Consider the following 67,135-nt stretch of genomic DNA (forward strand, 5'->3'; position numbering starts at 1 on the left):
CGTTCCCCTTCACATCCTCCTGTGCTTCTTCCTCCTTTTTCTCCCAACATCCACTCCTCCCATCAGCGGCATAGCATCTGGAATCCAATTTTGCCTGCATCGTAGCGAACCGGACCGTTGCTTTCTGGACCCCGCGCTTTTGAACAACACTTACTCATTGCACTACTTTCTAACCTTTCCTTACAACATCTCACCCCGCCACTTCCCTTGAACCCCTCACCTCCACAGTCCAAGTGCGGACGATACACATACTTGGCAACCCCTCGTGATGAGCTACGACTACGAGCCGCGTGAGCGTATGCGCCACTACACGCGAGAGGAGACTCGCATCGAGCGAGGTGATCCGCGGGCGTATGCTGACGAATCCTACCTGAAGCCACACTCCTCCCGCGATTTGGTGCCCCGGAGGCGAGAAGACAGCGACCTGTCGGTTGAGGATATTCGCCGCGACTTCCCTCCCCCGGGCTACCGGGATGCTCGCAGGACCCGCTCGGCAGAGCCTGGTTACTACGACGACTACCGCGACGACCGCTCCCGGCGCGGCGACTACTACGGCGACCGGCGCAGCAGAACAGGCGCTAGTGTCTACGGCGAGGAGGAAGAGGTCCGCTCCCGCAAGCGTGTTCTGAATCAGCAAGAGAAGATCATCGCCGCCGTCGCCGGTGCCGCCCTAGCTTTTGGCGGTAAGGAGCTGTACGACCGTCGCGACGCCAAGGAGCACGGCGGCGACGTCGAACGCAACTACTTGACCTCGGCTGCCCTCGGTGCTGCCGGTGCTCTCGCGGGCTACCAGGGTGCCGAGTTTTACAACAAACAGTCCAGCAAGAACGACAAGTCGCCACAGGGGCAACTTGTAGCCCACCGTGGCCGCGATGGTCTCGTTCACGAGACGTACGTTGAGGAGGACGACAAGAAGGGCTCAAAGTCTTTCCTCGAGAACGCTCTCGCGGCTTCGGGCCTGGGAGCAGCTGTCAAGGCCCTCACCGGCGGTAGCTCGGACAACAAGGATGACAACCGAAGCCGTGGCCGCGGCAGCCCTGATCGCGCCTCACGATCGGGCTCCAAGTCTGGCGGCGGCAACGAGAGCCAGGTCGCAAAGGTGCAAAAGGCCGCCATGGCATCTCTCATTGCCGGCGCCACCGAAGCATTCCGCGTGGCCAAGGAACCTGGTGGCTGGAAGGGTGAGAAGACAAAGCGAATTTTCACGGCCGCTGCTGGTGCTGCCGCAGTCGATGCTGCTCAGGACCGCGAGAAGGGTAGCAAGCTGGGCCTTGCCGAGTCCGTCATTGGTGGTCTCGTTGGTAACCGCGTGATCAACGGCTCCAAAGGCAACATTGAGGCGGACGAGAAGACTGGCCGCAGCAGGTCCCGGTCTCGTGCTCGATCGCGATCCGGTAACGACCAGGGCAGCAGCGGCGTGAGCGGTCTGGCTGCCTTGGCAACTGCTGGTCTCGGCGCCCTTGGTGCCAAGAAGGCCATTGAACACCACAAAGAAAATAGGTCGCAAAGCCGCGGGCGCAGCGCCGACTCGTTCGACAGCCGCGACAACGATCGACCCCGCGCGCGTAGCCGCAGTCGGAGTGTCGTCGATTCGGCGCGGAAGAAGCTTGCCAAATTCGGAATCGGCAATGGACCCGACGACAGGGATGGCGACAGAGATTCTCGACGTGACGACAGCCTCCACGACGACAGAAACTCGCGTCGGGGGCCGAGACGGTATTCTGATGATCCCTACGATGACGACTACGACCGGGGCTACCCGCCGCCCCACGGATCTCGCGACTACAGGGACCATCCCAGGGACCCCCGAGACGCCAGGGACCCCTATGACGACGACAGGTCGTACGCCAGCAGCCGACGTAGAGACCGCTCGCGCAGGCGATCTCGGTCGAGCGCGTCAGGCTCGGATTTGGGAGACTCGGACGATGATCTGAAGACATCGAGACGAATGAGAGGTAAGCAAGTTCTCACAAGCGGCTTAGCAGCCGTGGCCACTATTCATGCAGCGAACGGAGTCTATCAGAGTATGGCGGCAAGGGAAGCGCGTCAAAAAGCTGTCAAGGAAGGCCGCTTGAGTCCAGAGGAAGCCAAGAAGCTCAAGGCCAAGGCCATGCTGCAAGATGCTGCCCAGATCGGCCTCGCTGGCCTGGGTATCAAGGGCGCAATGTCACAGCTCAAGACTGCCAAAGACAAGCAAGCCGAGTGCAAAGACTGGGAACACCAGCGAGAGCTCAGACACCAGAAGCGACTGGAACGCCAAGGCCGATCACTCGACAGCCGTGGCAGGAGCAGGGCTGACGACTGGTATACTCCAGTTTCTCCGCAAGGGGACCGGTATGACTATGGACCCCAGTACCTAGACGGCAACCCCTATGCCGCTGGTTCTTTGCCGGCGCCTCCGGTGGGCTACGACGATCGGTACGACAGGAGATAAAGACCCTGATGCCCAGAAAAGTCCACTGGCTTCGGCCTCTGACACTTTCTCTTCTGTTCACCAACTGCAACCCATTGCCGCACCAACTGCACGTAGGGGTGGCGAATGGTCGGGCAAACACGGACACCTGAGCACAATGCAACTGGTCTGACCAACTTGACAAAAACAGTTGGTCTCTCGGTGCAGAGCTGGCCGCGATGACGAAATCTACGAATATAATGATGCTCATGAGCTACATTTGGGAAGACAGCATGGCGTTTAAGAGGTGGATATGTCTTACGCTCGGCCTAAAAAAACGAGTCGAGCTGCATGTTGGCTGGCACTTGGAGACATTCATGATGGCTTTTCTTCTCCCATGCATGCCGCGTGGCATTTCCACTCTCGACCCTCGCAGGCCAGATAGACTCAAGAGGCGCTTCCCTGACTCCTTTCCCCGCTCTGCTGCCGCAATCGACACATCTTCTTTCTACATGCTGGGAGCATTTCGCTGATATTCATTGACTGTGATAGACCAACGCCGCTACTAATCGGATGACCACCACGCATCCTGCATAAGGGGGGATCACTAGCATGGGCAAAGATCAGGCCGTGGCGGCAGGTGCGTGCGTAACTACCCGACACGCAGCTTACCAGCCAACATGGTGTTACCCCTTGCGACATGCATCGCGCATGAGCCCAGCCAAGACTGCCAGTCAGCCAGTCAGCCAGTCGAGCACGTTCCTGGAGGCTAATGGCGCGACGACATGCACAGCATGCGCATCTACGAAAACTGTGGCAAGGGCGCGGCAACATGGCATCTAGGCAGGGTCAGGACCGGGGATGACGGGTCAGCGGGGGTCTGTGGAGTCGAAACGGCAATACCGGTAAAGAACACGCCCTTCGTGCCAGTCATTGGGAGGTTTCTGGGACCAGTCGACGTCTCTCAGGACCTCCGGACGACGCCAAGAAGCGGGTGACAGGAGGCGTGTAACGTCTGCGGGAGACCCCTGACCTTTGCCAGAGCGGTGAATTAGGTGGATAGAGTTAGAGCAAACAGGCATGCAGGAAGTGGGATGAAGATCGATCTAGTTGGAGGCGATCGGGAACCTGCGAGGTGGTGGGTTTGTGTCAGTTGAAATCGTAATCTCAACCATGTGGACAGTTGGTGTGGAACACTGGCGGTCTCTTTTCCTTTTTCCTCCTCGCTTTCGGAAACGTGCGGGGGCTTTTTCATGGACGTTCAAGGTAGCAACGAGGATGGTTGCGTCGGGTACGCTACATAATATGCATCGGATATATACGTGATGACCAACGAAGGACGTGTGAGAAAGTTCCTGCTGCTGTAGAGGCTTCAGGTTGAGGCGGTGAGGAGCCATCAGCGAAACCAAGAAGCCCGGGAGAGAGCGATGGAGCCTGCCGGTCACATTTGCCCCACCACCTTTATGTGGCCATTTACCAGAGACCAAAGCATTTGTAACGGCTAGAATGATACTGCCATGTGGGATACGTAGCTTTGGAGCGGACGAACGGGATGCAGAAGGACGGGGCCTGCTGCGGGCAAGGTAACTCAAGATAAGACCCGACCCAACCAACAAAGTGCGTGGAACGAATAAAGAGCCGTATGATCCGCCTTACATATACGACTGGAGGGGGCAGGGAGAGCTCACCGAAGTGCCCTTCATAAGATGTCGTATAGTGAGGATCGAAGTTCCGTCTTCAAAAGGCTTTGTGTGACAATGGTAGTGCGAGTCAAGAAGTTGATGTCCTGACAAGTCTTTGGTTCAGTCTATGCAGACTATGAGAATTGCCCTGCCCAGCCTGGATGTTTCGCTTTCGAGACAATAAAGCTGGAGGCTGCTTCGGATTGATTCTTCTTCCATCTGCCACGTCATCAGACATGCCTTCTGTCGGGCGGCATGGCGCGAGGAGACGCCCAAGAACCCAACTAGATGAGCACGTCCAAAACGTCGACAACGAGCGACGAGTTGAGTAATTTCCACGGGATCGACTTTAGCTACAGCTGAAAACATAGAACGAATCGACCACGACTACGTGTTAGTATAGTCCGTATCGGTCCATGGTGAGGGCATCACGAGCCAGTCATCTAGCAAGTTCGAGTGGGAAGTGTTACAACATTCAATTTGAGTACAATAAGGGATGGCAAGAGCCAATACGTTCACGCGGCATCGCCGCCGCCCTGCTGCTTCCATGCCTGCGCCATGGCCAGCAGGTTCGAGAGGCTCTGGGACTGCTGGTCGTCGGCCGGGAACACGTAGTCGATGTACTCTTCGTGCGTGTCGTCTTCCAGCAGACGCCTCTTCTTGACGCGGCGCGGCATCTGCTTCTGCACCTTCTCAACGTCCTCCGCCGAGCCGTGCGCCTTTTCAAACGACAGCCACGCGTTCAGCAGCGTCACCGTCTCCTCCTTGAGATCCTGCTCACGCATGCCCTTGTGGCCGCGTTCGAAGACCTTGCGCGCCCGCGCCTTGGCCTCCTCACTGACGGGCTGCTCCTCGTTCTCGTCGTCGGCCTCGTCCTCTTCCGAGGCGCCGAGCTCGAAATGGGCATAGCTGATCCAGACCTTGACGTGGTCCGTCTTCTCGAGAAGCCGCTCGTACAGCTCTCGCGCGCGCTCGTACTCGCCCTCCTCCTCCTCAAAGTCGATGTATGCCTTCCAGAGCAGCTCGGGCATGTCGAGGACCGGCTGGCCGACGGCGAGCTCAAAGATGGCTCGCGTGCGGTCGAGATCGTCCAGGCCACGCTCCAGCTCGGCAAACTTGACCCATGTCTGCGAGTTGGCCGGGTTGTACTGTAGGAATCGCTCGTACAGGGTCCGACACCTGACAAACTCGAAGAGTTTGAGCTCCAGCTCAATGTAGCCGCGGAACAGCTTGTCCTTGGGGCACATGCCGATGGCTTGTCCCAGCGTCTTGCGCGCCGTTGTGAGCTCGCCTTGGCGGATCTCGAACTGCGCCTTCAGGAGCCAGATCTTGGCAAAGGTGTACTTTTTGTGCGGAATCAGATCGAGGCAGACCTTGTAGATTTGCCGCGCCCTCTCGATATCCTTGGCCTCGAGCTCCTCCCAGATGGCGTAGTAGACCCACAGGTAGATGTATCGCCTCCAGAATCGTTTCTCCTGTGCTGGTGGAACCTGCGCCACCGCCCTCTCGTAGACGTCCCTGATGCGATCCACGTCTCCTGATGTCTCCTCGAGCCGCGTGTAGTCGAACCAGATGTCGTAGTTTTTGGGATTCTCCTTGACCTGGTTTTCGTAGTGTACCCGCCGTTTCGACAGCACAACGTCCTCGACGCCAGACTCGTCGCCAAACTGCTTTTCAAAAGTTGTGTAGGCCTTGTGCAGCGCCATGGACCGGGACCTCGGCAGCTTGTCGAGGGCAATCTTGTAGATGAGCCTCGACCTCTCGTACTCCTTGAGTTTGGCCTCGTAGCGGGCGTACGCGATGAAGAGCTTCTCGTCCGCAAACTCGTCCAGCTCCTGAATGGCCATGTTGAACACCTCCCGGACCATGTCGCTCGTCCCGTACTCCTCCTCAAACTTTGCCCACTTGATCCAGTTTCGAGGCTCGGGGTGAACGGTGATGAACCTCCTGAAGACGTCGCGTGCCCGGTCAAACTCGCCGTAGCGCTTCTCCAGCTTGATGTACGCGCTCCACGCAGCCTCATCGGGGTGCCACTGCATCCAGCGATCGAACACCTGCCGCGTGCCCGGCACGTTTCCCAGCATCTCCTCCATGTACACGTACTTGTACCACATCTTGTCGACGCGGGGCAGGCGCGCGACGGCGCGATCGAGCAGGTTGCGCGCATGGTTGATGTTGCGCGTCTTCATCTCGGCCTCGATATACCTGTGCCATAGCGACACCGAATTGGGGTGCACATCGAGCGCGCGCTCAAAGATGGACCGGGCACGCGCCAGCTCCTTGTTCTGAATCTCCCAGTCGGCATAGCGCAGCCAGTTGTTGAGCTGGACGCGGTTCCGTCGCACATAGTCCTCAAACTCGCGCCGCTTGCGCCCCTGATGCTCGTGGAGCTCCTCGAGGTCGGAGAAGCGCTGCGTCGGCGCCTGGAGCGCGACCTCCTGACGGTCGACGGCCTCGCGCAGGAGCTGCTCTGCCGAGATCTGGATGGGGGCCGCGGCCTTGTTCTTGACCTTCGGGGGGCCCCTTGCCGACTCCATGGTTGGCGGACGTGCTTGGACCGTGGTATTACTTCTTGGGAGACAAGTCCGGGCACGCAGAAATGTTGGGAAAAGGGCGATGTATTCGTGACGCAGGCCTGGGTTACGATTTTGGCGGTTCGTGCATTGCAAACGCAAGGCTGCAAAAGCTCGCCGGATCCCTGCCCATCACGACACAGCCATCGAATTCATGCGGGTTCCTTATCTTATCGATTCACCAGCCACACTTATTGGCAGTGCATGAGCCACTTGCGTAACAACCTCCCTCAGCCTTGCAAGAACTTTGACAGTTGCCTGGCCTTCAACCGTACTACTCTTTGACGACCATCCCATCACACCTGCACCTCACACTTTGTGTGATTCCTGCCCATCCGGCACGCGAAACTTTATCATCGGCACACTCAAGACTAGGTCGCCATCATGTCGACACTTGCAGATGAGCTCCTGCAAGATTTCGAGGACTCGGGCTCCGAAAACGAAAACGAAGAGAGGCAAGATGACGAGCTTGGCGTTGCGCCGAACGCAAGTGGTGGCTTACTCGGCAATGGCAACGGCCTGAACGACATGGACGTCGACAACGCAGACGACGCCGAAGACGATGACGAGGAAATGAACGGTATCCCCCTGAGCGCGTCCGACGCGGTCGAGGATGCCGAGGACGCCAAAGCCAAAGTCGAGAAGATGCAACTCGGCGCCGTAGACGACGTCCGCAGCGTCGCCAGTCTGATGCAGACCCTTGAGCCAGTGTTAGAGGTAAGCCAACCCCCCCCACCCTCCACCGAAGAATACACTGTCATGTTACAGTATTTACATTCTGGAAGACATAGCCCTGACGACTTTTGGTCCCCTTGACGCAGAAAATCGCCCAGTACCAGTCGCAACCAGCGGCGTCGCGCGTGATCGGCAACATCGAAGACCATCCCGAATATCACCTTTTGACGCAGTCGAACAGTCTTTCTACGCTCATCGACGGCGAGATCATCCTCGTGCACAAATACATTCGCGATCACTACTCCATCCGGTTCCCGGAACTCGAAACGCTCATCACAAACCCGGTGGAATATGCTAAGGTCGTGTTGATCCTCGGCAACGGCCCTCTGGACTCGGAGAACATCAAGGCGTTGCAGACGTCGACAGACAACCCTCTCAAGAGCACGCTCAAGTCTGTGCTTGACGGACCCTCGCTGATGATTGTCACCGTCGAGGCTACCACGAGCAAGGGTCGCGACATGTCGGTGGACGAACTCGCGAGGGTTTTCCGGGCGGCCGCGATGGTTCTATCGTTGGAGAGGGCAAAGAAGACCCTCACGGACTACGTACAATCTAGGATGAATCTTTTCGCGCCCAACCTGACGGTCCTCATCGGCTCGCTGACGGCGGCGCAACTGCTCAACGCTGCCGGTGGACTCACGGGCCTTTCGAAGACGCCGGCCTGCAACATTGCGGCGTGGGGGTCCAAAAAGGGGGCCGGCGCCGCCGGCATGGCCACCAATATCGGAATTCGGCAGCAGGGGTTCCTGTACCACTCCTCCATCGTGCAGGGGATCCCCAACGACCTGAAGAAGCAGGCGATGCGCATCGTCTCCGCCAAGCTCGTCCTCGCCGCGCGGGTCGACCGCATCCACTCGAGCCCGGACGGCGCGACCGGCGAGGAGCTTAAGTCGGCGTGCCTCGAGCGGCTCGAGAAGCTGACGGAGCCTCCGCCTAACAAGGGCGCCCGCGCGCTTCCGGCGCCCGACGAGAAGCTCTCGCGCAAGCGCGGTGGCAGACGCGCGCGCAAGGCCAAGGAGGCGACGGCCATGACGGAGCTCCGCAAAGCGCAGAACCGCATGGCGTTTGGCAAGGAGGAGAGAGAGGTCGGCTACGGCACGGGCGAGGGCACGGTGGGCATGGGCATGATCGGGCAGGGCAGCGAGGGCAAGATCAGGAACCTGCAGGTCGACCAGCGCACGCGGGCCAAGCTCAGCGCCAAAAACAAGGGCTGGGGCGCTGCCTCGTCGCTGGGCGGCGCGGCCTCGTCCTTCCGCGGGTTCGGCCAGGCGGGCGCCTCGAGCATGGACCTCCGTGGCAAGGGTCTCCGCACGTCAGGCGTGGGCTCGTCACTGGGTGGCACCGGCACGGGTGTGGCATCGTCGCTGGCGTTCACGCCGGTGCAGGGCCTTGAACTCGTCGATCCCAAGATGCAGGCTGAGCTCAGCAGGAAGCGCAAGGCGGAAGAGGACCGATGGTTCAAGGGGGGCACCTTCACCCAGGTCGGCGGCGCGGATACCAGCGGCGGCGGCGGCTTCAAGAAGCCGAGCCAGCCTCCCAGCAAAAAGGTGAACACAGGCGCTGGCATGATGGCTCCCCCTCCACGCAAGACTTAGCAAAACTTACTGAGCTACACCTGCCACATGGGAGGTTCGGGTGCGGAGATGCTAGCTATAGCGAGCGAGCGGACGAGAGGCACATTTATTGAAGACTTGCTTATTGGCCGCCACCAGAGGACAACATCCATAGCGAGGGCTTGGCTGGGCCTTTGGGAGCTTGCTTAGTAGGATGGAACGCGAGGGGGGGGGGACCAGCGCGGCGTTCATTACGGAGGGTATTGGTTTTGTCTTTGTTCCATATGCTTTGCTTTTTTACCCCAGGGAACGACAGGACAGGCAAGTCCTACGTCGTCGTGTCACAGTCTCGCGTCCCAGGCTTCCTTTGAGAAGTTCTGGTGTAGAGGCAGAGAAGGTTGAGAGACTTGGACCCCAGAATTGTACGTGGTCAAGCGTGCGACAATTCATCTGTACACAGAACCACCTCGCATCCATGAAGCGCAAAAGCCCCCGCGTCTGGTAATGGTGAGATCACGAATTATGACAGCGCTCATTGGTCAATGTTGACAAGCTCGTACTCGCGCCTTCTGCTTTGTTGGACCCTTCACGCGCCAACGACGGGGAACAGTATCTGGAGGTTCCGAGCCTCTCGCCCATGCTATTGCCGCAGGGTCCCGCCCAGTGGACTTGGCCAGTTCAGACAAGGAAAGGATGGTTGGGTGGGCGGAAAGGAGGGGGAGAGGCGGCGGATGCACTTTGTTGTCAGCGGCGGGGGTTTTGGGCGAAAACTCAATTCCGTTGATGGTTGCAGCTGAAGGCAAGAAGGGGGTGCCGCCTGGGGCACGCACTTGTGTGGCACTAGTCGTTGGCGAAAGCCGTGCTGGGCCTGGTCACCGGTTGGAAGTGTTCGGGTCCCTAAAACTCTATTGACGACGCCATCAGGTGTAGATATTGTGGTCACGTCTGGAAGCTGGTGCTGGTATCCGAACGTCTTTCCTGTTGACCCCGTCAACTCGGACAACAAGGCCTGTACTAGCTCCCTGGGGCAGCCACAGAAACAGGCTGGGCGAACACGGCGTCGTGTGTGATGCCCGCCCATGCTTGTGGCATCACGGGGCTGCCGGGCAACCGGGCGCCGGGGGACCTTTCTTGCGTGCGCGGGGTGCAGTCGGGAAAGCCGGGGGAGCGCATCTCGTGGAGCAGCATCAAAGGCATCCTCCCTTGAGCACGGTCATGGGCCGACGAGCGGGAGGGTGGAGAAGAATTAGAATTAAGGAGGATCGACGACGGATCGTGACAGAATCAGCCTGACGTCAGTATGGGGGGAGTCTTCCATAGAGGTGATGCAAGAGCACCCACCACCCAAGGCTGTCGAACGGTCTGGACCCCAGGACCTGCCCTCGGAGCATAAGTCCGGGGCCGGGCTGGGCTGAGGGGTTGCGCGCCCCCGGTCATGGTACATGGTACATAGGTACATGGTGTGCTGTTTGGGTGCCTCTTGGCTGTGCCCTTGCCCTGGCTGCTGCTGACATACCATGTACGGTCCCTGCGAGACGCACAGTTTGCGCGCCGTTTTGGACGTGTCAATCAACATGCATTCCGTTTCCGAGAGATCCCCATGATGTAATCCTGACCTGAGCCGTTGCGGACATGGAAACCCCCATCATGGCGACCAAGTACGACTGAATTTTCTCAGCGGCCATGCTCAAGGTCATGAAGCGAAGAATGAGAGCAATATGGACGGAAAGGGGGGAAAAAAAAAGAACTAAAATAAAAAAACTGCTCGTGTCGTGTCGGCGTGTTGGATCACATCGCATTGCATCGACGACAATTTCATCTCCCCACCAACCGTGCCCGACATGGTAATTCAAACTCGGCATGGTAACGGCCGCTGACGTGATCGCGATGCCGATGACAGGGTCGCAAGATGATGGCCGCGCCGGAGTAGTCTCTCCGGTTCTGTCTGAAAGAGAGAAATAAACAAGGTTGCAAAAATGGGGGGATGAATGGTTGGATGGTCGGACTGAGAACGAGGGCCCGAAAACAGAGCAGCATCACGATCACCCCCAGATCGGTGATGTGATCGAGGAGGGGCGGAAAGTGGCTAAACCACCAGGCCAGGAATTGGCTCGAGGGAAGGGGGGGAGGGGGGTATGTGGGCGCTCGCTCATCCCGTTCTGTTGGTATCCTTCGATCCCAGATCCAGGTCCAGGTTTTCCAGGGTCCAAACAGGAAGCGGGAGGAAGAAAGGGGACCACAGCCTGCAGGCAAAGACTGAAGGAGGGAAAGGGGTCAGAGGGAGGACCACGATGGGCATGTTGGGCCATGAACATGGACTTTTGCGATGCCAGACATGGCACGTCCGGATGCAGTGTAGCGCATGCACCAGCGGCGGTAGAGGCCGTCGGGGTTGGTTGGATGCGAGGACATGCCCGTGAACAAGCCTACCTGTGACCACTTCCCTGATTCTCGACGTCCAGATGCGATTCCCATACAGTCGCAAGACCACGACACAGAGAGAGACGTACTTTTAGGGTCGCGCAGGGCAAAGGGATCAGGATGCTAAGGGGGAGGGAGCCCCTCATGCCCAGCTAGGCAGGATACGGCAGAGGGTTTGGGGAAGGGGGGAAGGGGGAAGAAGCACCGTCGGCCTCGAAACCTTCCCGCGATCGTGCATCCGCAGGCCATCTGACATTGTGTTTTCGCAAAATCAGGATCGGCAGGTCAATCGGCGATGAGAATCCCCCCCCCCCTCGTCGTACGGTCCTGGATGCGTTGCCGCCTGCTCCTCCGCGGCAGCACCCCCCTGTCACTTTGGGAGGGTCCTCGAACCCTTTGCGCCCCACCACAGGTTGCTCGGAAGCTCTGGTACGTACATGCGAGGATGCCGTTTCGGCTGTGCAGCGACTCAAGGGCAAGACAGGTACGAAGGAGGAGAGAGGGACAGACCGTGCGGGTGGGTGTGGCTGTAAACGCAGGGACAGGCTTGCCCTTTTGCAGCTCAAGTGGAGCCGGTCGTGCCTATGGATCCAAGCTTTTGTGGGGAGACGGACAAAAACCACCGATCCCCCCGCGGATTGTCGATCTAGACGTATACTAAAGGCGTCGGCGTGAGGACCCTTAACAACATAGTGACGTAGGCTCCTGCTCCGTCAGGGACTTCTGCCGCTCGAATGTCCCTACCCACCAGGTTTTGCAAATCTGCATTCCCTCGCTGCCGGATGCAAATGGTTCTTTGGGTACAAGGAGCCGAGTGGCGCGTTTTCGCTGTGCCTCGCGCGGCCTCCATTGCTTCCATGTTGGTCTTCACCAGCCACAACATGGCAGCTGTGGCTCGGTTACAACGGCAGCGCGACCATGGGAGTGGGTAAGCGGTTAGCGTCCTCCGATTCAAAGATGCCCAACTCACTGGTAGGCTGCCAGGGTCTCCTGACGGCGCAAACTCTCGTCATGTGGATGGGCCTCGACGTACTGGCCATGTACATGTAAAGGAGGGGCCGCCAGTATCCATGGAACGAATGCTCCGGTCATCAATGTCAAATCATACCCGCATCATACAATCTATATTGACATGTCCATCACCAGCGGCCACGAGTAGCGATCTATTCGCCTCGGCGCGCAGAGTTTTGCGCGCGTTGCAACTCGTTCGCACACCAGAAGAACGGCGGGGTCCGGGCTTAGCGCCGTGAACCCTTGCTACCATCAGGCTGGCCCTGATTTCCTGCTTTGGCAACCGTCAGAAGATGACATTTTCTTGCTGCCCCACACCAATGTTCGAAGCCACAGTGTTGTGGCGGGCGTCATGACCTGCCGGAGCCTGGTCCGACGCACGTTGCCAGACACTAAAGCCGCATCTTCTTCTTGTGACGTGAGCAGCATCCAGGCGTACGATTTGGTGTGCAGGTGATCTACAGCAAAGGAGAGTTGCAAAAGGTATTGGGGAGGAGCTGACTCTACAGCAAATGGATGGGCAAATAGCACATGTGGACGCGGTTTGTTAAGAATGCCATGTTCGACTGTTGCACACCTCATCTCGAGTGCCCTAGGGACATGCCGTTAGTTCGGCAACCTTGAAGCCACTCCGTTAGAGGACGGCGACTTGAGGAATGACAGGAACCGAAGGCCTGGTGGTTGGACGGGGCGACGGGTGATGTTCTGGGAGAAGGAACCCGAATTTGAATCGGACAGCCGCGCCAGGGACAGGCGTTGATCGAACGTCCCAGCTTCCATGCAGCGGGCCTTGAGCAAGACGCCAAAACGCCAGTAGAAGGATCAGGCGGCAGCAAACGAGGTAAAATATTTTGGGGTTTATCGATCTGTCCGATCATTGGTGATTTCGGCGCGTGTTCTTGTTCTGCCCAGCAGGCAGGTTGCTTCTTCGAGCTGGGATCCTCTTCTTCGCCCCTCTACGTGTCGCATGGGGGTGGAGGCGTAGGGTTCACCACCCATGTCTCAGCCTCTCATCCGTCAAGGACTTGATCACTCGACATTTCATCTCATCGAAAGCGGTCTTGCGAGATCGATCGAGTTTGTTCGCATTGCACAGAGAGGGAAATGGAAGCTGCGGCGATCATTGTGGTTCCAAGATCTCCAGGTGACAGGGATACAAAGTAGAGTTTGCCCTCCCGCCAACTGCTCTAAAGAGCTTAGGGGAGAGGAGGGGTGTGCATTTGTGGGCGCTGGATCGCCGGCTACAGGTTGGTAAAGTAAAAACAGAAAGATGGCCGTACTGGGAACCGGCAGCATGTAGATGGCATTTTCCTGTTCAAGGACGGGATTTCGTAACAGCCATTCATAACTACCAGCTCTCTGGCGGCTCCCCTCCTGTGTGGGCATCTTCATGCTTGACGGGCGCAAAACGGACGCGTCTCCGATGACGACATGCGTTGTCTCGTATGGGAGAAGATGTCACGACTTTGGGTTTACCATGTACGGCTCAATGAGTGAACACAGTTTTGACAAGTACCAGCTAAACGTACGGGCGGGACGGTGGCCAGTCTCTCGCGGGTCGGAAGGGGTATCTCGTGAAAGGGTTCCAGGGCAAGCGGCGAGAGGGGGGGGGGGGGGGGGGTCGGAAAGTCGACCCTCATAACCATCCGAATTGCGGCGGCGTCGCCCTGGTTCTGGCCACTGATGGCGCTGGAACCTTGACGTCATGTACGTAGAATGCATTCAAAACCAAAAAACGGGACGGTGGCGCTGTGTCGTACGGCTATGAGTCGCACTCAGTTTTCGAGCTGGCGCATTCTCGAGCAACGAAACGAGAAAAAACCAGAGAGAAAGGACTATTGACCGATGCGACAACTGCGATGCCCATGCGGAACAGAGGAGCGTCGATGGACGGACCCTGTAAACCGTGGATCATCCACCTCTGCGCAGCACCAGATCAGCTTGTGGCTTAACCTGGAGGCAGAGAACGGGGGGACAGGCAGAGCAATGCGAGCGGGCGGGAGTTGCTGCTAACAAGACTCCCAACTCCCAAGCTCAGGATCAAAGAGGGTTCGGGTACAGCCAGGTGTGCGCTGGGGATTGGGAACGTACCTACCTACCTACTTACCTTCGGGGAGGGCGGACATTTTTCAGTGACGGACCCACGCCCCGGTGTGGACGGTGACGGTTTGGGAGAATGATAACCGTCTGCAGTGTGGGTGGATCAATACAGAGCAGGCAGAGGGAAGAAAAGGGTAGTGTTGCGGTCGGGGCTCAGGTACCAGGTTGGGGACCCACCCGGACTGTGGCTGTCTTTCTTGCTTTCCTCTCCTCCCCTCTCCTCTCCTCGTTGCTTCCTGACCAGAGCGCGCTGACGCAGTGCGCCGAAGTCAGGGAGCTGCAGCCCACTTCGTGCATCCTGGCCCTGCCTTGCGAAGTAGCGCTGCTGGCTCTGCGCTGGGTGGACCCCTGGACCCATACAGGCCCAGCGTCCCATAATTTATCTCGGCGCTAGTCCGTCTCCATCCCAGCGTCCCTGGCCCCTGTGGATACCCAAGGCAGGTAGGTTGGCTCCACACACACCCGCCCGCACACCCTCCGCTACTGCGCACACCCTGGCGCCTCGTCGCCGCTCGCCGTTCAGGTTCTCTGTGCTCTGCGCTTTCCCATGCCATGGGCTTTCATGCACCAGCTCCATTTCCCATCCTCTTCTCCTCCCTCATCTTCAGACCACACCCCCCTCCTTCCCTCCTCCAAGCTCGACCGCCCCCGTACCATAACTTGTTATATACTTGAGACCCTGACACCAATCCTCTTGCCCACCCCGACCTCCTCACCCTTTTGCTCCCGTACCCTACATATTCATCCTTCCATAACCCGTCCAGCTCTCCTTCGACGCCGACCAGAGTCTATAGACAGCAACCTGAGACGGCAATACTATCCACTTAACGCCGCCATGATGCAAGCACGCGATGCTACGGGCCGCAAGGTCTCCCTCCTCAACGACGATGCCGACCCTTCGCCTTCCTTTATCTCCCCGGCTCCACATGCGCAGCCACAACGTCCGAGCTATCGGGCTTCGACTCTGATCAACTCGCAAAACTACTCTACCAGCTCGCTGCGAAGCAATTCTCCCTCGCCTCACACACCTGAGCTTCTCCGATCAGACTCGTACGACTCCAACATGAGCACAGGGCCTGGCTCGCCTTTGACGCCCACCGCCTATGAATACTCGCGAGCTCACCCTTTCGTGTCCGGTCAGCCTCTCTACGACGAGTACGACCAGACAACCAAGCGACCTACCTACGCCGCCACCAGCCGGTCCAACTCGTATGATGACGATGCCACCGCCACCTCCAGCCTGCCGGACCGCGCCGGCAAGCGGTATCCTTGCCGCTATCGGGACAGCCACGGTTGCGAGAAGACCTTCACCACCTCTGGCCATGCCTCGCGGCACTCCAAGATTCACACGGCCGAGAAGGCCGTCCAGTGCACCTTCGCTGGCTGCCAAAAGAAGTTCACCAGGGCCGACAACATGAAGCAACATCTCGAAACCCACTACAAGGACAAGGCGCGTATGCCTGCCTCGACCAAGCCCGTGCCTTCGCGCGCTGCCGTTGGTGCTCTGACAGGGTCTGCAAGAAGGTCCTCGTCCTCTAGCAAGACGTCCGCCAGTTTCCGCGCCGCCCAACGTGAACAGGCAGCCTGGGATGCCGAGCAGTACAACCACTCCGCATCTAACACAACAGCCTTGCCGTCTCCTGGAGTTTCCTCTGGCGCATGGGACTTGCGGGCGCTCAATGCTCCTCTCATGAGTCGGCCCAACGCCGCGCGGACACCCAGTGGCCTTGACGCTCTCGCCATGGCCATCGCTTGCCAAGAGGGTTGAGTGCAATTCATAGCCATTTCTTCTTCTCTACCTCGCACTCTTCAATCCCATACACCGTACGCAATTGCCCTCATGTCAACATCTACCTTTTCCACCTACAAACTACCTCCTCTGTTGGCAGCCTCTTCTCTTGGCTTTATATTTTGTCGCGATCGGCGTTTAGGCACGGGCTGGGACATATACCAGGATACCTCGGGTTTCTTTTTATCTATTGGCGTTCAGGGCAACATGGGGGCGCAAAGCATATGATGGGCGCACCATGCATTTACACGCGGAGGATCATGCGCAAGGGTATACAAAAACGGCGCTGGAATCCATCGGATATGGTATGGGCCTGTCAACACCTTGTTTCCAGGCAAGTGTGATGAACAGGGCTCGCGTCGTGATCCATCGCACGCAGGCACTTCTCAATTCTTTATGAGCAGACAAGTCACCCACACTTGTTGCGGGCTAGTCGCTACACGCGGAAGACGATGAAAATACGAACACTATGCCATCTTCACCACATTTTGTCCAATTCGTGAATTGTACGCAAAACGTTTGACATTTTCTAATGTCCACAAACACACAACTGTAGAAAGATGTATATGATCTTATGGTACCAGATGAGTAGCTTACCCAGGAAGCACGCTCACCATATTTTCTCATTCTCAGCACAGAACCGAGCCATCTCCAGTTGCTCATCCGTCTGGCATACGAGCACGCGTTTTCCATTCCCCTGCTTGCCCACATCTTGAACAGTGTCGACAATCTTCTTGCCGTTCAACGAATCATCCACCTCAAACCCAAGGCACGCAACTTGGGCTCCGACACGCGCGCGCAGCTTGCCGCTCTTCTCCCCGATGCCTCCGGCAAAGACGAGAGCGTCGACCTGGCCGCCGAGGGACACAAAGTAGGTGCCTATGAAGCCGCAGACGCGATCGACGAAAATGTCAAACGCCAACTTGTGCTTCGGGTCGTCGCTGTCAGCAATGACGCCAAAGTCAGTCGTGCCCGTCAGAGCCTTCCAGCCGCTCTCTTTGTTGAGGATCTCCTCGGCGCGCGAGATGTGCAGCTCGGAGGTCGATGAGGGGGAGAGCTTCCCGACGTCGCTCGCGTAGTGGAAGACGAGGCTATACATGGCAAAAACGCACCAAATGTCAGGCCACTTTGGTCTCGTTGGCAATAGGGAGGTGCGAGCACGAACAGGTGGGGGCGACGACGTACCTTGGATCTACGCTTCCGCTCCTCGTCGCGCCGGGGAGACCGGCGAGGGGCGTCAGGCCCATGCTGGTATCCCAACTCTGGCCCTGTCTAACGGCACAGGCGCTGGCGCCGCTGCCCAGATGAAGCGCGATGATGTTGAGATCAGCAGCGTCCTTCTTCAAGAAATCAGCCACAGACCTCGTGATGAACGAATAGCTGATTCCGTGAAACCCATATTTCCGGAGATGGTTCTTCTTTGCAACGTCGACGTTGATGGGATACGTGCGAATGTGCTCCGGGATAGTGGAGTGGAATTGAGAATCGAAACAGGCCACATTGACCGCGTCGGGGAGCTCGTCAATGCAAGACCTGACAATGGTCAGGGCGGCACCGTTGTGCAGGGGCGCGAGGTCGCTGAGCTTCTCCAGGTGATGGTACGTGTCGGGCGTGATGATTTGGGAGGCCGTATAGTCGCCCCCATGGACGATTCTGTGGCTGGTGATGCCAATGTCGTCTTTCGCCTGGATCTCCTTGAGCTCTTGATCCTCAATTAACGTCTTCAGGAGAAGCTTGAAAGCATCGTCCTGGCTCTTGACCTGCTCTTCTTGCAGCTTCTCGGACTTCTTGACGGTGACGCCGTTCCGGGTGTACGATAATTGGGCAGGCGGGGCTGTCAATCCGCTGATCTGCGTTTCCGCGAATTGGCGGGGCTTTTGCTGGAACTCAGCGGAGTAGACGGAGATCTTGACCGAGCTGGACCCCGCGTTGATGGCGAGGATGACCTTCATGTTGCCCAATTTCTAGATTATCCGTATGTTGATGATGGGGTTTACCTGCCTTTCCGCTACGCTCGCCCGAGAGAGGACTGTAGTCTCCTTAAGCTGATAAGGTTGGGTGACGCGCGACTGCTTGTGGTCTGATGCTTGCACGAATGGCAATGTCAGGACTGCGCTAGACTGATACTGTAAACAACGGATCTTGAATAAGAGCAAGCCCTCGCAGAGGCGGCTTGGGTATGTACGTGCACAAGGGTTTGTGTGTGGCGCCGAGGGTCACGATTTGGTTTGGAATGGTAGCTAGAGTGGCCTGATGATTGCTCTCGAGGGACAGCGGCAGGTTCGACTGTTTTCAGTCCGAGATGGATTGAGGTGGAGTGGGGGGAGCTGCACCACGGTGACGTCGATACATGGTGGGCTGATCTAGCGGGCAGAATGCGGAAACCGACATAGACTTGACTGGATTCACGACTCCAGGTGTGGTCAGATGCAGTTGGTTACCCTCTATCGAATCTACACACTAGGATCTTGCGCTAGTAGGTCCATGGTACTGAGGTAGAGATCCCTGGAGCTCGTCGTTGCTTGGACATGAAGGTTGTTTTCAATCGCATTCAACCACAACTCCCAGCGAAGATTGGGCAAGGGCTCCGTCCACCCGTGAGCTGGCTGTAGCATGCGGGATAGTCGGAGGGCTATTGGCGCAAAGTGGACATCGACTATTGAAAGCGCGTCACCAAGAAAGAACGGGCCCTGCTCTCGACGTTAGCAGGTCTTACTACGTGCCCCATCCTGAGCCAGCCACACGACATGACAAGCATTGTCTTACCTGCTCGTCTGCGGCAAGCACCAGTTCTGTGATGTGTCGCTGTAACTGTTCAATGCATATTGGGCGAAGCGTCTCATCGACGTTCCTCAGGACTTTGAAGAACGAGGGCACGATCATGGTGTTGATCTACAGACTGTGTCAATTGAGTCCACAGGGAAACAAACACATGTATGAAATCCACAACTAGGGCACGAACATGATCAATCCAAACCCGGCAGTTCGCCTTGAGACGAGCGTCTGGTGGGAAGAGGGGATTTGCTGGTTCGGCATCTTCCAACTGCGACGCATGTCAGTCCTGCTCGAACGTTTGGCACTTTCCTTGGAACGCAGAACATCTTACATATTCGAGAATCACTGTGCTCCCTGAGCAAGCCCAATCCCCTTGCTTGATGGCAGGCAGAGTGCCCCTGGGGTTGGCTTCGAGAAGTTGCCTCGGCAGTGGTGTGCGGGAGGGGTCAACTTCAACGTACTGGTACGGCAACTTCTTCGCCTCCAAAGCTATCCAGACTCGCTGCGCAAATGGGCTGTGGCAAGGTCGTTTAGTTCGACGGATGTCACCAATTATAGATAAGTATAAACGTTGAAAGAGGACGTACCAATAGCATGCTGCAAAGAACTTGGTGTCACAATCTTTTGAGTGCTTCCTGATCGTCGCTGCTGCTGCTTCGGAGGCTTTCCTAGAAGTTTGTATCTATGATTATGTTAGTTCTCCACGATCAGTATCAAATTCCACCAATATACACGTTATACCTTTTTGGCCGCTTGCTCTTGCTTCGCCAGGAAACGCAGCACGCTGTTTTTCTTGACCTCGTCACTCCTGGCCAAGGTGTGGCGATGCGGTCCAGCTATGCCACTGCCGCTCAAGTGTCCGTTGACGCGCTGTATAGTGTAGAACTTCTGCCCATCTCTGCCTACGTCCGTTGGCACATCGTTGGCTTCAGCTGGGAGAACACGAAAGCGACGGTCGCTGCCGCTGCTGAGAGCGCTCTGCGGCATGTTGACAGGCGTGTACGTCCCGTCATCAAGATCGTGCAGCGTGGCGCCGGGGAAGTACTCGGTGATCTTGATCTTCACATCACACTGATTCAGTTCGCGAACAGCACGCTTCCGCTTCTTTTTGTTCGGGTCATCAGACTTGGGTGTTCCCGGTGGCCGCCCCTTGAGCCTGCAGTCATAGTAGTGAGAGACGAATGGCTTCCGCTTATACTTTTGCGAGCTGCGATGAGAGTAGACATTGTCAACATGCGGAAAATACGTGTTGTATCTGGTAAATGTCAAGGTCAGAATCGAAAGGAAATGGCTAGGGAGTGTTCGTGATCAAATACTGTTCATTGGTCAAGACTATGACACCGTCCGCATCGAACAAGCGCTGTCTCCATTCTTGCAGCTCAGGAGGATCCAAAACATAGGTTGTAGCGTCTTCGGGCTGTACGCTCTGTGACGGTACATGGCCTGGTACGGCAGCAGGAATCCCGCTTGGCGCGAGACGAGGGTCAAGTTGAGGGCCGAAGGGCGGTGGCAAGGCCTCAAAATGAGGAGGTTGGCCCGCTGGGTTTTGCACAGGAAGCGCTTGTCCCTGTGTTGAGTGAACGGCTTGCCCTGGTTCGTCGCGACTATTCATCAGATGCCGCACGTGGGCCTCTGACACTGGGGGAGAAGTCGCGACTGGGACATCGGGCGAGGCACAGTTGGTTGCGTGAGACAGTTCCTGGTGAAAGACATCTCCGTGGAGAGCAGCCTGGTAATGTGACATGATCGGAGGTCCACCGTTCCCCAAGTCAAACGGCGGCGGCCCGGAATCAGGCATGACTATCGGACACAGCTGGTGAATACAATCAGGAATTCGCGGGCCGGTTTGAATGATGTTGCTGCTTTATCGAGTAGTAAACGGATCGTGGTTGATTGAGCTCAGGGGAGTTGAGCAGAGGTCCATGTGTTCAAAAGAAGCGACTCTTTCTGGACTCAAAAATCGGCTAGTAGGGCATTTGTGGATTGATGCATACGGGTGGTATTACATTGCTAGCATCACCAAGGACCAAACAGCCATATCAACGCTCTTCAAGGCACCAAATCAGTTCATCAACTCAAGTTCTGCAGGATTGAAATGATCTCGATTAAAGCCACCAACGCCGACCAACCAGGCCATCGAATACCCCGTCATCCACCCTGCTCCCCCGTGAACCCTCGATACTGAGTGGAAAAATTAGTCGTACATTGGCACGTGTCATGCCTTCGTCAAGAAATACCTCCCCAAACTCCTCATTCTGCTGTAGATTCACATTTCACATCGTCATGGGGACGGCGACCAGCTAGGCTCCCGAATCCCACGATGACAGATCCATCGCGTCCATCGGTCCCATATTCATGAGCGATCGTAGCACCCCCTCGCTCATTGGGGTCATGCCTGTCTGACCTGGCATGCCCGGCCACCCGTTGGACGCCATGCCATAGGCATCCACAGGGCTGTCACCCATCTGGAACCTGGCCCCGGGTGTCATCCCGGTGGGACCCAGGTTGAACCCTCGTGAGTCGGCGAAGAAGCCAGCAGTGGTGGATTCGCCGTTCACCCCAATATTAGCGCTTGGGTTGTTAGAGGCTGGACTGGCGTCGAACGAGTTTCTGCTGGATCCTTCCATGCCAACCGATGCGGTCGGCCCACTTCGATGTTCAGAGGCTGAGCTTGAGTTGGGTGTCGGCCGATTAGACTGATCGCCATCTGGCGAGCCCATCGTGTTGTCGCCGCTGCTTTCGCTCTGTCCGAACCCAGCACCTGTACCGTTTCGCGAGCCCCCCAACGAACCTGACCCCGGCGTCAGGACCATGCCCTGCAAAGGTACGCGAGAGGCACCTCCTTCTTGAGCGAATCCGGCGTCTGGACCAAGCCAGCGCTGGCCGGAGAAGCCGGACGAGTCCGAAATAGTTCTGCTCACAGGCTGAGTGCCCGAAATCGGTTCGACAATGCCAGGGGCGGTGACTGGAACGGCATCATCGCCATTCGTGTAGTTGCAATCATTCCTGTAGGCCAGAATTCCTGAAGCACCTTCTTCATCACATCGCTTTCCCGCGGCGGTGGCATCCGGCTAAAGCACGCGGCAATGTCAGTCAACGGCATCAAGGGCCATGCAAGGGTGAGGGAAAAACGTACACTGTCGCCGCTTCGTGGGAATGCAGCTCTCAGCTTCGGAATTCTCATCCCCAAAGCTTCGAGATCGACATCAAGTTGTACTAAGAATGACTCCGTAAGGGGGTTCCTACGCTTCAGAGCATTCATGGCTGACAACAGAAAACGCAATGAATCTGCCGTCTGACTGTCATCAGGTCGACTCTTGAGATATTGCACGAACACCCTCGCAGCCACGTAAAGGCAGAACGCAATAAAAGGATTCATCTGTAGGCTTGTTAGAGGACCTTGCCGTAAAGTAACGGTGCCAGACAAGACTTACGCAGCTTAGATCCATGTGCGATATCATCCTCATAATACTCGCAATCTCGTTGGCAGCGGTAATGCAGCGCACTTTGCTTTCGGCACTCACTGATGCCGGTAGCTTGTTTTTATCGGCTTTAAAAATAGCCGCCTGATGGAGGCATATCGTCGAGGTGTGGATGCTCATATTGGTAAAAACAATGTTGGGGTTGCTGAGGCCGGACGGCAGCTTGATGTGAGGCGGCAGGCAGAGCGATGTGTTGAGAATGATGTTGTCCATGGCCCTGTGGCGTTTCCAGAACTCGCCGTTGAGGTCGTTGTCTCGGTCGTCGACGTCGGGTCTGTGAAGATGGATAAGATTACGGCCGAAGAGACAGGCCATGAGCACAATGCCGCCGAAAGATGAGAGTTTGCTTGCTCCTGCAGGACTCATGCTGTCTTGGAGCGATTGCGTCTGCTCAGGCCTACTCATATCGAACGCTTCGTCCGAGGATGGCAGGTTCGTCATAATGTCCTTCTCGTCGATGGTCATGGGCCAGCCAGTGCCGATGCTCGCATACCGATCCTCGCAGAATGCCATCCAGAACGTGCGCCGCCGCTCTTCGCGCTCGGTCCAATCGCGCGGGGGTGGAAGGCATTGCTTGACGTCGAGGCCCGCCCCATCTAAGCGGTGAAGTCCAATCCTGGATGACGTTAGTGACTCCGCTCCGCGACCACATATTCAGCATGCTGTCGCTACTCACATTTGACACAAGCGGACTGCCGCCCCCGTATTCATCCATGCTCTTGGGAAATACATCATCTTGAATTCATATGAAGCCAACAAAACATGAGTTTGTGCATGGGCGACAGATATCATGTGCTCTCCGTAGCCTTTAATGTAGTCACCTTCCACGTACTTGCGTGCACGTTGATAGAACAAGTCCTTCAAATCAATGTACTTGTCTGTTATGGAACAAGCCAAGGTCCAGATTGCGTATCGGAGTGCAACGGGTGGACGTTGATTTGGGGCTCTTGAAGCACAGTCATCAGCTCAAAATGATTACGGGAGGCAAAGTTCATACTTACAGGTTCATGGCCGCCAGATACCTGTACTTGTGAATCATTGGCATGGAAGGGTGAACCTTCTCAAAGTAGATCTGATGCCTGCGTAGGTACTACTGTTAGCTGCGTCACATGCCAAGCATTGAGGGCGAACAAACAGCTCATCGATGGTCTCCTGCGGTGGCAGGGGCTCCTCCAGACCAAGTCCAATCATTTCCCATGGGAAGTTCGTATTGTTCAGGTTGCCCATTCCGATCGGCATGTTGGGGTTTAAGCCGGGGTTCATGCTCGTGTTGAAGTTGAAATCGTCCAGGGGAGGCCCAGGTTGAGGCGACTCGCCCGCAAACTGCCAGCGGTCCATGTCGCGGTCGCCTGGAAGAGTGAGCGTGGCATTCTGGCCGCTGAAGCCACCACCGGCGGCGGCGGCGGCGGCTGGCAGCTGGACGCGGGTAGCTGATGCGGTGTCAAGGTTCAGAGGCGCGGCCGCATTGATCTCGGCACCTGTTGCCGAGTCTTTGGTTTTGTTGAGGAGGGTTTCGACCTGTTCTGCAGATAGAAGCACACGATCAGTAGGCGCGACCACGGGCGCAACGCCAGGACAGCGAGGGGGTTAACGCTCACTGAGACGCTCCTCCAAAGCCTTGACATAGCCCCGCTTGGGGCCGCTCTTTCGGCGCACTTCGTCGTATGCGCACGAGTGGCCTAGCCTGGTGCATGTGCTGCAGCTGGGTTTGATGCCGTCGCATTTCAATTTCCTTTTGCGACAGATCATGCAGGCCAGGCGCTTTGGTTTGGGTATGCTTCTGTTGTCGGCAGTGTCTAGCTCTGCATTGGGAGACACGGCTCGATGACGAGACGGAATGCCGCCGCCATCTTGTTCGGTTGATGTCGTCGGCGATGGGGGAGACATGGCGAGGCTGGACAATCGGGCCCGCGGGAGAGAGGATGGACCGCAGCCACAGCCGGGTCACTGTTCGCGATATTTTGGGTTCCCAAGTCGCGGCAGTTGGTGGTGGGTGGTGTGGAGGTTCGACGGGGCTGTAGAGAGTTGGGCGGTCAGGCGGTTTGGCAATCGGGCAGTGGGTGATGAGGGCCTGCGAAGAGGCCAGTCACTGTCATGCCAGGGGCCTTGTTCGCGATCTGTTTTTGGACAAAGGGAACGATTCTAGTTCGTCGTATGTTGTCACTGGTAGGTGATCTATCGTGCGACGCAGATGTTATCGGATCGCTCAATTGAAGTTCTGTCTCAAGGTGAAGATGGCCGGCCCGCCTGAAAATCGGGGGGTGGATAGTGGAAAGGTTGTTGATAAGATGGATGCGCTGAGCAGTCAGCTCGCTTTACATGTATCTGCGACTCAACTTCACGTGGCGAGTGTCAAGCCTATCAGCAAGCCCCATTCCCGGCGAATCTTAGTGAACCGTCTACCTAGCAAGTTTGTAGGGAAGGGCTACCTAGGTGGCCCAGGTGCCTAGACATCTGAAAGAAGAACATGTAGTGGGTACCTACCTACATGTACATGTACAGTCTCGCTCGGCAGCCGAGTGAACCAGGGGATCACGCCAGACAAGGACCCCTTTTTCTGGTGGGCGACATGCGATCCCCAACGCCTCTTCCTACCTGTGCCTGTCCCCCGCCCTCAGAGGGCTTCTTTATTTGAGAGAGCGTGCAGCCGGGTGCGGACTGGTACAGAACAAATTTGCGCCCATGTCATAAGCATTGGAGTTGCTTCATGCACCGTACAAACCAGTACCGCGTGTACTTCACGTACAAATGGCTGTTCACATGGGCAGGGCGCAGCGCAGCCACACACCTTCCTTGCTACTGCTTCCCATAAGGTACCTACAGGGATGAGGTCAATCCAGCACACATCGACTCGGCCCATCGATCCATTGCCGCCCCCGCACTTGCTGCGCACAGCGATGCAACAACGCATCGTCTTCTGCCAGGCAGGCTATGGCGTTGCGTAAGTCCTGCACAGGGTCCAGCTCTACACTCGCGCGATCGACCATGTGCCTGCCAGGCGATGCCAGACGACGCACATGCTTTGGCTCTAGGCAGCAAATTTGCACCTCGCAATCGTCATCTCTCAAAAGTTGTACAAGGCTGGTTCCTCTGCGCAGATGCTTCGAGGTCTGATAGGAAGCTCGATACAAGCGTTGCCAAGGCTGAGTAATCTGGTGCCCCAATTGCCATTCACAAGCCACTTCAAATGGCGATCCAGGAAAGGCACAACTTTACCCCCCCCTTCGCGAACTGTCGGTCTGAAGTATGCCCGCGCTGACTGACACGCACCTCAGCCCCCAGCTCTCGGGTCCTTCCTTTCCGGGACAAAACTGACATGTAGAGAGCGCAACACCCTCCCGTAGAGCTCTATTTTCGTTCTGTATCGATACCAGCAATGCGGAGGGCATTCTGGTCTATAAAAGCGAGGTAATATCGTGTAGGTGCCCATGCCACCACTGGGCTGGGATCACTTGTCTTGATGGTGTGGATAATATCCCCCGTCTCCGTGTGGAAAACATCAAGGCCAGCACCCTGTTCGCTGCCTCCCACGCAGTAGCTGCCGTCAAATGTGAAGCCTGTGGTGTCCTTGATCAGGAATGCGCACCAGCGACATGAATGGAGAACTTACTGATGCTTCGGACAGGGCCTACAGACGTGGTGACCGTGTTCTGGCAGATCCAGTTTGTCGTGTCCCAGAGCGCAATGATGGAATCATACCCACCCGTGGCTAGATAACGAGCAGTCGGCTGCATCTCGGCCGAGAGGCATTGTGAAGCGTGGCCATCCAGCGTGAACTCGATGGCCCCGTCTGGGCCCTCGCGGTGAAGCAGCGGCTGAAAGTCGGGATACGAAAGGATACGGACACGACCCTCGCCAGTGGTCAGGAAGACCTTCTCTCCACTCCAGCAGAACGATACCTGATTTGTCTGCACATCTTGCGTGTGAGTAGACAAGGGTGTCGTTTGGGTAGGAGACAGTATAAAGAGCGTGTCCGCCTACGCCCTTGGTCAGCACGTTCTCAGTAGCATCGATTCTGTGGACTCTGAACGGCACCACTCACTTTGTTGCCTACGACGAGGGTCTCGCCATCTGGGGCCCATGCCAGCGTGAAGGCTTCACCAAGACCCTTGACTTCGTTGGTGCAGGTTTTGCTTCGAACGTCCCAGAATTTGACCACGCCATCAAAACTAATGCTACAGAGCTCTGCATCCTTGGCAGGATTGAAGGCAACCTTGGCAATCGCAGCTGTGTGCCCCTTGAGCTCGGTCGAGAAGCGTGCAACGGGCTTTTCGGGATTCCCTGCAGAAAGGTCAGCCAGCCTTACGGAAACGTGAGTGCCAGGACAAAGAGCGCGAATAGCGCAACTGACAGACACGAAGTATCCTATCCGCTCCCGTGGCAATGAGTGAACCAGTTGGATTCCAAGATATGGACCATATGCTACTTTTTTTCTTGTCAAACATTGAAATCTTCTATGAAGACGAGGGTTTGATACCTGCGTAAAGAGCCGCTGTTGCGTGAACTGGAGCCGAAGCTAGGGTCTTGATACGTTTGTATCTTGATATCTTTCAAGTACGTAGTGAATCGTTCCCTCGGGAGACTTGTCTTCGGGCGAGAGAGCGGTGCCATGTCGATGTACGGGCTGATAGTCCGCTATGAGCGAGTGGCTGTGCGACTTTCTGTGCGTGTGCTTGTGTGCGTATGTGTGGGAAGGGAAGAGGTCGGATGAGACAGAGAAGCAAGCATGCACGGAACCGGTATTGAGATTGAGAGGTAGAGAGAGGCGCGAGGTATTGTGCGATGTCGGATGAGTGTCTTAAGTCTCACAGAAGTTGGTACGTGGCACTTCCTACCAACTACACAGTCCGGTAGCTCGGAGCGAGCCTAAGGCAGACTGAGCACTCCAAATAAAGCGATGCTTCTTGACAACCCCTCTGACAGGAAATATAGCGATGTGTAGTGCCCTGCAAATACTCGTAGGGTACCGAAGCGTACAAAATGCACCAGCTGCTTACCTCTTGAGATGGGGTGGGTCCCCGTCGCCGCTCGGTGACCCACCTCCTAGCCTCACCGACCTCGCCTCTCGCCCTTCCACACAGGTACCCAGCCCCTGACCAGGGCAGGCCAGTGCATACGTAATGTACGTCCTAGCTGGCGGGGACCAGGACATGCTGCACGGTCTGAGACCAGCAGCTCCGAAGCTGGTTACTACTTGCAAACGCGGTTCGGAGCTCGCGATGCTCCATCATTGAAGCATCGACCTACCGCACCTGACGCCGTGCCATTGTCGAACTTCCATAGTACAGTGCACTCCCTCAATACAGTCAGGCCATGCAATTCGATCGATTCTCCTGCGAAGAAGCTTCAGTCGCTGCTAAGCAGTGCACACCTGTACTCGCCGCATCCTCCAAGCGTCCTCATTCAACCTAACGAGGACGGCCATGATCGGACGGTAACGCTGGACTGGAGCCTGCCATCAATTTCCGCTGCGGCGCACTGCCAACATGTACTGGCCCATCGGCACTCCAAAGACCTACGCGACGAGTAGTAGTTCTGGACCCGAGTTCAACCTCGTCGTCTCTGAAGATGGCATCACCAACCCCTTTGACCGAGCCTCAATAAACGAGCCACCGCAACACCCATACGTATCCTCGACCGAACCCTGCCATGAGAACGGGGCGCAAAATGCACTGCCGGAACCATCTGTCGAGTCGACGACTCCCCTAACGCCCGCTACGCCCGCAACACCTGCAGTTCAGTCCGTGGAGCGAGGCGATCCAGATCAACCCGATTCCGCAGCATTCGCGTCAACGCAGATACCCGACGCTGTGAAGTTGCCCCTCAAAGATCCTGTCCTGGCACTGCGAACTTCCCGGAGTGGATCGCTGTTTGCCGTCATCACAGCGACCTCAATGGCTGTTTGGCAGACAAAGGTGGGTTGCGTCCAATTCTCGGCAGTCTGCAGATGACTCTCTGACCCTTCAAGCCTACCGCTATCCTCGCCGTCGTCGTTCGATCTGTGTCGTCCCTCAGTACCTATGGCGAGAATTTCGATCTGCTTATGCGTCCCGACTCGGCCATCCTGGTTGTCCACACGACACAGGGCTATCTCATCACGTACTCCCTCGCCACAGACTCCGAGGCCCACGTTTACAAACCCTACTTCCCCAGCTATGCCAATATACAAAGGCGCCGCCAAATTCACGCCGGACCTGGAGGTAGTGCACCCGACCAATTTCTATGGGGCCCGGGCGAGGGAGCGGGCGTTCGCGATGTCAGCGTTCGTTTCAGGATGGTTATCAAGGTGGATGCAGGAATCGAGAGCGCACTTGCTCTCGATGACGAACTGGTGGTGGCAACAAGGAAGCCAGCAGCTGTGCAATGCATCCGATGGACTCCCGACAACAGCGGAAGCCAGACCAAGACTGAGATGATCAGTCGTATGGGGTGGTTGGACAAGAAGATCACCATAACGGAGATGACCCATGACCGGCCGATGAACCTGTCGACGTGGATCACCAGCGATGGCAAGGCGCATGCTGTCCAACGTGTGTCAGCCCGAAAGTTAGCCGACGGCGAGGCAGATCCAAAAAAGCTCTTCAAGGGTTACTGCTTCCACTCACCTCGGGGCAAGTTCGATCACGCTCGACGTGCTGTCATCAATGCAAGGTTCTCCCTTATAGCAGTCGGCTGTGCCAATGGCAGCATTCATGTATATTCAGCACGCGACTACGCTGGCAACATCCCATCGTCTCATATCCACACACTCCCTGTTTCCCACACTGTCTCAGGCGCCCTTACAACGCTGAGCTACTCGCCAGATGGCTATTGCCTCTTCGCTGGGTTCGAGAAAGGGTGGGCAACATGGAGCGTATATGGCAAGCTTGGAAGCCACAGCTTCAATTTCGATGGCTCGGTTGCAGAGACGGCTGGCGAAGACTGGCTTTCATCTGTCATTGACGCTGTGTGGCTTGGAGGAGGCTCAGAGTTGTTGATAGCAAGTCGGGACCGCGAAGCCATATGGGCGATAGAAATGGCCAGGAGTGCGGTAGCAGGCTGCTACAACTCTGCGAACCTGCTCCGCACCGTCTTACAAACGAGCACCAGTGTCATGATATACCGTGGCTACGATGTCCCCGACCTGGCCTCCATATCGGCAGAACCCTTCCTTTGGCACACAGCCGAAATCCCGCCAGCATATCTGCTCAACCAGTGGCCAATACGGCACACTGTCATTTCTCCTGATGGTCGTTACGTCGCCGTGGCCGGCAGGCGTGGACTGGCACACTATAGCGTGAACAGTGGACGGTGGAAGACCTTTTTGAATGAGGCCGCCGAGAACGAGTTCCAAGTTAGGGGTGGCATGTGTTGGTACCAGCATATCCTCGTAGCTGCGGTTGAGGTCAACCGGACGCATGAGATACGACTGTACTCCAGAGAAGCCGCTTTGGACGGTTCGATGGTTGTGCATTCCCAGCCAGTATCTGCCCCTATCGTTCTGATCACAACGTCGGGTGAAGACTCGCTTCTGGTGTACACTTACGAAAATCTACTGTACCACTTCATCTTTACGCCTTATGCCGGTTCGGTGAGATTGGTGCAACTCGGTCAGATTGCATTCCATGGCATCGTCAGGTCCCCAGCCAGAGTGCGTGGGCTAAGCTGGATCCTACCAGAAAGCCAGCTTGTCGACGGCGACCCATCGCAGGATGTTGCCGTGGCTTCCGTGCTATTCCTGGTCGATGCGAAGCTTGTTCTACTGTGCCCGTCCGTGAATAGCGAAGGGCATCTCAAGTACGACATGAGGGTCATCTCGCAAAACGTCGAGTTTTATGCCAGCATGAGGGACCAGCCGGCCCAGGACGTCCTTGCTTCGTCTCCGCAAAACAACTCGACGAAGACTGTGGACACAAGCTTGAGGAATGCGCTGTGGGTGTTTGATGGCACCGAGTTCAAAGTGTGGCCCGAAATGCAGGATGTCATGCGGGCAGCATCCGGCGAATCCTCTGGCGACCTTCCCGCGACAGTCTCCATACCGATTGACTTCTATCCTCTCTCAACTCTGCAAGCCAAGGGTATTCTTCTGGGTGTGGAAGCTGACTTGGTACAAAGGCGTGACCTGAACTTCTCCCTTTTCCGGTTCACCATCAGGGTCAGTTTGACTTCTTTTTGCTTGAGATACGAGACTTTCTCTAACGTGATCCGCCAGACACATCTTTTCCTACCCAATATTCTTCGTTTCCTCCTCGTGGACAACAGATCTGCCGATGCTGTCAGCCTGGCACAGCAGTTCCAGCATCTCGAATATTTTCCTCATGCGCTAGAGATGTTGCTCCATCAGGTACTGGACGATGAGGTAGACTCTGCGCCCGTGCCAGAGAAAGCGATTCTTCCACGAGTGCTGTCGCTCCTGTCCTGTTTCAAGGAGTACCTCGATATTGTTGTGCAGTGCACGAGAAAGACAGAAGCAAGGCAGTGGCGGACTCTGTTCGCCTACCTGCCGCCGGTGCAGGAGCTATTTGAAGAGTCTCTTCTCCGTGGCTCACTCAAGACAGCCGGGGGCTACCTGATTATTCTTCACACATTGGATGAATTGGGCTCTGCCCCTGAGCAAACTGTGAGACTTCTGTCACGCGCTATGCGCGAACAAGACTGGGATCTTTGCAAAGAGTTGGCACGGTTCTTGGCGGCAATGGACGAGACGGGAGATACATTGAGGGATGCGATGGAACAAGTCGATGTGTCGATGGAACGTATCAGCGACTCACCTTCACCGGGAGGAGGATTAAGCCATTTGCGGCTCCCGGTGAGTCGCAGGGGGCTGAACGGTTTGGGCTCAAAGACGAGTGAGGATGGAGAGGAGTCTGACACACTTTCCGGAAGCGATGCGGCGAGCTTTTCGTCAGAGCGACGCTGAGGACAGACTTGAGGTCGCTTGCATGTAGGAATGAGGCCTAACAAGGTTCTATGGACTTGCTTGATGTTCCTCTACCTGAACTGTTAGGTGCGGTCGCCTCGCTATTGACAACTGTTGGATATGTGCATTCATTCCCTCGTCAGCAACAGTGGCTTGTGGTGGGCGGTTTTACGGTACGATAAGATGCCGCCCGATAACCAGCAGTACTGGCGCACACAGCCCCCCCACCTCACTTCCCCACGGCACCACATGGGATCTTGTCTTGACTGCATCAATCACTTCTGGTGCAGTAGACTGCTTGAACGACCGTCGCATAGCAGAGCCGCAGCAGCACGCCCGTGAGCGCCATAGGGCACAAGCTACCACCCTGATTCGAGCTTTCTATCTCACAGACTTCGACACCCAGCCAGCAAACGGCGCGACACCCTTTGGCTGGGCCACAATACAGACCAAGAAGAAGACGCGATTACAGTACGAGCCGTAGCGGCCTTGGTCTCTTTGATGCCCAGCACCCGCACCATGGAAGACTTTGTGAGCGAGTCCGATAGCGACTACACTAGCTACTGGAGGGACTGGGTAAGACGCATCTCACCTGTCGTTCTGCCTGCTGGATTGCGCACGTATCGCTCGCGGGAGGCACCCATCAACGTTGAAACAGATAACATGGGCGCGAAGCATGACACCAGCTTTACCCCTTATACTGCACCTACCTCCTGTCACGCCTCTTCCCCCCCTCGGCCATGACCACTTGTCGAGGATGCTCACCCTGGCTGCCACGACGCCCATCAAGTCGTGTGACGGCGTCATGTTTTTCGTTGTCTCTTGGGGGACACCCGTCTTGATTTGTGCGATCCTTTGCTGACATACCCTGCTGGATAGTTCATCTCGTCCCGCGGCAACGAGTACTTCTGCGAAATCGACGAGGATTACCTCACCGATCGATTCAACTTGACCGGCCTTAACACGGAGGTCCAGTACTATCAATATGCCCTCGACCTGGTCACCGACGTCTTCGACCTCGACTGCGACGACGACATGAGAGAAACCATTGAGAAATCCGCCCGTCACCTCTACGGCCTCGTCCATGCACGCTACATTGTCACAACACGAGGCCTCCAAAAGATGGTGAGCCATGCTCTTCCCGCTGAAACTCCCTCCCTATCCCTCTTATTCGCATTGCCCCCCCCCACCCCCCCCCTCCATCCCCTCGAGCTGACCACTTTGGCTAATCCTGCATCGATCAGCTCGAAAAGTACAAAAAGGCTGACTTTGGCAAATGCCCTCGCGTCATGTGCCAATCCCACCCTCTCCTGCCAATGGGCCTCTCCGACGTGCCGAACCTCAAGCCCGTCAAGCTCTACTGCACCCGCTGCGAAGACATTTACAACCCAAAGTCGTCACGCCACGCCGCCATCGACGGCGCCTACTTTGGCACGTCCTTCCACAACGTCCTCTTCCAGGTCTACCCCACGCTTGTGCCCGCCAAGAGTATCGAGCGTTACGTGCCCCGCGTGTACGGCTTCAAGGTGCACGCCTCCGCGGCCCTCATACGTTGGCAGAACCAGAAGAAGGACGACATGCGCCGCCGCCTGCGCAAGATGGACGTCGAGGTCGGATTCAGGGACGACAACATGGATGATCTCGAGGAGGTGAGCGGAGATGCACGGGTGACTGTTGTTCAGGATGCCACCGGACAAAACGCAATGGCGTGAACGGCTGAGGGGACGGATCATTGAGTTTTCCCCTTTTGGAATTAGTAATGACGTTATGAACGTTTTCCCTTGGCGCGGCCAGGAATTCCGTCCGAATGCACATCCCGAACCGCGCGAGAAAGAGCCAGGAAGATGTCTCTACGATGTGGAGCACCGGGGGGTTGGGGGTTGATTAACGTCTTCAATACGACGCAACAATTTTATTCAAGGCGTACCGCGAAGCTGCAATCATAACTATTTTTTTTTCAAGGATTCCCTACTTTCATGTCACTTTACCATGGCATTGAAAATGATTCGATTACACTGGGCGATGGTGCTGAAGCTGCATCAGTAATCATGGTAACCAAAATCCGGACGCCCAACGATACCCAATCTGCCCAAATTTTGACGAGAAAGCACAATTCTAAAGAGGCCGTTATTAATATCTGGCCTCGCGTTGGAGGCCTATATACCACACACCACATGCGCAGGATGCCGTGCATGAAGGTCTCTTGATCCACGGTCAAGTACCTAGCGAGCCTGCACAGAGATGTAAGGGTCAAAATGACCCATACTTTGGCCATCTTGACGGCTGTCGAGGCGTCGACCTGATGGTGTCTCCGAGGCAGGATCGAAATAGTCTGCTTGCTCGTGACCTTGATCACGATGATCAGCAGCGTGACCGTTGAAGACACGGTGCGTCGCTCTTGACCCGCTCGGGCTAGGACTGTGGCGGCCGTAGTTCTGTAGGCCCAGCGCTTCTTCCTCATCGCTGATCTTGATGAAATCCTTCTTGTCTGTAGCATAGCTGTAGGAACCGACCCCAGACCACCATGCCTTGTCGTGACTTCGGGGACCCCAGGCCCAGCCCGCACCGTTGCGGATAGGGAGGTGGTAGTAGTAAAACGCAAAGATGGATGTTAGGACACCGATGAGATAGCCGAAGAGGATGTCGAAGGCATGGTGCCTGTAATCGAACCACCGCGACCCTGAGATGAAGACGGACAAGAAGAACGGAACGACGACGATGCACAGAAGGTAGATGGGTGGTGCGGCCGCCTGTCGACGAAGAGCCGTGACCATTTTGTGGTGTTCTGCGAGTGCCTTCTCAGCGACAGCACCAGGTGTGCCCAGCGACTCATCTTGGGGGCCAAGACCGGAACCGCCCTTCTGAAGACGCGACGGAAATGCCGATTGGGATGTGGCATTGCCCCTGTTGGCGGCAAAGGGAATGGTGACAGCGAACTTGCTGGCCAGGAACAGAGACAGATAGATGAGACCGGCAGCCGCTGAGCTTGAGTGGCCGGATGGGTAACTGCGGAAGCCATCGTCAAGCTTGCTCGAGTCGGTGTTCTTGCAAATGTCGGGCGAGACCAGCATCCCCAAGCCCACTAGCTGCTCCAAGTTGAGATTGGAGGGTATGGCTGCTGATCCACTGGCGATGCCTCCGATGATGTACTGTTGAAAGTTGGCCAGGTCGGGTTCGCATCGCGACAGCAGGTCAGGTCGCGGCTTTCCGAACATGTTCTTCATTCCATTGGTGATGAACCACGCACCGACAATAGCCAAGGCTAGGCCAAGCAGGCCGACGTGCAGCTCCCATAGCTTCCGCTTCCAGATGAGAGACTTGGGTGTACCCTCGGGGACAGTGTTGCCGGGAACGAAGATCAAGCACACTAAGAGTATGATGAGGGCCGGAACAAAAAGGTTCAGTACGAGCAGAAGCCAGACAGGTACCGTCTCACTTTCGGTGAAGGGAAACCTGTGCAAAGAGTACAAAGTTAGTCTGAGATATGAGGCGCAGAGGACGTTCTCAACAGAGGACGGCAGAAGGCGACAGAAGAGAAAGCCAAGGGGTAGGGTGGATGAAGCGACGCGTGTAAGTCTTGGTATCTTGGCTGCAGGTCCCCTTTTCGGGGACCCTGATTTGTCTGGTGGAGAGAAAAGGGGAGGGATGGGGAAGAGGTCAGTGAAAGGCGGTATGCTTGTGAATGACTTACGCGATATTAGGGTCGACAAGAGAGAACGGACGCTTGTTTGGCTCGATGAGATGGAGACCGCCGCCAGCTCCTGCGACGATGACGAGAACGACCCAGTCGAAGACGTATGAGCAAATGAGGGAGGCTGTCCATGAGCGATCGTGAGGTTTCGTGAAGCGACCCTTACGCTGGGCTGATGAGGAATCGGGCATTTTGAAGTAGGTTGGCCTTGATGACGGCGACACACTGAGGTTGGTGAGGGGGATGGAGTCGGGCATGGGATGCGACGGTGCAAAAGTCGTCCTGGGGGGGAAGGAGGCGGCGGATGACGGAAGCCAGAAGGATAGCCCGGTTGATATACCTAAGGTCGGTAGTAGGTAGGGTAGGTAGGTAGGTAGGTAGGTACCTAGTGCGATCGAGGCAAGTCGCGGGTCTTTCCTTGGTTGCGACTGACCTGCTAGCGCTTGCGCTACTTGTCAAGAAGGGATGGTAAGGTTCGGGAGGCGCTACCGACGCAGTACACTGCTAAACTCGTTGCGTGGGATGGCGGGAAGCGGTTTGTGTGGAGGATTCCTTGTCTTTGCGTCGTTCCCAGTGGCTGGCTGGCGGGTGGTGTCTTGGAACTACACAACGCTCGCACAGCAGCAAGTGGGGATGAATGTCGCGTACTTGGTACCTAGTCAGGTCCGAGTCACATCCCGGGGGGAGCGCGAGAAAGCCAGAGAGTGCCGACGCGATAGATGACTCCAGGCACGACGACAGCTTTCCTAGTGTCGAGCAAGGGATGATGCAGGCGGTACGTCGAAGTGAATGGCGTCAAAGCTATGCGATGAATTCAGTGCATAGGAGGGGGGAGGAGGGAGGGTGGAAAGGGGGGGGGAGAGAGAGTGAGTGAGTGTGAGAGAAACAGAAAGGCAGATGTTGGCGCAGCAAACGCCCACCAATGTTGAACATAAACGGCCAGGGATCAAATGAACTCTGTGCTGGCCGATTGGCCTCTCCCAGCTTTCAAGTAAAGCGCCTCGCCGCGGTTAGATCAACCCGAGCGGCAGAGGGAGGCGCAGACGTTGATCATGACACTAGAGCAATGTTTGGAAAGGAACCATCCATGTTTGACGTAACCCTGCGTCGCCTGAGCCTACCTTAACCGCGTGCCTTGCTCGCCTACCGACTTTGACAGTCGCCCAAAGGTAAGATAACCTAGGTGCAAGCTTTCCCATCGCTCTGCTCCAAGCCTTCGTGATCATTCACGTGTCAGTGCAATACGGTCGCACCGACGTCGTGGGCAAAGTGCAATCGTAAGGCTTGCCTGGTTTGCCTGCCAACATTCCCCAAGCCCCTGAAAAAGGAGGGTCGAGACTGAGCCGTGAAAAATGACGAGTCATGACGCATCGGGCAAGTAGTCGCGTGGCAGTGCATCAGGCGAGGATCATTTCAGCGACTGCAACGCCTCCTCATTCAGAGTAGGTGCCTAGCTAGGGACCTACCTTACCTTGGTGCATGCACCAGAGCTGCGTAGCACATAACCAAATACGACCCCTACAGGGCCTCTTCGATCTCCCCCGCCACAAAGTCCGCCACCCGTGGCCCCACTGCGAAAACACATGAAAACGTTGAGCGCACGCCCAAACTCGTAACTTGCCAACCACATCACATCGCGAGAGTGCCGCAGACCCCAAATGGCAAGTGACCTTCGCACGATTATGAACCACAATGCAGATGTATTTACCCATTCCCTGATGAACCGAAGCCAAACCGACGCATGACTATGTACAATTTTGACACAGCTTCCACCACCGCCGACCGACATTCCCGACGGACACGGCCGAGTACCAGCACCTCCCAGCTCATCCAGTCCACGACCCCAAAAGGCGCAAGTCAGAGAGGCCAAAAGGGGGCTACTGGTCGGTTCGTCATCCAAACCCCCGCCAATCGGCGGTCCGTCGTGCCCAACTCCCACCCAGTCCGTCTTCGAAAGACAACCTCGACTCCAAGCGCCAATCGTGATAGGAAAGGGACACCAATGATCCCGTGTGCCAATCGACCAAGCCGAAACAAGACGCACACAAACAGAAATGAATAGAAAATAACAGGAAAAGAAAAGCAACACAGCCGTGTCCAATGTAGGCCTCCTTGTGCCTTCGAGGCTGCAGAGGAGCGGCAGATGCATGCTCGTCGCTGGAAGTTGTCTGCGCGCAATAATGACGCGTGTGTATGAGGAAGAGGATTGAGAGCATTGTCATCCGTCTATTAGTCGTAAGCGGAAGCGGGCCTATCATGAGCGATCCGCAGTGGTCCACGCCGCATCCTGACAGGAAGTCGAGCCATGATCATGATTAGTATTGACCGTAGTGACTGTCGTCTTCGCGTGTCGAGATCTGGTCCAAAGAGAGGTGTGTGTCCGTGATGCCGAAGTGGGCGGCCATTCTCTTCGCCCACGAGCGGGTCAGGATTGAGGCTGTTCATTGTAAGCATCACGATGCAGTGGGACAAGCGAAGATTGTACTGACCCTTGAGGAACTTTTTGCTAGCGTACTTCTTGAAAAAGGCTTCATGGACGACAGGACGTGCGAGGTAGTCGACCATCAAGTGAGCAACAGGCTCGACCTCCTCCTCGGTGTATCCGGCGTAGTACGCAATGGTTTCGTCCTGTTGGTACAAGTCAGATAAGGCACACCACATGGGAGTTTGGATGAAAGGAGCCATACCCATTCGCCACGGTCCAGGATCATACGAGCCAAGTACATAGCACCGGCAGCGACGTGGCTGGGGCGGTAGGCCAGGAAGCGGTGGTCAAGAAGGCTGATCTCGGTAAGATATTTGCCAATGGTGCGACACTGGATGTCGTAGTTATCGGCCTTGGAGATGCGTCGAAGGAAGTTCATGGGGTTCGGGTAGCTGAGGTCGTAGTTGAGCGTGCTGAGCAGGAATTGTTCGGCACTAAGAATTTCGCCCTCGGTGAAACCGTCGTCCGCAATCTTGCGGAAGTTACCAACATGAGGAGACATAACCTCCTCATATTTGGCCGCAATAAACATGGCTGTAACGCCGACCAGCTGCAGGCGATCCAACTGAACGACCTTTTCCGAGAGGAAGCGGTCGATAATGTTGATGGCCAGGAACAGGGTCTCGGGGAGCAGCGTAAAGCGGGTGTGAACTTCGATGAGCCAGTCCACAAGGATGCCGCGAGTCTTCCACTCCAGGTCGTCCTGGTGCTCCATGTAGTTAGGGTTGGGAACAGACTTGCACTCCAGGTCCCGCAGATACTCAAAGATTTCGTTGGCGTACTCGGCAACCATGAGGGGGTCGTCGAGGTCTTCACTGTCGAGATCCTTCACTCCGGCGGGCAGGCTGGGCTCGGCGGCGGCGACAGGCTCGACGTCGACGGTAGGCGCGCTGGCGTCAACGAGCTCAACCTTGTCCTCGGCGCGAACGCGCTTCTTCAGAGCAGGCTCACCATCGTCGACAGGCGTGGCTTCCTTCAAGGAAGATCCAGTTGTCGAGGGAACCTTGCGTTTCGGGACGGCGGCTATGGATCCAGAGCCGCTTCGCTTCGCATCAGGCTTTTTCAAGTCCTTCGTGCCATGGACGGGACGCGTTGAGGTGGCGCGGGAGTGTTGCTTCTGGATGCCGGTAGGTTGGGCGACCTTGGATACGAGGCTGCCTTTGCTAGCTGCCTTCTTGCCTTCGACGTTGCTGATCTTTCCCACGTTGCTCACATCCTCAAGCGCGCCGCGCTTCCTCTGGATGCCCTGGGCGTTCACAGTCAGGGCGGACTTTTTGGTCTGGAGCACCTTGTTGGGCTCGTCGATGCCTTGCGCGGCGGCTTTGGCGCGCGTCATGCGCGTAGAGCCACTGTTCTCATCATTCTCGTTCGAAACCAGTCGCTGCGTGCGAACCGATCTAGCCTATTGAAGCAGCACGTCAGAACCCGAAAACCCCATGAAGCCGGAGTCAGATCGGTCTCCTCGCCGTTGAAAATGCACAGTAGCAGGTGACAGGTACGTACGGGAGGCATCTTGGCTACGGTGATTAGAAAAGCCGTGTGGTCGACGTAATCGGACGTGGTTGGCGAAGAGTCTGAAGCAATAACAAGGGTCAGCGGCGACGCGTCAAGACGGAGCAGGCGCGATGGTGGGAAGGTCGGGAAGCTTCAAGCTGCTGAAGGCGACAGCGAGTTTCTTTGTACCTTTTATTCGACTCAAGCTTCGAGGTGCAGTGTAGGGAGAGCAATCGACGCGGAAAGGAAGCGGATTGCTTTTGACGTCTCAGCAATGTGTTCAAGGGATTCGCGTCCGGAGAAGCTACAATGCAGAAGAAAAACAATAGCAAAACACGCAAGAGGAAGGCGACAGGACGTCGAGGTGCCAATCGTGGTAAATCTCAAAGAGGAGGTGGAGAGGGAAAGCAAAGCAAAGCAAAGCCAGTCGAGGAAGCGATGTTGTTTTGCTTGGGTCGGGTAGGTAGTGGGAAGACCAGGACGTGAGGTCGTGCAGAGAGGTGGGAAGTGGGTAGAAGTGGATATGTGGTGGGTACGTACCCGTCTCTGGCGGCTGGCAGACGGCGGCCCGCGAACGTGAGGGTGCACCACGACCGCGTCTGAAAGCTGGGGCTGGTCACTACGGATACCGCGTGCCACGCTTCGAATTGCTGGTGCAGATGCGCTGTGCGGTCTGTGTGCTGATGCTGGCGCGTCGAAATTCCTTCTGTTCACAGAGCCGTTCGTGCCTAGTCAATTCGCTTGGGAACTGTCTAGAGCGTGTTGGTCGCGTCGAGGGAAGACTGAGCACCGTACTCGGTCTTACTCGGTGAAAGTGACGCAGGTAGGGCACCTAAGTAAGCGCCCGGCTGCAATGAGAATCTGCTGAAGGTGGAATAGCCCGCGTTGTGAGAGAATGCTGGGGAATATCTTCTCGTGAACGGTAGGAGGCAGGGCGGGAGGAACGAAACAGATAGATGCTGGAGGGTGGATGACGAGACGGGAAGTCAGAGGGAGGCTGGGCTGAAATATGGTTGACAATGCACAAGTCTAAGGGAGGGGTGGACGCGACGGCTCGCGCGATGCATGTCGTCGTGTCGGTGGATTCAGTCACGGTTCAGTTTGTAACATTCAGGCGCAATCCGTCTAGACAGTCAGCAGATCCTGCCAGGTGCTGGCAGCTCTTCTCCTGCAGCTAGGCATGCCGTTCCAGGGGATCTGGGGGTCAGCGTTCACATCAACAGCAGCAACGACCCAGCAACGGCCTGACTATTGGTGTCTCGACGCGCTTGCGACCCACCCTGCCGTCACACTGGGGATCGTGGTCCGTCGCGCCAGTCCTCCTGCTAGATGGGGCAACGAGTTGTGTGGCAGTGTCGCCCACCTGTGGCTGGAGAGACTCGGCAAATCATCGGGTGTAGCAAGCCAACCTGTCCAGCCGCATGGGCAGCTCAGGGTCACGATTCGAAATCTGCATCCGCGGTCCACGCTACTAGAGACAGGCCATCTCGACCTTGATAGCTATTGTCGGGGTTGTGCAAGCAACGCACCTATCTCCACGGCTGGTTCGGGCCAAGAAAAAGGTCGACCAAAGACTCATCTGTCGCATTGAGCTTCCTCTACAGCCAAAGCGGACTCGAAAGCAGAACAAAATCTCGAAACGTTGCCCATTTTCGACCAGCAATGTGCACCTGAACGACCTTTCACCCCTCACATTCTTGACACCTGCAACGCTCCCGTAGGCCCAGCTCCAGAAGCTTGTGCTACCGCCATGATGCTGCAAACGCGTCTTTTTGCGGCTTCGCAGGCCGCTTCAGCTTTGCGGCGATCTATAGCGCTGCAACCAACCTTCGCGCGCCAGTTTGCCTCCGTCCGGGCTCCGCCCAAATCATCCGACCCCAAAAGCATCGACAGCTCGAATACCGTCATAAGCGAATATGCGGCACCCGATTCCACCTCTTCCCCCGTTGTCAAGGACTCGGTTATCATGCGCACGTACAAGCCTCGCACCCCTGGTGTCCGTCATCTCAAGCGTCCCATCAACGACCACTTGTGGAAAGGCAGACCGTTTCTCGCCCTGACCTTCCCGAAGAAGGGCCACGGCAAGGGTGGTCGTAACTCCACGGGCAAGGTCACTGTCAGGCACCGCGGTGGTGGTGCGAAGAGGAGGATCCGGACTGTGGACTTTGATCGGAATAAAGGAGGTCCTCACCTCGTTGACCGAATCGAATACGATCCAGGTCGGAGTGCCCACATTGCCCTCATTACCAATCAGGCCAATGGTCGTAAAAGCTACATCGTTGCCGCAGAGGGCATGCGAGCTGGCGACATCGTCCAGAGCTACCGTTCAGGCATCCCGAAGGCCCTGCTTGATAGCATGGGTGGTGTGGTTGATCCCGGTATCTTGGCCGCCAAAACTGCCTGGAGGGGAAACTGCTTGCCGATGCACATGGTTCCAGTCGGCACGGTGGTCTACAACGTCGGCTCGAGAGCCCGTGGCCCTGCTGTCTTTTGCCGCAGCGCTGGAACCCACGCCATCGTGGTTTCGAAGGAGGAGGAAACCAAGGATGATGGCACCAAGGTCATGACGGGCAAATATGTCACCGTCAGACTTCAGAGTGGCGAGGTCCGCCGAGTAAGCAAGGATGCTTGCGCTACGATAGGGGTGGCGAGCAACCCGCATCATCAGTACAGGCAACTAGGCAAGGCTGGTAGGAGTCGTTGGCTCAATATTCGCCCGACTGTCCGTGGACTTGCGATGAACTCAGGTGCGCACATTGCTCCACGACCTAGCAACAAGCTGCGCAAAGAACATGCTGACAACATCATTAGTTGACCATCCCCATGGTGGTGGCCGAGGCAAGTCGAAGGGTAATCGCCATCCCACAAGTCCCTGGGGAACACCAGTAAGCCTCCTCTCTTTGAATCCACGCATCGACACGGTTGCTAAATCGTGTGATCTAGTCCAAGGGTGGTTACAAGACGCGCCGCAAGCATAATTTCAACAAATGGGTCGTCGAGCCTCGTGTGCGTAACATGGGCAAGAGGCGTGAAAAGGCGTCCAAGGCCTAATAAGAAAGTTCACGTAGAGCCGCTTCTGCTCATGAGAGGTCCGACTGTCTTTCCTGGGCAAACAGAAGGCGGTCTATTTGTTGTATGTGTACCAACCAACCATTTTCTGTACCATAGAGCACTGCCAGACCAGTGGCTGTACTATTCGCATCACGGATGCTATTCCAATGTAAACAATCCCACAGATGCCGTTACAACTGTGTGATTTGTTGTTCGGATGACTTGGCACCCTGGAATCAATGTCGGCTCTAGTGTGCTCAATTGCATTCGATGCGTTCTCGTCGATGCTGTCCATCGTCACACCTTGATCGAGCGTACAGCTTCTGCACGTGGGTAGGTCAAGCAGCCTGAATACCTGAACGATAAATATGAAACGCGTCCCTGTCTTGCTCCGGAGCTAACATAACGCCTCTGTACCTCGTGACGCCGCCTTGACCTGTTGATGGCTTCCTCGGCATACCTTTCGACTGCCGAAACCTCTCTCTACGCCTGAACTGGCAAAACTACGGTTTCCCTAGGCTGTCTCCCATTCGAGAGTGCACTGCCCCTCTACGAATACACATCATCAAGCTCATGGCACTCATTGCTGCTTGAGGACACTTTCTTGGCAGAAATTATCCTTGTGATTGACAACAATCAGGCCAACTTACAAGTCAGCATGGCTTTGGTCACGTTCTTGCGACTCCGTGTCTGTTCTCATACTACCTGGATCCAGATGCTCGTAGTCTTCACAGATTTACCAATGCAAACTACGGGCAGCGTGCCATGACAATCACGGATTTGGTGTCTCCGCTGACTCAAATAAACGGCTTCGCCGATGTTATGATTCCAATCGCACTGAAAAGCCGTGTTTGCCCTAACATGATTCGTAAACCTGCCCAAGAAAAAGTATCACCTCAAACGCCGATGCCACGATTGCTGACAAGTGCCCTCCACTATAGTTGCCTCATCAAATATACCATTGCCGTTATTTGCACCCATTACACCGTAGTATCCCAACACCCAGCCATCAGCGTGTGATGGCACCCCATCTGTCGGTCTTTTTTTTTTTTCCACTTGTTTTGCTCAGAAGTGAGCGATGCGCTCCTCGACGCTGCCCCAGTAAACAACCGGACGAGGCTCGAGGATGCTTAGCTCGCTGCCGAAGCTTCTCCGCTCTTCTTCCATTCCCAGGATGGACGGCTGGTGGTGTATGATGCTGTTGATGGTGCTAGCCGGCGACGAGATGACGCTGGCGCCACACGAGTCCCGGTCGCTGCTGGCGCGGGACGAGGCGGAGGACGAGCGGCGGAAAGAGGCCCGGAGGCTGCTGGAGGAGAAGCGAGCCGTGATGGCTTGGAATCGCGGAGAGGCGTGCATGTTGCTATTTTTCCTGGTTGACGTGCCACTTGTGCTGATACTCGGGGCTTCCTTGCCGGGAGTGGTCCGGACTGTGCGTGTATGAGTGTGTGTGACGGGAATGGCGACGCAGATTGCCGTGCGGGAGTCGATGTAGATAATGTAATACGAGGCACAGCCTATCGCCTCCAGAGACGCGGGAATCAAGTGTCAAACGAGAGTCGAGAAAAGATGAATGTACGATTAAACATAGGACCGTCCACACAGCAGACGAAACGATGGCCAGAGCAGGTTTCTTGGGGCGTGCAAATCACGGCTAGTAACTAATGTCGGTCGAGGGAGACCTTTTAATACATCCAGTCGACACGGGGAGGGGGCCTTCTCTGATCACCGACCGTTCAAACCGCTACAAGAACTCCAGGGGTTTGGAGCAGGCTGTTGTGATGGCCATTGACCCTTCTCAGGGGCTCGACGTGTGTGATCGCCGACCGGGGTTTGAGAGGCGGGGGGGCCCAAGCCGCAAGTGCCAAATAAGTCCGGTGAGACGGTGCACGGCTCGTTTCAACCAGACAGCCAGCATGATTGTCTCCAGGTGGCCACCCCATTCGGCTCGACTAAGTACTGACCTGCGACTTGTCTGAGATGCAGCTGGGGTTCTCGACTGCAGGAGTTCGAGTTCCTGCGGCGCCATGCAGGCAAAACCTTGACATCAAACCATCGTGCCGGCGGCGGGCAGCCCTCCTTTTGGCGTGATGGGAAGCTCCCAAACTGATCTGGTGATGCCTGCTCATGTTCAAGTGGGCTCTGTTGAAGCCCTGCGCCTCACACAAGGTAACCTCCTGCTGTACGTTAACTCTCCGATCAATACAGCCAATTCAACAGGCCTGGTCATAAGAGCTTGGTGCAAATGTTGTTTGTCTATCCAATCTAAGGTGCCTACCTACCCAGGCAGCTATGTCTGGAACGTCCACGACGGCCCGTTGACGCAATCCCTCGAACGCCATCGCTTAAAGACAATACGCACGCACCCATTCGGCCGTCACACTCATTATGCCACCCCGGATCCTTCTCCAACTTCAGTAATTGCTCCAGTCCGGCTTGCGTACTGTGGCGCTCCGCCTGATGCTCTCAACCCAAACCGAGTCGTCGAGGATATTGCTGACCTGCGCCGGACTAACCGCGCTTGTTCGTCGACTGTTCTCCCCCGACCCCAAGCCAGGTTCCTGTAGCTCAAAGCTAAACGCTGAATTGGCCGATTGATGGCTTGGCGACGACGGGCCCGACCGAGGGAAGCTCAACGGATGTTGGTATCCGCCGTCAAGGCCTGGTCCCTGGAGATCGGATGATCCTGACCAGCTCCTGTGATGGGCCCGGTCTGCGTCTTCCGCACTGAGCAGGGTCGACTTACCCTGGCCGCTTTGACGGATCGTTTGTGTCTGCTGCTTACTGCCGTCCTCGTCGTCCACGAAGATGTGCGGAATGTCCAACTGCGGGACTGCAGTCATCCGTCCCGCTTGCTTGCGTTCCTTGTGCTTCTTGAACTGCCGGGAATAGTATCTGGAGCATTGTCAGCATTCAAGGCCACAAGCCCGTGTTTAAGGTGATATGCCGGGAAACTTACAAAGTGTCGAAGAAGCCCAAGACAATTCTTCGCCGCACCTCTTCGTCAACTCGCTGTAACCTGGCGCGGCGGCGCAGGAACTCTTCCAGCCTAATGAGCGTTATCGGCCTGGGTCAGCATACGTTCCAAGTATTGACCACATCTCAATTGTCGCTAACCTTAGACTTTTGCTATCGCTGATGATGTTGTAATGAGCCAATATCATCAGGACAGTAGTGAAAGAGATGCCTCGGTCAGGGTCAGCTGAGACCATGACCTCTTCGAAGAAGATGTTGAAACGTCGTCTTCGTTCTCGAACTTTGACCACGTCAATCTGGGCTAGACGCCGGTTAAGCCTGTCGATATCTACCCCGCTGTAGGCGCTTGCGGTTGCTATCGACGTGTGTCTGGAAACCGTCGCATCGTTTCGTACATCCTCCAAGATGCGACTCACCGAGTCGTCCGCGTCGTAGATTCGCATTTCAAAAACTCCCGACAGCTCCCCCAGTAATCGCGGGAATACGTCTTTGCTGATCCACCCTGTCCCGGCTGGGTCGACGCTGCGCCACGCCTCCTTGAATCGACGAATCTCGTCCCGATCGACAGCTGCTAGACCGCTGGATCGCTGGTATACGTAACTGAAACTCTCGTAGATGAGCGAGACAAAGAGGTTCACAAAGATGTACATGCTCAGGATGTTCCAGGCAACAAATAAGAAACGCGCCCAAGGCTTGCTGCCACAGTCGCTCTGGAAGAAGTCCTCATCATCAACGCAGAAGGGTGGCTCAATATTCGCGTAGTCTTCCATCACAATATTCCACCCTTCACCGCAGCTCATGCGAAATAGTAGGATGAGCGCGTGTGGTACGGTTCGGAAGTTGATGTTACTACTCTCTTGCGAGCCAAATCGAGTGAGGCTGAATGCCTGCGTCAGCGCGATGGCAAAGACAAGGAAGAAGACTAGCCATGTTGCCAAGAGATTGCCAATCGTGGTCAGACTGGCAGCAGCTGTCTTGAAGAGCTGGTCAAGGGCGTCGTTTCTCGGGATGAGGAGGAGGACGATGGCGACCAGGAAGAATTTGTGAATCTGAACATATGTCTCGCCTTCAAGGATTGTCCCTCCGCTGGAAGCCCTGAGGATCAAGAGAATCGTAGTTGAGACGAATGCGCCTGCCACAGCAAGTAGCGAGTACATGTCCCAGGAACTCCTGCGGAACCGAGCCCAGCCCAGGCCGAAGATTCGGATGGAGACGTTCGCCATGTAGACCAGCACAAAAGCCAGGAAGAGGAAATCCCTCATCCGGGACCACCATTCGGGCTCTTCGCGGAATTCCATCATTAGGAGAACCAAGTGTAAGCACAAGACGTAAGTCATGCCTTGGTACCATTTACCCCTTTTCTCTATTGCGCGTTTGTGACACCACTTCTTCCAAGTTTGCTCTGAAGCATCATACGAAGTCTTTGACGGTGAGATATGTTGAAGCAGCTTTCGAAGCTCGAGCCACGATCTTTGTTCAGCCGTCAAGAAGGCGACTCCGGTCTGTTCAGTGTAGTTCCGCATGAAGACGGCAATAAATAGCGTCAATACGAAGACGGTTCCAAGCAGGTTGTAGACGATGAAGAACATGGCGTTGCCCTGGGATGCAAGGCTTTGGGGCTGGAGACCCGGGCCTGTTACGGCCTGTGCTGCGAAAGAAACATCCACCCAACCCTCTTGGCTGAGAATCGAAAAGAGAATGAAGATGGAGTTGCCAAAGTTGTCAAAGTTGAAGTAGTCGTTTGAAGCGACACGGGGCGCGAGCATGGGCCACTCGTCATTGAAAGGTGTGCTGTTGAATTCGCCGAAACAATCGACCAGTCGAATAATAGCGCCATCATTGTCATCGTTGCACGATATCATGAGGCCGTTGAAAAGATTGAGGCCGTAAACAGCGAACGGGATTAGTAGTGAGATGGACACGAAAGATGCCTGCCGAGAAAGTCCGGATTAGAGGAAAGTTCTCACGGAGGCAGAGATGGCGACTTACACTCAGGATTTTCCAGCCACTGACGATGATGAGGGAATGGAAAGTGTCTCTGGCACTGTCGCTGACGTTGAGGAGACGTAGAGCACGCAAAGCCTTGAAGGCACCGATTGCTCGGGATATCTCTCCATCTTTCGCCAAGAGAGTACCGACATTGATCAGGAGAGTGGCGAGTACGATACCATCAATGATGCCCCAGGAGCTTCGGTAGTAGGCGTTCGGCGTAAAAAAGAAGCCGTCCGCAATGACCTTGATCACAGCCTCCACGAAAAAGACTATCGCGAATGCCATGTCTGTCCAGACGTACCAGAAGGTAATACTAAACTCTGGATGCTGCTCTTGGTACTCTTTTTGGTACAGCGGGGTCGTGACGCAAGCAATGATTACCATCGCTACGATAGCAGCATAAATGAAGACGCTAAAAGTGTACCAGGCGATCTTGTTGGGCTCGACGCCATCGAACCGCTCGCTGCCTCTGCCGGGTCCCACCAACCTTTGACAGGCACGACGGAGAGGGTTATGTGAGGTCAAGAAGAATAGGGAATTGTTATAATTCGGATGACGCGCGAGATACTCTCTCTGGGCCTTGCGTCTCGCCGACGTGGCAGAGACAACCTGACGCGCCATCTGTCGAGGATCGAGTGTTTCATTGGTGCCCTCGAGGCGTATGTTTGAGTAAAACGGATTGGGATCTTTACCACTCATCCGCGCAACAAGTTTGCCCCACCACTTCGAGAGAAAGCCGGGCTTCACGTCCCCAACGGCGAACGTAGTTGCACGGGGCGCAAGATGCGCTCTCTCGTTGTGCTGAGTTCCTTGAGATGCCTCTTCCGAATCATCAAGGAAGTCTCGGACGACTGCGTCCTTGAGCAGCATCTCCATCATAGCTGGGCCATAGTCGAGGGGATCCTTTTTTCTTCTGGCTCTGCCGAACGAGAAAATGGTGGATAAAGAGAGGTTGCTCGATGATTTTCCAAGTTCCTTCTTTTGTAGAAATGCCTTAACTTGTTCCAATCGCTTTTCGTCCTCACTCACGTCGAAATTTTCCTGAATGACAGCAATAAACATATTGACGAGAATCAAGAAGGCCAGGATGAACCATCCAATTAGGAAGACAGCTCCGACCCAAGACGTACCGAAGGGCAGCGAAGTTTCGGTCACCTCATAAAGAATCGAGGTCCAGTCTTCGCTCGACAGGATTTGCCACATACCCAGAAAAGAATTGTACACATTGAAGAACGATATGTCTTCCTTCTGCGAAATCTCGCCGCGGAACAGCTGAACGGCAAAGAGCGCCATAATGAAGGTGATTAGGAAGACAAAGAGCATCAAGTTCCAGATACCCGTCGCGTTACCCAGAACCCGCCGAATGAGGTTCCCTGTGATTGGAACAGCGAGGACAACTCGGTAGATTCGAAGAATCTGAAATATGGTCAAGTAGGCGTACACCTGTCCTGCATTCCGTATTGGTGGGAGGAGGATTGTGGACGTCGTTACGGCCAAAAATAGATCGAAGAGATTTTTCCACGTGCTGTGGAATCTGCGCCAGTCTGCCGCGAATCTTATGATTATTTCCACGTCGAGAAGGAGGGTTGTGACGACCTCAGCGGCATCAATGAAAGCGGCGCGTCCACTGGACATCGTGGCGCTGCGGAAACACTGCGCCATAAGGCCGAGTGAGATGACAGCGATCCATATCAACGAAGTCTTGTCATATAGTGTTTGTAGACGAGACACGGGAAGCGGCGGCGCCTTTTCTTTTGGCGTAATGAGTGGATCTCGCTCCACGGTGAAAGCACTAGCTCTGCTTTCTTCCCTGATAACTTGGAAAGAGGACGTGATGACGGCAATGAGCAGGTTGATCAGCCAGAGCATCAGGATCATGATTCCTGCACCGAAGTACAGGGCAGCGGGTAGGTAATCCGAGTCTGTCGTGTAATACATGATGTCTGTAAATGTATTGGTACTCATGATTACGAATACCATCTCAAGTGACTGGAGGATATTATCGAAGCTCACGGTGCCTCCATGAGGATTGCTGCCTTGGAGGCATATTGATCCTCGGGGACAGATGAAGCCTTTTCCAGCAAGACTGCCGGGTACCAAAGTCGCCAGGTCCTCCTCGTCCTTCGCGAATACCCAAGGCTCGGTGCCATTGGAGGTTTGATTGAGGTAGCCGCCGCAGAACTGAAACTCGTTGACAAAAGCTCTGGACCGGTCCGCTGGCGCATCAGGGTCAAGCCACACGCAATGACGGCTCAGGCTAGACTTGAAGCTCTGCACGCCAATAATGGCAAATAGAAGCCAAAAGAAAATGATGAGGAAGGCGATTCGGACAAGTAGCGGCGCTGCCTTCTTCAGACTTCGAAGGATAATCTTGGCAGGTTAGCTTTCATAACTCACGTCGAGCAAAATCATCATCAACTTACTGCAGTTCCGTTCGTAATAGCCAGCAAGCGTAGAATCCGCAGGCAGCTGATCATTCGAAACACGTACATGTGGTGTTTACTTTCTAGGCCAGTGATCGCCAGGACAAATGTGATCCAATAAGCGACAACGGCGAGGAAGTCCAGCCGATTGAATGAGTGTCGCATGAAAGCTCGACGGGCGAGCTGATAACGCTGGTGCTCTTCAACCGTTTGAGGGACCGGTTGCCCTTGCATGAAGGTGAGAGACCGGGCGAAAGCAGACGGCCCCAAGTTGATCTGGCGAGGCGCCTTTACAGACTTTTGACGTTGCGGTTGAAATAGGGCTCTGTACTGGTCGGTGACCGCAGCCCGCACTCCTCGTTTGCGGTCGATGGTGCTATATTCTGAGGCATTCAGGATGAAACCAGAAACAATTATTCGCGCGACGAGCTCAAGTGTAAAAACAATAAAGAGACCAAGCATGGCGTAATCAATCCATGTTGTTCCCCATGTGGTAGGCCGTTCATTGCCGTCCTCAAAGACATTGGGGGCCGCCTCAATCGTCAGGAGGACCGTTTGGAAGATGATGAGGACGAGAATCATGGGCTCGGCGAATGGATGAACGAGGAAGTCGCATAGCTTCCTCCTAATAATACTTTTGGAAGAGAAAACACCCAGGGATTTGCCCTTGAGCGGGTTTGACATCGGGGGTCGAGAGGCTACACTGACATGCGGATCAACGGAGAGGAAGCCGCCTGCGGGTTCCTTCTCTACAGGATGTTGAGCTGTGTGCGAGGGGTAGGACGTATCCACGTTGAACATGTGGCCCGAGTTGTATTGTTGCCGTCTACGGTCCTCGCTCGGGGATCGCGATCGCTGGAATGACGTTCGATGGTCAGCGAGTTCTCCTTCGCCGCTACTGATGTTCACAACACGCTGTGACATGGCCCGCATGATGGACCCTGCGCGGTGAAGGGCCTCCGACGTGGAAGGAGAGCGAGATCGCCTATTGTCCCCCGGCGTCAAAGTCTGGCCGTAACTGAAGCGACCAGCAGCGCCGGGCTCCAGGTCATATCCAAGCGATCTGACATCACGGCCACGAGAAGGAGAGGCATCGATGTCGGAGACGGTCTGAAAGCTATCCCGTGGCTGTGCATCGGCCTCCCGAACACCCAATGATCGGGCTATGGGCTGGACATGCGAGGTGAGGGGTACACTATCCGACTCGAAGTAGTCCGGGTTTGTGGGCTCGTCGTAATAAGGATTTGGCGAATCGTATGGGTCGGCAGAAGCTGACAATGTTCGCCCGAACGCCGGTGGAGGTTGGTGTATCTCGGGCGGGAGGGCAAACTGTAACGCTGTTGGATCAATGGGTGATTCAGGGCCTAAGGGACCCTCATTAGGTCGAGCGGCGTATGGCGGTTGCCAATAATTTGAGAGCCCAGGTTGTCCCGCAGGTGCTTGATCTGGAGTCGGCGTGGTAGCCGAATCTCGAGCACTGTTGGGTCGGCCAGCCGGCGGAGGCTGAAGATGGCTGCTCCGCGGGCTGACCTGCTCGTCTGACCCAGATGTCATTTCGAGATGTTGTAAAGCGAGTGCTGGGCGATTCAGGGTATTAGGTGAGTCGGGGCAAGATGCTCGGCGAGAAACAAGAAGATCCAGTCATCTGCATCGAGAGCGCTCGTTGACGGGTATATCATCCGAGGTTTGTCCTGGGCTGCATTGCGGTACTAGAGCGGTATCGTCGTGTGTGCGATTGCGATGTCAGAAGAGGTTCGGGAGGGACCCAAAGGAATGCGCGTTGAAGGAAAGATCGCGAGTGGTCGCTTTGAGTGATTGGGATAGCGAGAGTCCAGACTTGCAACGCTCCCGAGTGTCGGGACGGAAAGGAGATGGATGCGACACCAAACTGCTCGCTCGAGAATCCGTCAGTGCCTGTTGAGTCCCTGGGAGATGTTGGACCTCCCACCATTCCAAGTGGATCTGGCACAGTGCAACACTGGTGCTATGTTTGGCAACCTTGGACATTCCCCTGCAGCGATACGAGATCGGCAGGAGGGCCAACAAACGTGCCAGACAGTGTGCGGGTCTGACACGGGACGGCCTCCTTGACCAAGGGGTGCAAGGGCCTGCCTCCCCAGAGGACCTGCTCCAAGAGCCGAACTCCCATTCCTGCATGGTCAGCCGCACTAGTCCATCAGCCCAAGCCAACCTACAGACTTTCAGTACCTACAGCTACACATCTTTGTGTGCCTCAACCCTGGAATCGAAAGTACTCTAAGGTATCTTCCCAACGCGTCTGGACAGCGCCTACCGTGCCTCAGCTCTGACAGCGATCTTTCGTAGGAAATCGACTTTACGCAACTACGAAAACCCCCATGCGGATTGCGTATGTCCGACAACCCATCAGAAGCAAGTCGCGATCAATTGAACGGACCTTTCTAGATTAACGACCATCTCCCCAATCCTCTGCGCTACTGCGACTCTGCTCAGGCAGCCGGAACCGAGAACGCGGGCCTGGGTCACCCACACCCGACACGCAACCTCATTCGCACAACTCCTAGCAGACTTCCGACACGCCTCTGCAACTTCTTTGCGCCTCACGAACCGACTATACAAGCCACAGCAAGCATATAGAAGTGTGCCGAAAGAGGACAACACAGAGACCGGCCTTGTGCCACTCTTCACTGTCAAGATCCTCGTCGTGACTGTGCGCGCATCATTGCCTCCGATACATGACCATGGTCTCCGGCAGCAAACGCGCGATCCACGAGGTCAGCGGCGACATCGTCGCGGATGAAGATGTTCCTCTGCTGCACCGCATCCGCAACATGTGGCAGTTCGCCAACCTCTGCCAGTGGATCTACCTTTTCGGTAAGGTCGTTAAGTTGGACGACCGGCTCGATACCGAAGTAGGTCACTTGCGTGCCGAGCCGATCACATCACTGTACACCGGCTTCCATCCCACAGCAACACTGACCAGGTGCCAGGAAATCGAGGCCGAATGTCTGAAGCCCAACTCGCTCGTGCCTCAAGAAATTGGACTGGCTCTCCTCAAGAATGTTTCATCTCATCGTGGTCTTACGTGGGTTCTACGTGCTATCCTAGCGGATTGTAATCGAAGACGACTAACTCGCAATGTCTTGCCAGCCACGAGATCTTTGACGAGTACACAAGGAGGCAGTACATGGCTAAGGCTCCCGAGAAGAACCCCTTTGGTACACAGGAAATACCGGCCAAGTTCGCAGAATTTGATGCGTTGACAAAGGTATCGTAGATCGCCGTTGACTTCTTTACTATCTTGGCGTGATCGGTCTGACTTGACATGCGCTTAGATTCGAGTACTGCAACAACTCACACAATGGGTGATGCGCCATCCTGATCGGTTGCGGGAAAAGATGGGAGAGCCCAAAGACGTTGAACAGACCAACTGGGTCAGTCTCTGTCAACTCACTCCTTTCAAACCCGCAAACCTCTGACTCGCTATACAGAGAATTGAGCCAATTGGCTGGGATGCTGATGACAGGACCTACTACGTGCTCGATGACAATAGAGTCTACCGAATGACTGACGCGCCACCTCCAACACCGCCCAAGAAGAAAACGAAAACCGCAAGACAAGGCCGTAGGGCCAGCAAGAGACGCAGGACCATTACAAGCGTGGAGGCCGACGACACAGATGACCCGATTGAAGCGCCGAATAGAGTATCAGAAGGACTAGGTCGCCAGGACGAAGACTTTGGAGGCATGCTGTGGGAATGCGTCGCCATCACGCTCGACGACGTACGTGGACTGATTGCTTCTTTCACCAAGACTCGAGACGAGAATGAAAAGGTGCTCAAATCTCAACTGGAAGAGCATCTTCTTCCCATTCTTGAGAAGCAGGAAGAATCGAGGAAACGCAAGGCTCTCCAGCGAGAGAGGGAGCTCATCAACCTATCGAAGATGGTCAATGCGAAGCGGTCAAGCCGCCTCGCCAATAAGCACGAACAGCAGCTCGCCGAAGAGCAAGCCCGCGAAGAAGAACAGCATCGAGCGGTAGAAGAAGCCGCTGCTCGGAAAGCGGAGCTGAAACAGATCAAACTGGAGGCGGAACGCAACAGGCGACTGGCTTCCCGGGAGAATCGCCTCAAAGACCGCGAAGCACGTCGCCTCAAGCACGAAGACGAGCTCTCCAACCTCTCGGAAGATAGCCGCAGTGCTAGTCAAGGACCTGGCAGGTTGTCTGATCGGCAAAGACGCGCAGAAATTTTGAGGACGAAGCAAGCCCTCCAGATACTTGATCACGAGGATGAGGGGGACGACTGGATCTTTGATTGTGTCTGTGGAGTGTATGGGCAAGTGGACGATGGCACTCATAGCATTGCATGTGAGCAGTGCAATGTTTGGCAACATAGCAAATGCGTGGGAGTGCGAGAAGATGAAGCCGAAGAGTCTGATTTTCACTTTATTTGCTTGTCCTGCCGACGGGCGAAAAACGATGACCCACAAGCGAGAACCACCATCCGGCTCAAGATCAACCGCCCACGCACCGATGCGCCTCTCGATACCGCACCGGACTTCGAACAGTCCTCGATAGGAGCCGCAGAGAAGAAGAAGCCTGCTCTCGACTTGTTTGACAGCAAGGCTGAACTCGGTACCAGGGCAGTCACTGATAAAGACCTAGACGAATCAAGGACACCTTCTGATCTCGAGGCACTCGTTCACGTTGAGCCCGAGCCAGTACCTGTCACCCCGGGCATGACGAAATCAGACGGCCTTCCGGCGACGAGCTTCCCGCCGCTCAACCATGCACCAGTCAACGAAACCCCAATGCTACGGGGCTCGACAAGTCCGATGCGACCGGCTGATAGCCTGTCTTCTCCCATTTCTCGGAGCATACTCGCGACCCCGATTCTCAGCCAGGAAGGCAAACGTGTAGAGGCGGCACATGCCTCGACGCTGCCCTCAACTGAATCCGGCTTCTCTCCGACTAAACAATCACCAGCCCCACTACCACGACCCCGATCAGCCTCCTCCAAAACCAGCAGCGTGCCTGCCGTATTTCCACCCACAATGACACTGGCACCATCCCCCCAGCAGCCAATTCTTACACCCCCTGAGAAACAAGCGGAACCTGCTCGACCACAACCTTCCGATGTTTTTCGAGCCTCGTGACGCATCTGTCACAATACTTTAGACTTGTCATATGAGGGCGCGGTGAGGCTGCGCTCCCTGGCTTGCAGGTCATTATTGGAGGAGCACGAATGGAAAATGGGTGTCAGCAAAGACCGGCAGGACAAGAAAGTGGCAAACTTAGACAGCGTGCCTACGCGGGGTTTGAGGATGCAGGACGTCAAGGTGCGGCCCAGTCAAGTCTGGTGCTGAGCAGCGCCAGCCAGGCAGAGACCAATACAGATGTATTGAGCACCTGCTGTACTACGTATCTATGCTCACTCAGTAGGCAGCAGAATGAATTGACGATGAGTATGCAGGTACGGTGGTAGCTCGGGTTTGAGGTAATAGTAGCGAAGGCGCCATGTCACGTCAGGCGTGGACAAGACGGTGGGACAAGCCAACCAAGCGTGCAAATCACTGTGTCTAGTGGAAGCTTTCCGGCAAATGACGGCCGCTACGCCTCAGGTGAATCGGTTGAGATTGCCAGGATGGTCTGACGTGGTGCTGAATTTCGCTGTATAATGGGGCCCCATATATCCTATTGAGGAAGATATGAATGGAATCGAAAAGGGAGAACCCACCATGGAAGGGGTCTGGAAGGGGATGCAGGGAGAAAGAAGCAGGCTGATGAATGAACGAAACAGGGGCCAGGAGGTGGGCCAAAGGATGAAGGACGAATAAGATGTCTGTTTTGAGTCTGTCATCGGCCAGGTCACAATGCAAGTCCCGGCGTATTGGCTGGCCACACATGATGGCCCTGGCACACCATGAACAGAGGGCGGAGGCAGACGGGTCAGAAGCAGAGCAAGCGCCACAACCTGCGAGATAGCGCCAAATGATAAAAAAAAAACATACTGGGGGACAGAACAATCATTTCTGGATGGACCTAGACAAGCGCCACATGAGATGGTTGGAGGTTGACCAATCGTGGGCGACGCCACCAACGGTTCCGGCAGCACCACGACAAACGCATCGCTCGGCACATTCCAACTTACCATCGACCCAGCTGTTCGCGCGTCCATGACATCCACATGGGTCACGTTCGATTCCACCGCCGACTATAGGCGTGAGGCAGCTGCTTCCACTCCACTTCTGCCGTGGAATACTTCCATCCGAGGCACCTTAGTCGGGGCTCAAGACAAGCTTCACAGCAGCGACCAGTAGCCGACACCAATACCAGGAATGATCTGGCACTGGGCAGGGTGGCCCTGAAACTGGGCCTGTAGCTGCATATTAATCCAGCTCGCCAAATACAACCCCACGGCTGTTTGCCGCACAGGCCCGGTTGATGTTTCTGTCGGATCAGTTGTGTGTCCACCGGGCACGCGCGAACTGGTGGAGGAGCAAGGGAGAGAGAGCACACGGGGAACCCGCTCTCAGGAGAGAGGCTCTAGGGCCCTGGGCGGCAACTAGGCCTCTCAATCCGTTGTTCATATTCCGAATGATTGTTGCCCTCCCTTGGCGCGGCAGTGCGCGATGTATCTGCCACTGCCACCGCGGGATGTTCTGGTTTCAGTGGCGTTGCTGGTCATTGCTCCCATTAACCTAGCACGGTTCAACCCTGTTTTGTTCTTTCTGTTGCTGTCGCAAAGTGCTGACAATACAACGCCATTGGAAGGGGGGTGTGCAGTGTTACTCTGTCGACTGCCACCCAACACTCTGTTGTGGGGGCGTTGCTGGTAGCAGCAGGGTCGGCATGGCGGAGACTGGAACTGGTGCAGACGCGGATGCAGACGCACGCACTGGCTCACGAAGGAGACGATTCCAAAGGAAAATGATAAGCTGAGGTTTGGTTCCCGGGTCGCATGGCACGCGGGGCGATGGAGAGGGTACAGTTGACAGACAACGTGGGAAAACCCTACTCGTGAGGATTGTTCGATATAGGTCCATCAAGAATGTCTTGGGGAAATAGCAGACGGCCTATGTAGGGCTGGATTGGGCTGGGCTGGACTAGGTTGGCCTTGCCAGGAAGGCGAGCTGTCTCCAGGAACGGCATGGCAAGGTCGACCAGTAAGTGCCGTTCGCCCCTCCTCCCCCCCCCCCCCTTCGCTCTACCTCATCACCTCTCTTCTCCCCCCACCTTGTTCCCCAACCATGACATCGCTTGTGATCCCGGATCCATGCACGGCCGAATGCGGCAGTACACTAGATGTCCTTTCGGACGAAGAGAAGCCAACCATGGCCGCCATCATGGCTAGCCCGGGATACTCCAAAGAGGAGCACATGCGTACCATACAAAAGAATCTGACCCCGATCCCCTCTTCATCCCAGCTCTCTTTCTTCTGGATTTAGATCACCATGGAAGTGATAACAAAGGAGGCCCCCTTGCCTTCTCTAGCCCCCGCTCTCCGGCCCAGGTAACCAACAAACCGACGACACAGACACACAGAGCCCCGGAAGAAAGAAACCATATACCCAAAAGCCCCTCAGGTGACAGCCTGTCACCCACGAGGCGGCCTGGTCGCCATAAAGAAACGACTTTCACTCCTAGCCTTCTGCCCTTAACGTAGCACACACCATTTCGACATTGCTGCAGCCTCCGGAGCAGCCGCCTCGCATTTCCGATTCAATCCCTGTCCGATCGGCTGCTTGCAAATCGTCCGCCAAGTCACCCTATTCCTGGATTTGCAGCCTTGGCTGCACTGGCGTGGCAGACAAACCACCTGAGACTCCAACTGCCTTACCTGACCTGCCTTGCCTCGCCTTACATGCCCCTCACACCCTCCCCCATATACTTGTATATGCAGGCATAGCGGCGTCCACCATCGACGTACGACATCTAATAACCTTCGACACTGGCTGCCACGATACCTGCTTCTTCTTCCAATCCCTAAACTCCATGATCTTCCTCGACCAAGGCATTCATCCAGAGACCTCCGCCCATCGTTAGGAACGCCGCCCTCATTTACCTGAACCTGGTTACAGCTTGGGTTTTGTCTCGCAGCATATACCGTCAGCTTCAGCATCTTGACAATTTTTTTTATCGGCGATACATCTGTTGGCCCTACTGCGCTCGGTCGTCTGCCCGCTTATATCCCGGGACCCCCAAAACCACACATCAGCCTCTTTGGCCTCACTTGGTTTTCGACGACGCAGTTGATAAAAGTGACACCTCGTTCTGTCATCGCCTTTACCCTTGCCAAAGGTACACCCGGTATCTCCTTTTGGAATGGAACAGACAGGTCCTCCCTCTCCAGCTCCCTCGAATGATGATATCTATCACGACGGCCTTCATCATCTGATTCGACACAATAACGCGACGTCATACCCAAGAGATCAGCCTTACCCTGAAGATAATCTCATGGGGCATCCAGCCTCCCAGTCAAGGTATGGGACCCCAGACCCACAGCATGATCGACCATACGACCACCCTTCGCCGTATTCCCACCGCGCCCAGGATGGGCAAATCGTGAGTCTCCCCCGCCTATTGCGTGTTTTAGGCTGTGCTGACGGTCTGACAGCCATATCAGCCAAGCTACGATCCAACAGCCACACCATACGCATCAATGAGCGGCATGACACATCAGGTAAGATCCATAGCAATAGCCTCCATGCTATCGACAGTAACTTATGAAGAGCGGCACAGCCCTACAGTACTCCGGATACGTCGCCCCCAACGCCCTCCCGGAGTTCGGATATGATTACTACCCGTAGCGGGTTGACCATTCAAAAACGAGCGACGACGATCAAGCCTCTCGCTGCCCACGCCCCTCGAGTGGAGAAGGCTTCACCGCGAAAGAAAAAGGAACGCAGCAAAGTATCGAAAAAGATGGACGGCGTCCAGAAGCCGCTAAGTGAGCTGGCGCGAGAGAATCCGCAGGTTTTTGTGGCAGACATCAACGCCTACGTGAACAGACCAATCGAGGAGCGTCTGAAAGAGGTCGAGGAGAGCAAAACGCCGGGCAAGATCAAACGCCCCATGAACGCATTCATGCTCTATCGCAAAGCATACCAGAACCTTGCCAAAAGCCTCTGCACACAGAACAACCACCAAGTCGTTTCGCAAGTTTGCGGCAGTGGATGGCCATTGGAGTCTGAACTGATTCGCCAGCAATTTAACGACTGGGCCAAGCTCGAGCGCCTGAATCACCAAGAAGCTCATCCGGGTTACAAGTTTACGCCTTCGAAACCGAAACCTAAAGCCCGGGTGGAAGACGACCAGCCGTCAGATGATGGGAACTTGGACGGCTTTGACTGGTCTGCAGGGCCCATGTCTTCGAGGGGTCGGGAGATGAAGGCACGCAGGCCCCAGGGACAGTACGACGCCCCACCTTCGATCTATCATTCGTACGCTGGCGCCGCGGGAAGTCCGCCTATGGGCTTTGGTACCCCATCTCATTCAATGTATCAATACAGCAACCCTGGAAAGCCCCCGCCGGCTCCTTACACTCACAGTGGCCTACCACCCGGTCAGTATTACCAACAAAGCGTACAACAGCGACATGATGGTGTTGGCTTTGTAGAGGACGTTGTGATCAGAAGGCCTCAATCACCAACCATGGCGTTCGCCTCCATGCCGCAGAGTGAACGACATGACGCGATGGGGCATTTTGGTCATTTGCAGCACCACGTCGGCGGATTGGATTCATTTGTTGAGACCGGAATGATTGGTGCGGACGCCTTGCCGTACGGCGCTGGTGGTTACAGTGACCCGCTTCTGGACGGTCACCACAGATGGCCGAACCCTCTCGATCTGAGTGACGCCAGGCAGGACTTGATGGACGGAATTCCCGGAGGGATGTACAACGATTCTTACTTGGACCCACAGTTGCAGTTGCTGCGAGGCCAAGATAGCAGTTGGAAGGTGGAGGAGCTGGACGGAAGCCATTTCAACAGTTGGATGGATCCGTCAGAGTAATCGCCAGAGTACTCTTGAGCTTACTGTGTTTTTTTTAGCAGCATTCCATCAATTGCAACAAACTTCAAGGATGATTGACTAAGGGAGCGGCAGGTCTCCGAATTAGACTGGATCTGGAGTTAGGGGCGGAGTTCCTTTTACTTTTGTCATTTTTTGGAGCACCAAGCTGGAGATATGCGACACGCCTTGCATTTCGATTCTTAGATGATGATGGTTGCATTTACGGTTGCGGCGAATTGTGCGTGGTGTGCGGAAGTATGGAATGCTAGACGGGCGTTCCTCGATTCGTTTCCGGACATTAGATGCAAAGAAAGGACTGCCACTTGCACAATGGGATTGTTGGAATGTGGTTCAGAATAGTACATAAAACGGATATATCGATATTTTCTTAAGAGCATTATACAGAATATGGTTTGTGCTATCCCACCTACCTAAGGTACCTAGGTAAGTAGGTAGTGTGTCAACTGGGTATCTTAGTGGAGATATGCTCGGGCACGTTAGGGTCCTGCCAAGATGTCCCCCATTGAGGTATCTACCTTATGCGACTTAGGTAATCAAGAACAACCTCGCTCGCCAGCGATGTGCGCTATGATGCCACCCCACACAAGCTACCTGCGCTCACTCGCCGACCTCATTAATTCTCGCCTGTGATCCCGCGATCCTGGACAACTCCGAAACCGATCGAGAAAGGGACAAAGCTTGCAACGATCTCAATCAAAACAACAAAAATCTCTCAGCTCTCTTGCCTGGTCTTCTAAGCTAAACAGCACCACCCGCCTATCAAGATGACGTGGATCTCCCGCTCCGTCACTGCCGTTGGACTTCTGTTGCTAAGCCATGCGTGAGTCGTGGATTCATTTGCAGAGCATCATCCTTCGTAAATTGCTGACGCGTGCCGTTTCTCTTAGTTGTTACTCTGCACAAGAACACTCGACGCTCCAGTCCTTCGGCGCCACATCATCTCTGTCCGCGACAAATCCAGGCACCTCGCTTCCCGCCGATATTGTCATCGAGACAATCGTCGCTACTCTTCTGGTGTGCCTGGGCATCATCACGGGCGCCTCCAATTTCCGACCGATTCAGTGGCGCGTGTGGGCAGGCAAGATTGAGCGCGAAGGTGAGGTTGGATTTTTGAACGGCAGCGGAGTTTCCGACAATGACTATGTTGGCAACCCATTTCGCATTCTCGAAAGTCGGCCGGGTTTCGTCGATATTCGGAAGGAGAGGCGCGAGTTTGCTAAATGGATCAAAGATGGCGATAAGTCCAGCACAAGCTGAATATCAATCCGGGAAAGGACTGTCATGCGGGGTCTGCTCCCTGTCAGGTGCAGGTCTGAGAGTGTTAGCGACGCTGTAGGGGCTACGCGAACTGCATAACGTGTCCGGCCACGCGTACGTCTTGGTGACGACGACGCCAGAACGGTCGCGGCGCAGAGGTCACTGCCAGTCTATGTATTCGTTATGCCGTCCATCCGCGTTTCGGATGGTGGGATGGCTCGATTCGTCATCCTATCCGTTCAAAGAGCGCTGCGTTGCATGTAACATCGCTGAAACAACTTGAGCACCCTTTTTTTCACCATTTTTACCCGATACATTCGTGTTAGTATGCCGCTCATGTCTTTATGCTAAGGTTTCAAGTAGAACGAAGTCTTGGCCACCTTGCATTACAGAAGTCTCGCCGAGGCATTCCCAACTGGCAGGTGCCTACTCATCCTCATCCACAAGCATTGCCAATTAACAACGTGTTGGCCATGCGGCAAAATGGAAACATCAAAGCACAGCAGCTCTCTGCGCAAGTACCGTCTCCATGTCTTTGCTTGTATTGCTGTGTTGGTATTCATCAGACACTACCTAGGCAGCAGCCACGCGATCATGCCAATTTGGTAATCAGTTGCGTCATGGGGATGCGTATTTCCCTGAAGGCAGCAGCACCTGTGGATCAGTCGTTTCCTCGTCTCCTTGATACATGCCTACCTTTCCTACCGCCTTGGGCAAGGTAATTTAAAGCATGGGACCTTGGTGGTTATATTCAACAACAATAACGAACTCCTATGCCAATCGAGAATCCTGTCGTACGACATCGACGTGTAAGAAGCTAACACGCGCTGAAGGTCATATCTATCAGTTTTCTCCGCACTATAGCAACTTTGCACAGTCGTGTCCCAGATGAGTTGACTGCCCTGCCCTGCCCTTCATTCTTGCAACACCAATAGGACACACTGTATACCTCCGGAACACTTCATCACGCCCTTGCTCTATATGAAATGCCTGTGTTCGGCAGACGATTCTCTCATCACCAGCGAGCCCGCGGCGGCTCGAGCCAATGCAGAGGCCAAGTCCACAGCCGCGGACGAGGTCGATTCTCGGGGGTAATTGACGTCAAACGCAGAACTGACGAACGATTATCAAGCGATCTATCTCATATGCCTGTTCGCTTTGAAGGGTCTCGTTCTGAGCGCAGTTTCCACGCGAATCCTCATGCCCAGCAAAAAGCTCTTCCAAGCACGCCACCTGATGGCTCAGATGAATCCTTCAGCCGCCCCTTTCGGCCTTCCGAACAGGCACAGGTATATGCTCCTGGAACCACTGCCGAGAATCACGTGAACAACGAGAGCAACGATTTTTGCGAGACAGCCAATGCAGAAGAAGTCGTTTTGGCCGTCAGCTTCATGGAGACGGGCATTTTAGGATGCGCCTACTTTGCCACCAACACCCAAGAGCTACGGATCCTTCACGATATGCAACATGCCGATGTTGATGTTTTAGAGGCTCTTTTGGCACACGTCCAGCCTACAGTCGTGTTACTGCCCCTCAAGACGCCAGAGGCCGTCGTGGGTCTATTTGAAAGGCATGCGAATATATGGGATGAAGGTACCTGGACATGCGACTGATTCATTTTTGCAGTCGCTAAGTCTTGTTTGTGTAGGCTCCAGGCAATGCTCATACGCGATACGAATGCTGACCTCTGCCGATTTCAGTCATAGCAATGCTGTGAAGCGACTCGCAAACCTAATATTATCCTCTATGTCGGCTCCAGGAGCTGTCGTACGACCTGGTCTCGCTAGTAGCACGACGAAGAGCTTCGAATCCACCTCTGAGCTACGACTACATTCTGCCATCATCGGGGTTACACGACTGAGCTCGTTTATCGACCTCGATAGTCTGTCATCGGTACGCTGAATTCAAACTCTCACATAAACCGTGCGAATATTCTTCCTCACCCATCGTAGGTCGCTTGTGCAGGGGCAGTTCTCGGCGAACTCTCCCGGCGATACGATGGTCACGCGGATGATCCAGGCCACATAAGCTGCCGCGACTTGCAAATGTTTTCTCTGAGCGACTACTTGCTCATCAGCAATGACACAATGTCATCTTTGCAAATATTACGGTCAGAACCTCACCCTAACAGCCAGGCACGGGGTACAGGCAAGACTTCTCAGGGGGGTAAAGAAAGCCTGTCGATATATGGCCTATTCAGCGCCTTGGCGGGAACCACACAGGGAAAGACAAAACTCCGTCAGATAATCGTCAGGCCTACCGTCGACCTCAATTTGATCCATGAGAGACAGCGGACTATCTCGTTCCTGCTGCAGCCGGGAAATACTGAAACCTTGGACACAATATGCCGAACTCTCCGCAAAGTGCCAGATATACGACGAAGCATTACAAAGCTTCGGAAAGGCGTAGATTCTACGTCTTGTCGGGGATCCTTTGATAGAGGTGTATGGTGGACCTTGAGGCGGTTTGTTTTGGGCGCTTTGCAGCTGAGAGAAGCGATCAGAGGACTAAGCCCAGTGGGCGAGATCATCTTAGTTGAGACTGTAGAGGACACCCCACAAGACCAATATTTATCAACATTATGCTGACCAGAAGCACAGATCGTTCGCGTAATATCCCCGAACACCATGAAAGAATTGGGCGAGGCTGTGGGTTCAACCATAGACTTCCGCGATTCTAGGCCAAATTCTCGAGTCACAGTCCGGTGGGGGGTCAACGAGGAGCTTGACCGACTCAAGCGAGACTACAACGGCATGGAAGATTTGTTGAGTCAGGTGGTATCTGATCTTTCTAATGAGCTTCCGGAATGGGCACGCAACATCGTTACAAGTTGCATATTCTGGCCACAGCTTGGATTCTTGACCATGGTTCCGCTCTACCCTGATACCGAAGAGCCAATGTACGACGGGCAGGGCTTGGACTGTGACAACTGGCAGATAATGTTCTCTGCGGAACGGAAAGCGTACTACAAGAACCGTCGGATGCGAGAGCTAGATGCGCATCTAGGCGACATGTACGGGGGTATTCTTGGTAGGCCAAGTGATCTCAAGCTGCGTTTACACACTGACTAGAGTAAAGATCTCGAGGTCGAAATCCTCCACAACCTCGCCGTCGATGTCATGGTACATGAAGACGCTTTACTGGCCGCCGCCGACATCTGCGGCGAGCTGGATGCTTTAGTGGCAATGGCGCTTGCGGCAGGGAAGTATGGTTGGACAGCACCAAAGTTGACGATGTCGAATGTCCTAAGTATCCGCGCTGGCCGGCATCCACTGCAAGAACTGGTGTTGCCTCTTTATATCCCTAACGACTGCTATCTGTCCGGAGGCGAAGATCACGAGACCCCGGGCCTTGGACATGAATCCCGCAGCTCAGGACATTCACCGATGAGCACCTCTACATGTGCCAGCATGACCGTACTAACAGGGCCGAATCATTCGGGGAAAAGCGTCTATCTGAAACAAGTTGCTTTGATCACTTACTTGGCTCATGTTGGCAGCTACGTTCCTGCGGAGGAGGCAATCGTTGGCCTGACAGACAAGATCTTAACGCGACTATCAACACGCGAAACCGTCTCAAGGAACGAGAGCTCGTTTGCTGTAGACCTCAAACAGGTAGCATTCTGCCTCAAGTCAGCCAGTCGCCGAAGTCTAGTTCTTGTTGATGAGTTTGGGAAGGGAACTACAAGCGACGACGGAGCAGGATTTATGGCAGCCTTGGTCAATCATTTCGTCTCGCTGAGGACCAAGAAACCTCGTGTGCTCGCGGCTACACATTTCCATGAGATTTTCGAAGGGCGCTATGTCAGTAAATCTCCGTACCTGACGCTTGCGCACATGGATATTCGTCTCGACTCAAGTGTCAGCCGACTCGACAATCAGCTCGTATACCTATACAGACTGTTACCCGGAGTCTCTACGGAAAGCTTGGGCGCTTTTTGTGCAGCGCTGAGTGGGGTTGACAGCTCAGTCGTTGATCGCGCAAACAATATTGGCCATATCCTTTCAAGTAACGAGGACTTGAACGCAGCATACACTACACTCGATGCCGAAGACTTCAGTAGACTGAGGGATGCTGAGGATGCCGCCCGACGTTTTCTCAACGTTCCGCCGCGCAACCTAGCCATAGGTGTCGTCGGGGACGTTGGGCACGCCCGGAACACTCTGAGGGGTGTTCTCTACGAAGACACAGGCTCGAACTGCCACCCGTGAGAGACTGCTAATTGTAGTCAGATGTCGCTTCAGCAGCATCTTACAGTGTCCTGCACAGATGGGGAACTGAGAAGTTTTGGACCGCAGGACCTTTAGCGTCCAGAAAGGCGGCGCGAGCACGAAAAATATCTCATGGCTTGCATTGTCCTATTCGCACCTCAAACACAGCACTGTACATTATTGCGTGCAATAGGATGCTAGGATCGCTGAGAACACGTGAACCTGATATATTATATTGCTATGCCAGCCGTGTTTGAAGCCTGGGCCTCATTCCTGACAGAGGCAAGGGCGAAGGATGCGGCGAAAGGGGTTGGGAACCGCGTTGAAGCTGCTAGTGTTCCGTCAATGCTGATCTACGCACGACGTACTATCACCCAAATACATACGTACATAAACCTAAATTTGTGTGTAGACCAATCAGCAACATCATGACCGAGCGTGCCGCATAGCATCAGCACCTTAGCACCTCTGTTGATGAAGTCCCGAATGGGCCGTCGAGCCAGAAAGCCATGGAACTGATGCTTCGTTTCCCCCGCTTATGCAAAAACTAAAAGAAGAGGAGACAACCTCATGATAAAGAACAAGGTTTTATCATGCAACGCAATCCCATTGAAAGACATAATTCGTGACAACGATGGTTCCCTTGACTGACGGACAAAAATAGACGTGGGATACGTCATTTCAACCCCAAAACCCAAGCATGGCGACCCCGAAGCCGGCTGCGACAGCGCCGCCAACGGGGTATGCCGTGGGCTTACCCAGTGAACCTGACTCGATTACAACTCCGTTTACTGAAGTAGGCTGGTCGCAGTGGGACGGTTCAAGGCCGAAGCAAGCTTGGGAACTGAGGCTGGAACAGACAGGCGTGGCCGATGTGCCGAGACTGGGATGGTTGGCGGCGACAGTAGTGCCCCCTCCACCGGGAACAACGATTGTGACGGCGAAATCATTGCTGCCCCCTTCTAGTTTCGTGACGCACGTGTCGTAGTTCTCTGAGCATTGGCTCAAGGCAGATGAACATTCACCTTGGTCGAGAGATGTCGCCATGTAGGGGAAGGGAAAGAAGCTGTTTGCAACAAACGAAGCAGCCGCAGTCGGTTGCCCGGCTGGAGAGTCTGGCGCTGTGCCTGTACATACAGCTCTGTACCATCAAGTAAATTAGCCCTGCTGTCGGATGTAGTCTCTGAGGCGATTCATCAGCTTACCCGGACGGACAACAAGCCGGTTGATTGCTGTCGTCAAGTTCGCAAACTTGGTTGTTCTGACAGCAGATGCCGCTGAAGTCTGTGCCTAAAGAAGTAGAGCACAAGTATGTGCCAGCGGGGCAGTCGGCACTCTGTCTTCGAAAAAGCTGGTGGGCTGCTGCGTAATTGTCCGCTGATGGTATATTTAAAGCTGCTGTCGAGGGTGTTGTTGGAGTTGAATGTGACCCTGCTGAGACAGACAGCCAAAGGGAAAGCCCCAAGTGCAATTGTAACAAGCGGTGTTTCGCTGTAGTCATCGAGCGTAAGTTGGCTTGTAGGAGCATCTTCAATATGGGGCTCTTGTGCAGCTGGGAGCGGGGTAGAGATAAGCGGGCCGACCGATACAACGCCAGAAGAGCGCTGTTAGAGCTTGTAGCAACTTTGAAAGGGCGTAGGTGACGAAGCTGGGGAATCGCAATCGTAAACTGGGACAAGAAAGATATGGCCGATATATGATGACCGTTTGTGGGTTCATGACCTCAATGCCGCTGATACGAGTGGCTGGGCGAGTGCTGGGTGGCTGGCGAGCACACAGAAGGCCCAGCTCGTGCAGGCATCAGGGTAGGTAGATTGCATGGCAGGCGAATGCACTACTTGATTGGTTGAGTAGCCTAAGCGATGTTGGCTGGGCAACTAGTGTGTCTAGCACCGTGGTAGAATGCCCAGAAAGTGTCCTCTTCAATCAACGCGAGTCTCGAACATGAGCCAAAATCTGCCTCAATCGACCCAGAGCCCTCATATCTGTTGCTGGGCTGTTGCTTATCTGGTCCCCTGTGTCGTTGAGCTCATTGCGGGCAGCTTCTGCGAGAGGCCCCAAGTCTCCCCATACTTCATCAGTGTAGGAGCTGAGGACATGTCTCCAATCTGCGAGCCAAGTGCTTGTGG

General features: G+C 55.2%; 18 protein-coding genes across 18 annotated transcripts; 9 read left to right on the forward strand and 9 right to left on the reverse strand.

Annotated features, from left to right (window-relative positions):
• Positions 1–268: 268 nt before the first annotated feature.
• Positions 269–2,434, forward strand: D7B24_006338 (uncharacterized protein; the record flags this gene model as incomplete). Its single annotated transcript, XM_028640470.1, has 1 exon — positions 269–2,434. One exon carries the CDS (start codon positions 269–271, stop codon positions 2,432–2,434), a length of 2,166 nt encoding a protein of 721 aa, XP_028495338.1.
• Positions 2,435–4,589: 2,155 nt separating this feature from the next.
• Positions 4,590–6,611, reverse strand: CLF1 (NineTeen Complex (NTC) component; the record flags this gene model as incomplete). The annotated part of the gene is made up of 1 exon (XM_028640471.1): positions 4,590–6,611. One exon carries the CDS (start codon positions 6,609–6,611, stop codon positions 4,590–4,592), a length of 2,022 nt encoding a protein of 673 aa, XP_028495339.1.
• Positions 6,612–7,031: 420 nt separating this feature from the next.
• Positions 7,032–8,977, forward strand: PRPF31 (U4/U6 small nuclear ribonucleoprotein Prp31; the record flags this gene model as incomplete). The annotated part of the gene is made up of 2 exons (XM_028640472.1): positions 7,032–7,364; positions 7,469–8,977. The coding sequence occupies 2 exons, from the start codon at positions 7,032–7,034 to the stop codon at positions 8,975–8,977; spliced, it is 1,842 nt and encodes a 613-aa protein (XP_028495340.1).
• A 6,325-nt stretch (positions 8,978–15,302) lies between these two features.
• Positions 15,303–16,235, forward strand: D7B24_006341 (uncharacterized protein; the record flags this gene model as incomplete). The annotated part of the gene is made up of 1 exon (XM_028640473.1): positions 15,303–16,235. One exon carries the CDS (start codon positions 15,303–15,305, stop codon positions 16,233–16,235), a length of 933 nt encoding a protein of 310 aa, XP_028495341.1.
• A 631-nt stretch (positions 16,236–16,866) lies between these two features.
• On the reverse strand, positions 16,867–18,208 carry D7B24_006342 (uncharacterized protein; the record flags this gene model as incomplete). The annotated part of the gene is made up of 2 exons (XM_028640474.1): positions 16,867–17,347; positions 17,442–18,208. 2 exons carry the CDS (start codon positions 18,206–18,208, stop codon positions 16,867–16,869), a joined length of 1,248 nt encoding a protein of 415 aa, XP_028495342.1.
• Positions 18,209–18,971: 763 nt separating this feature from the next.
• D7B24_006343 (uncharacterized protein) lies at positions 18,972–20,829 on the reverse strand (the record flags this gene model as incomplete). Its single annotated transcript, XM_028640475.1, has 6 exons — positions 18,972–19,148; positions 19,219–19,299; positions 19,363–19,546; positions 19,619–19,713; positions 19,773–20,286; positions 20,348–20,829. 6 exons carry the CDS (start codon positions 20,827–20,829, stop codon positions 18,972–18,974), a joined length of 1,533 nt encoding a protein of 510 aa, XP_028495343.1.
• Positions 20,830–21,331: 502 nt separating this feature from the next.
• Positions 21,332–24,400, reverse strand: D7B24_006344 (uncharacterized protein; the record flags this gene model as incomplete). The annotated part of the gene is made up of 7 exons (XM_028640476.1): positions 21,332–22,102; positions 22,168–22,410; positions 22,466–23,129; positions 23,244–23,459; positions 23,515–23,592; positions 23,649–24,036; positions 24,112–24,400. The coding sequence occupies 7 exons, from the start codon at positions 24,398–24,400 to the stop codon at positions 21,332–21,334; spliced, it is 2,649 nt and encodes an 882-aa protein (XP_028495344.1).
• Positions 24,401–25,861: 1,461 nt separating this feature from the next.
• On the reverse strand, positions 25,862–27,124 carry THOC3 (THO complex subunit 3; the record flags this gene model as incomplete). Its single annotated transcript, XM_028640477.1, has 5 exons — positions 25,862–26,070; positions 26,124–26,490; positions 26,556–26,794; positions 26,865–26,935; positions 26,991–27,124. The coding sequence occupies 5 exons, from the start codon at positions 27,122–27,124 to the stop codon at positions 25,862–25,864; spliced, it is 1,020 nt and encodes a 339-aa protein (XP_028495345.1).
• Positions 27,125–27,999: 875 nt separating this feature from the next.
• On the forward strand, positions 28,000–31,896 carry D7B24_006346 (uncharacterized protein; the record flags this gene model as incomplete). Its single annotated transcript, XM_028640478.1, has 4 exons — positions 28,000–28,428; positions 28,482–30,647; positions 30,705–31,174; positions 31,632–31,896. 4 exons carry the CDS (start codon positions 28,000–28,002, stop codon positions 31,894–31,896), a joined length of 3,330 nt encoding a protein of 1,109 aa, XP_028495346.1.
• Positions 31,897–31,931: 35 nt separating this feature from the next.
• Positions 31,932–33,124, forward strand: CKB2 (casein kinase 2 regulatory subunit; the record flags this gene model as incomplete). Its single annotated transcript, XM_028640479.1, has 3 exons — positions 31,932–31,988; positions 32,292–32,537; positions 32,657–33,124. The coding sequence occupies 3 exons, from the start codon at positions 31,932–31,934 to the stop codon at positions 33,122–33,124; spliced, it is 771 nt and encodes a 256-aa protein (XP_028495347.1).
• A 510-nt stretch (positions 33,125–33,634) lies between these two features.
• On the reverse strand, positions 33,635–35,360 carry D7B24_006348 (uncharacterized protein; the record flags this gene model as incomplete). Its single annotated transcript, XM_028640480.1, has 2 exons — positions 33,635–34,865; positions 35,104–35,360. The coding sequence occupies 2 exons, from the start codon at positions 35,358–35,360 to the stop codon at positions 33,635–33,637; spliced, it is 1,488 nt and encodes a 495-aa protein (XP_028495348.1).
• Positions 35,361–37,418: 2,058 nt separating this feature from the next.
• On the reverse strand, positions 37,419–39,100 carry D7B24_006349 (uncharacterized protein; the record flags this gene model as incomplete). The annotated part of the gene is made up of 4 exons (XM_028640481.1): positions 37,419–37,540; positions 37,593–37,731; positions 37,791–38,990; positions 39,092–39,100. 4 exons carry the CDS (start codon positions 39,098–39,100, stop codon positions 37,419–37,421), a joined length of 1,470 nt encoding a protein of 489 aa, XP_028495349.1.
• A 1,732-nt stretch (positions 39,101–40,832) lies between these two features.
• On the forward strand, positions 40,833–42,133 carry D7B24_006350 (uncharacterized protein; the record flags this gene model as incomplete). Its single annotated transcript, XM_028640482.1, has 3 exons — positions 40,833–41,829; positions 41,894–41,967; positions 42,026–42,133. The coding sequence occupies 3 exons, from the start codon at positions 40,833–40,835 to the stop codon at positions 42,131–42,133; spliced, it is 1,179 nt and encodes a 392-aa protein (XP_028495350.1).
• Positions 42,134–43,198: 1,065 nt separating this feature from the next.
• On the reverse strand, positions 43,199–43,492 carry D7B24_006351 (uncharacterized protein; the record flags this gene model as incomplete). Its single annotated transcript, XM_028640483.1, has 1 exon — positions 43,199–43,492. The coding sequence occupies one exon, from the start codon at positions 43,490–43,492 to the stop codon at positions 43,199–43,201; it is 294 nt and encodes a 97-aa protein (XP_028495351.1).
• A 1,055-nt stretch (positions 43,493–44,547) lies between these two features.
• Positions 44,548–51,078, reverse strand: CCH1 (calcium channel protein; the record flags this gene model as incomplete). The annotated part of the gene is made up of 5 exons (XM_028640484.1): positions 44,548–45,028; positions 45,093–45,182; positions 45,251–47,040; positions 47,099–49,471; positions 49,525–51,078. The coding sequence occupies 5 exons, from the start codon at positions 51,076–51,078 to the stop codon at positions 44,548–44,550; spliced, it is 6,288 nt and encodes a 2,095-aa protein (XP_028495352.1).
• A 1,166-nt stretch (positions 51,079–52,244) lies between these two features.
• On the forward strand, positions 52,245–54,423 carry D7B24_006353 (uncharacterized protein; the record flags this gene model as incomplete). Its single annotated transcript, XM_028640485.1, has 7 exons — positions 52,245–52,415; positions 52,494–52,588; positions 52,654–52,771; positions 52,839–52,937; positions 52,995–53,706; positions 54,082–54,333; positions 54,404–54,423. The coding sequence occupies 7 exons, from the start codon at positions 52,245–52,247 to the stop codon at positions 54,421–54,423; spliced, it is 1,467 nt and encodes a 488-aa protein (XP_028495353.1).
• A 3,586-nt stretch (positions 54,424–58,009) lies between these two features.
• D7B24_006354 (uncharacterized protein) lies at positions 58,010–59,122 on the forward strand (the record flags this gene model as incomplete). The annotated part of the gene is made up of 4 exons (XM_028640486.1): positions 58,010–58,068; positions 58,135–58,186; positions 58,246–58,966; positions 59,055–59,122. 4 exons carry the CDS (start codon positions 58,010–58,012, stop codon positions 59,120–59,122), a joined length of 900 nt encoding a protein of 299 aa, XP_028495354.1.
• Positions 59,123–60,302: 1,180 nt separating this feature from the next.
• Positions 60,303–60,795, forward strand: D7B24_006355 (uncharacterized protein; the record flags this gene model as incomplete). The annotated part of the gene is made up of 2 exons (XM_028640487.1): positions 60,303–60,358; positions 60,426–60,795. The coding sequence occupies 2 exons, from the start codon at positions 60,303–60,305 to the stop codon at positions 60,793–60,795; spliced, it is 426 nt and encodes a 141-aa protein (XP_028495355.1).
• Positions 60,796–67,135: the final 6,340 nt, after the last annotated feature.

Source organism: Verticillium nonalfalfae, assembly GCF_003724135.2.
Source record: "Verticillium nonalfalfae strain VnAa140/NRRL 66861 chromosome Unknown scaffold_44, whole genome shotgun sequence".
Classification (NCBI taxonomy): Eukaryota; Fungi; Ascomycota; class Sordariomycetes; order Glomerellales; family Plectosphaerellaceae; genus Verticillium; species Verticillium nonalfalfae.